We start from the raw sequence: 56,869 nt of genomic DNA on the forward strand, positions 1-56,869 counted from the left end.
ACAACAGTCCGTACCATATAGTGTATATTTTTCTTAGATTTTAAGCATAATTAAGATTCTACAGTACGAACAATGACATTTCAAGGCATTGCCTCAATATCTAGATTATTTGTATTCATGATTGTAATGTTGACCCAATAACTGCATGTATACAGGGTTAACTCAACTAAAGGGTTTTGACTGGAACATGATTCACCGGGATGCTTATATGCCCTTAAGAGAAGCAAGTTCCAGCTGTCGTTATGATCACAGATAGCTTATGCTGCATTCTAATAAGCTACCCCGTCATACATTGGAACAATCTTTCAACAACAATTGAAGACTGAGTGCAAGCTGAATAGATGATAGCATTTTATTCAACAGGATCAGATCTAATGGGATGTAAGTGTTTTATCTGTGACCATACTCCACAGATTGTGAAGGCAGTTGTTGACAGTTTATCTTGATTGTAGCTTTTTCCGGCTGCAACCTGCTGCAAATTCTGTGTGTGTGTGTGTGTGTGTGTGTGTGTGTGTGTGTGTGTGTGTGTGTGTGTGTGTGTGTGTGTGTGTGTGTGTCTAATCTAATCATCTTATCAGTATAAGTAGTGTTGCAATAATTAGGGCACACACATCTTGACACACTCTATTAGGATATCAGACTCACACTCTCTTGACAAGTGTTTCTCAAGAAGATGGCTGCATGGGTCTCCAACATCAAAGTCACATGCACATAGGACTAGAGAACTCATTTCATGTCCAATAAATCAGTGTCTGCGGGCACTGCACAAGATGTTTACCATCTCAAAGTAAAAAGGAAACATAAAGGCTATTAAGAATGTCAGTGTTGTGTAAGAGTCAAATTAAACAGATGTCCTGAAACATTAGTCATCTCTGTGCTTTTCCTGGCACTATCATTTGCTGAAATAATCCAGTGCTCATACACTATATGGTACACACTAAAAAATATTATGGTTGTTGAATGTCAACCACTCCTACGCTAATGTACTGTAGCTCCAATATGAAGTTTACTTTTCCTACAATATTTAATCTCCTCTGGCATTTGTCTCTGCATTCTACATTTCTCAAAGTGCACTCTCAAACAGCACCATTGCTTACACTTTCACACTATATTCCATTTTAACAGCCCTAACAGCTTATCTCCTCACACAACCTGTCTGAGGTGGTGCATACGCCACAAACTGGACTGTAGTTTGGAACGGTCCTGGAGCATGTTCACAGTATGTACACACATTTGATGACATGGTAATGACAGCATTAGTTTCATAGGCACCAAATGGACCCTTATGGACGCAGACTTAGAGAATAATTTGGCCTTGGAATCATTTCAACCAACCACATGCACTGATGTGCACTGGACCCTATCCCATGATCTTCTCCACTTAATGGAACCTGCTCAGTTGTCATTAGAAGACGTCAGTACATTACTAAAGTTATGTTAATGTAGCTCAATAGAATTGTATTTAAGGAAAAATGGAAAATTATTCAACAGTGACCTACCTCTCCAGAAACAATGTCCCAGTTAGTTAAACCTGGCATAATTGTGTATTTTGTAAACTAAATATTTAATATTCAGTTCATCAGTGTAAATATAGCTCAACAGAACCACTTCCTGGGAGACATTTAGCTGGCTGAGAGTCTAGTGAATAAATATTGTATAGAAGTGTTCAATGTATGAATATGTTTGTGAATATAATTGAGGTCCTCCTTGTCAAAGTTTTCAAGGTTTGCACTGAAGCCAACATTGGATTTGTTGTGTTAAGTTTTTTAAAGGATGTGCTCTGCAAATACTCTGACAAACAGCCTCATCACAGTAAAGGATGCATTCTTTTTGGATGCATTCTTTTTTCCTTTCTTTGTATTGAAACAGTAATGGAAGAAGGGCCGAAATCAGTGCCATTGTTCATGTAACCAGACTTTTCTCTTCTTTAAGGTTGTACATCCTGGGCTAATATTTATTTCGGCCCAGATTATAGTAAAACTGTTTGGGGAAAGTGTAAATCCCTGGGATTTCTACATTTGTTCATCAACAAACCATTCAGGCCTTTACAGACACACACAGCTCTTGTGATTAAACAGAAAGGGTGGGGGCAGGGAGTCTGCTGGGAGCTGTCTCTTTCAGCTTTTGCTCCGAGGATGATGGTCAGCAGTGGTTATGTAATCCAAGTGGATAGCTGAGCTGTTCCCCTCTGTGATGCATGATGCTTTTGTCTGTGTCCCACTAACCGGGTTGCTCCTAGCACACTAGCAACACACGTGCACATAATGTTGTACAGTAAGGCCAATGTTTGACAGTTTAGAGGCCGACTTCCTTTGATTCACCATACTTGCTGCAGTTGTTGCATTGAGGGATATCTCAGCATTTATTTTAAGGAATACATTGTTATGATAATGGTTATGAGTAGAATCTATGAAAAAGAACAAGTTACATTTACAGAATTGCCATTAACAAAAGTTTAGTATACTGGACACAGCACTAAGCAGATTCTCCATCAATATCAGATTTTATTTTGCATTTGATCAATTCCTGCATATCCATGCACAAAGTATAGTATAATGCCCTCGCAGGGTTGCAGAGAGAGAGAAAGAAAGAGAGAGAAAGACCAAAATATATGTTCCACGTAATGTATTACAGGGTATAATAAGACAGCAGCAACCCACATTGCTTGAACTCAATTAGTGTTACGTTGTCAAAATTAGGTTATTAAAATTGGTTAACTTTATTTATAAACTTCGTGTTATATTATCAAGTTTTCTCGAATGTCTTTATTTGCCTGAAAAAAAAACAGGTTTATATGCATTTTACTGTTACCAGATATGTCTTACAATATATCTAGACGGCATTTCATACAAAATAAATACTTATATAATGCATGATACGTTTATATCATCACTGTAAACATGAAAAACAAAACGTACGTCATATATTTACTGTACTACACGTACTGCAGAGTCAACCATTAGTGGTCCAATAGCACCATACATACAAGCTGTTCCATATTTATATTTGGTTTGATTCTCACGCTGTCTTTTTTGTGTTTTATTTTTTTTACTCTCAATCACAGCATATATTTTTAAGTCCGCTCAGTTTTCTTCTGCTGGATCAGACAGAGTCCACCTTGACTTGGTTATTGTTGCTCATGAGTGGTGACGGTTTGCTCTTGAACCTCTCCACCGCCTCGTTGGAGCTCTCCTGGAATAAGATGCGCGCCGTGCACACTGACACAACGATGCGCTTGTACTCACGGCGGAAGTTCTGGTTCAGCACACCGTACACAATAGCATTAAGGCAGCTGTTGAAGTAGGCCATGAAGTAGCTGGCCACAAATAGCCACTCCGGGATGAGGGGAACCACCACCTCTGGTTTGATCGCTACAGCCAGACCAATGAAGTTGAGCGGCGCCCAGCAAACAGCGAAAAGCACAAACACGACAAACATGGTGACAAAGTTTCTAACGTCGTGTGGCGTTAGCTTGGGACCGTTGTCTGGCTTGACCCGTCTCCTTACCTGTATGACAAGTATCCAAATGCGTAGGTAGCAGTATGTGACAATCATGATGGGTAGAATAAAGTGAAAGAACACCACTGCGATAGTGTACGCTGAGCTAGCCGACTGCTCAAATGTGCAGGAATAAACCCGTGGGTCGTACTGAAGTGACCCCACAAACAGGTTGGGCACGATGGCCACCACAGTCAGGGCCCAGATTATCAGTACATAGCAGACAGAGTTTTTGTCACTGTACAATTTATCATACTTGAGGCTGTGGCAGATATAACAGTAGCGATTAATGGCAATGCCCGTGATGTTGAAGATTGAGCCGATGACACTGATGCCCATAAGGAAGCCGCTGATCTGGCAGTGGACGTAACCAAGGTTCCAGCCATTATTGAAGATGGAGGTGAGGACCAGAGGGTACGGGTAGATGGCCACCACGAGGTCTGCCACTGCAAGGCTCACCACAAAGATGTTCCCTACAGACAACACACACACACCCACAGGAGAGATAAGGGAGGAGAATGAGTCATTGACAACCCAAGCAGAGCAGATTTGTCATCCAAATGAACAAGACCAAGAGAGTGTGAATTATTGTGTAGAACAAAGTATTAATTCAGAAACACTTTTTTGGAAAACTATGAGAATGAAGAGAGGTGATTGAAGATGAGAAATTATTGTATATGTATGTATAAATGTAAATGTCAGTAGGAATAACTTGCACAATGACTTAAAGGACAATCATTGATCAAGTAAGGGGTGGGAATTAATAAGCATTTGCTTCATCCTACTCCCTTTCGGACACATATGATTTATTTTTTATTTTTAATTATTATTATTATTATTATTATTAATATGAAGATTTTTTTTGTTGTTGAATATATAAATATTATCGTGAATGTGGATAAATACTGTATTTTAACAATACGGTATTCTGTTTTTTTCACATTTGTTATTTTTTATTTGTTATTTTTTAATCTGTTCGAAATAAAGATTGAAATAATAAATAAATAAATAAAGAGATCTGCCTAAAAAAAAATCTTTACCACTTGTTTGCTTAATTTAGCATTTTTACCCTACTGGCAGCCATTGTTTCAGTATGGAGAAAGCTTTAGTACAAACAATATAGAACAAATACACGTGCAGAAGACATAGAATAAAAACATGAACATCACAGAAAAATTATCGGTTACATTACCAAGGTTCTTTCTGACCAGACTATTTGAAGCCTGGCTTAAGGTTTATTGCTCACTTGGTACTTGAGCCTAAAATTCTAATTTGGTCAATGAAGTAGAGTGCATTATTTTAGAGCAATAACTCTAACCGAAGTTAAAGTATCACTCTGAAAATGTTCCATGTGACAATCTAAACTGCGGTTCAAGACTCTCCATTTTATAAAAGCACTAACATTTAAAGCAAAGCAACAGCTGCCTGACCGAAGGGACAGTTGGACCGGAAACTAAAAAGCTGTCGTATGCTTTTTAAACGGCCGGCAGTACTTTAAGTCTACATGATTTGGAAATATGCTAACACATGCAAAAATACCAGCATAATTCATTCATCCATTTTTGTTGCTACTTCATCACATAAGCAACAGGAAAAGGGCCTCAAGGCGAGATGTAGAGCGGAAATTCATCTGCACATTTTGTACTGTTCATGGGTTTGTTCACTTGTGCATAACAACATTTGGTACTTTCCCCCAAAGATTTAGCGTGTGAGAACTTCCATCCAATAATCAACGGCATACAAGTGTATTCTTAGTTCCCAAACTAACGATGAATTTAGATTAGATAGAAGAGAAATAAATGATATGCACTTGAAAGGGGCAAGAGACTATCTTATTACTATTGGTTATTATTATTATTATATTACATGATACTATTATCTCATTTACACTCAGAAAACAGCGTCTCGTGTGCAATTTCATTTCTGCTCTGACGTTTGGACTCCGAGTATCCGACACCTTCCATGACCTGTCAGTCTCACCTGAGCAGGAGAATCATTACTGATCGGCCCGATGGACTGTTCTCTCCCGTACAGCATACCAACCACTCTACTCACATGTGGCTGTTAATTCAGTTTTGTCCTTTTATTTTCAGCCTTCTGTCATTCAGCTGCCCTCTATATGGAATTAGGTACACCTGCTGATGACACACGTTCCCATGGTTTCTAGAAAGCTTTCCCATATGTATGTGTGTGGGTTCATATCTAACTGTCATTGAGAGAACCTTGAAAGCGAGGACACTTTTGGAAAGGGAAAACATTTTTCCAAACTCCTATTTGTGAATAAATAGCTGAACACCAGAAGATAAAACCAGTCTAAGGCTTGGTCATTGGTAAAGCTCAGGGACAGAAACAATGTGTGTGTGTGCAGAGATGGCTGCATAGTTAGAGTGCCATGCACAGGGCCAAATGAGAATATGTTTTCCTTGTTCAAAAAATAGTTGACCAACAGTCATCTTTAGTGTTCTCCCTTTCCCTCCCTTGGCTATTCTTTACTTGAACAACCCTGTCACTGGAATTTAATGCCACTCTGGATTAACAGCCTTGACCTTGACAAGGTCATGTCATGAATGGCCTACAGGCAGCTGCCTCTCTGGCAGTTGTACTCTCCCTCACTGTCTTTGTCCATGCTAGTCCTGTGATTAAAGCAGCTCAGTGTTTTCATTTGGCTTGGGGAGAGATGTGGCCTGTCTCTTTCTCCATTTTCTGTTTCTGCAATCCCACACTTTTAACCAATTTGGGTGCAAGTGAAGCCCATCTGAGCAATGTTCCCTTTGTAGCTCGCAATGAGTTTTGACACACTAACTGGCAAGCTGAAAATATACACAGTGCTATGGCCATATCCAGCCAGCTTGTTTTTTTCAGCAAATGATGGTGTTGCAGGATAATCTCTAAAATGGAGGACATTATGTTTTTTTAGGCAGGGACTATTAACAAATATATATAATATAAGTTTATAAATCGCTTAAAAAATATTTTTAACTCTGATAATACCTCTGAGTCTGTATCTACGGAGCCCTGGAGGGTTCATAGAGAGAAAAATAAATAAAACGAGACCACATTTAATAATATGTGCGCACGATATACTTTCTCGTGGTAAAACACATCGAACTGCCCGATTATTACGCCATATTATTAGTTTTATGAAGAATATGTCCGGTCATCAGGGCGTGCGTGTGTGTGTGTGTGTGTGTGTGTGTGTGTGTGTGTGTGTGTGTGTGTGTGTGTGTGTGTGTGTATGTGTGTGTGTGTGTGTGTGTGTGTGTGTGTGTGTGTGTGTGTGTGTGTGTGTGTGCCGGTGCACTCCGGCAGGACTATAGCACTACATCAAGATTAAGATTAAACGAATTTCTTTCACGTGGGAATACACATATAACTATGGAGAACCAGATGTGTGTAAATTACTGTTCATGGTAATTTGAAAATAAAATGCCGGTGACGGACACACACAAACACACACATCATGTGCCCTGGTGACCGGACATCTCCTTCATAAAACGAGTAATAGGGGGAATAATCGGGCAGTTCGATGTGTGTAGAGGTGTGTGTGGTTAAACGTAGCAGCCTCAATCTCTATTCAGCTGTTCTAATGAAGGGAAACAGTGAAGTAAACAGTAAAAGGCACAGCTCTTTGCAGCTGGTGCTGCTCTTCTCAGATTCTGCTGAGTTACACGTTACTGCCTCCAGTGCCCTGTACGACGAAGCCGGTTCAACAGACCCTGGATATGTTTGAGTTACCCGGCTTAACTAACCCTAACAAACGCGATCTCGCTAAGCGGTCCTACGAAGCTGGTTATCAACTCAGTAAATCAACCAGGGTTTCTCTGTCCGGCTGAGAGCGCGTTCACATGAAAGGGACGGGGTTAGCAACATTTGACCAATCACAAACATGGAGAAGCGTGCTGACAGCGCAGCGTCATACTTCATGAATGAATAGTAAATAGCAAATCCGGCTTCGTAGTACAGGCCACTGGTGCCGCAGAGATTTCATAAAGTGAAGGAGGTTTTCCTTCTATAAAACAGCTGTGGGCAGCAGATACTGTGAGAGTCACAGACATGAATTCATAGATCAAAGCAGACTGGTTTAGAGACTCTTCTGTTTTGCGAATCCGGTGCTTAAACAAATAGCTCTAAACCCCTGGCCGAAATGTCCCTAAATGAAGTCCGAGTTTCAAATATATCTCAAATAATGTATGCACTGCCATTTCTCCACATAAACATAACAGTCTGCAATGAAACGGTTGTCTCCTCTGTGCTCCACTTCCTACTTGACGCACCGGTAACTTTCTCGTGCGAACGAGAAACTAACGAAATACTTTCTTGTTCGCACGAAATACTATATCGTGCGCACGAGATACTTTTTTTTTTCTCCATGAACCTTTAGGGGCTCTGTATGTATCAGCTTGAAGCATTTTACTCCATTTTTCAGAGCAGTAACTCCAGTTCAGTCAATCTGAAAGTGACGCATCCAAACTGAGGTCTTTCCACAGATTTTCCAAAGGATTGAAGAGCTGTCTCGTACAAGATCATACCAGGATGGTCACTTTCTTGTCCTGAAGCCACTGCAGTGATACTGAATCCTGTGATTTGATATGAAGCTTGTGCTCTCACAGGAGACCATTTTATTCTTAAAAATAAATATCTGCTTCAATGTGTTCATTGACTGCTTTAATTTAATAATTAAATTATCCAAGTTCACATCTTTCAATTAAATACGCTTTATACTTTCCACTCATTGCAAGTCTTTCACTTATCAGTGCACTTTTTATGTTCTCCTATCAGCTGCTCCTGCATTTCCGTCTCACAACACATAGGGCTTCTTCCTCCAACCTCACATGTCAGTGCAGTGACGTCTTTCAGTACTTTGACATGTCACCCTGAAAAGTGCTGCTCTGAATGTTGTCATTCAAAATGTGGTATCTCAGCAAACTCTTTAGTCTTGTGATGAATCTTTTTGAGATGTTTCAAATTTGAATGTTCTATTTTCCTGAAATGTAAACACATTATTTGTTTTCAATCCAAACCTGATTTTCCCTCAGCTCAGTTCCTATATATACAGTTAATGCTGCACACTTTTAGAAAAGCTGTCCAATTATGTTTAAGGTCACAACATTAAAACAACATTTTAAAAGCCATGGAAACTGGACTGCCAGGTCCTCCATACTAAAAGAATAAACAAAAATGCATGACAAATATAGAGAGTTCAATTCTAACTAAAGATAAATGACTCATGCAGTGTCAGGCAGCAGAGTGTGTCAGGGAGAGCTCCTTCTCCTCCAGCCTTCCTTTTATAGGCCCAATTCCAAACCGCCCCCTACACACTACCCCTCCGTTTTGCGCACCCGCCACATTAAATGCTATTCCAAACCAACGAGTGTGGAGGGGGAGTGGGTTATCAAGCCCTCCAACAGCGAGTCTGCATCGGTCCTGACTTCACCTGCTGCACTACCTGACCGACTCAACGCTGTGTGTGTCCGTCAAGAAACACGCTGTTTACAAATAGTTCCTGCAAACACCCACTGATGAACTGCGATGTTAACAACCTCATGATAACCTCATATTTGTTTTACTTAGGATCATACCTGTGTTTAGTCTAGAAAAAGGTAAATGTGTGCATTTTACTATAAAGTTGTGTGTATTTACAGACTGTTGCACAAACTAAGTAGCGTATAAACATCAGGTTTAAAACTAAAAGAGCTTCACAAAAAAGTAACACAATTAAAGATGTTTGGAGTTTTATTTTTGTTATTCATTTGAATTTTTTGTCCAAGAGATGCTGATTTGAAACCGTTGTTACCTATAGTTATGGCATTTCCTGTTTCGGCCGGAGAGAGGGGAATTTGTTCCAAAGCTTGCCGCTGTATTTACACTCTCCATCTGACACTCTCCTCATTTAGCTGTGAGTGTCACTCCGCCACGGAGTGGGTAGGGTGTGGTTTGGAATTGGGCCCTACTCTTGATTGTGGAGATCAGGAACACCTGAGTGGAGGCGGAGCCAGGAGCAGATCAGGTGCAGCTTTGCAGTGAGGAGAAGGAGAACAAAAGGGGGGAGCGCCTGTGGGTGTTTCTCAATCTCGAGAAAAGCTGCTCCAGAGCCACTATTTCAAGCATACTACGTCATCGAGTGCCGCCGAAGGAATGTTCCAATGTCCAGCATACTTGGAATTCTACAGAGCCCGGAGTACTTCGTTTGGAGAAATTTCGAGGCTGCACATGTGTAGACTCCGCGGTCTTAAAATCCCCACAATGCTTTGCACACGGACCAATTTCCCCAAATCTGTGGCGGAAGATGTAAGGTGGGGCCTCTCATGTGACGCACACTTGCTCGCCTGTTCCACTCTTCGTTTTCCGAATGCTAGGAAGTATTCTTGACTCGCTTCTGAAGCAAGACGCTTGGAAGACATGTGCTACCAAGCAAGCGTACTCGACATTGAGAAACACCCAGAAAGATGGAAGTTCAGTCAGATAACTGTTTTAAATATTTACTAACAGCAGCATATATTGCTAGCATTACCAAGGGAGGGGGAGAGATGGAGAATTGTGCAGCTTAAATAGTGTGCCGGGTAAGGCATGTCATGTGTAAATGTATCATTGGTGCTCCATTTATGCCTGAATACTTTGGAACATAATATGTTTTTTTCTGAAACTAAGGTTCACTCAATCAAAAGCAATAACAATGCAAATAAGTTTCAGATACAATTGTTCAGGATGTTTTTAACAGGAGCTGACATTTTTGCCGAAGTCTACTTTCCTACTCTCCAAAACAAACAAACCCTGTACTTAAAATCAGTAAAAACAATAACTAAAGCAGATTCACAGTACAAAATGTCTCCGATGTTGTTCTGAAGACATAGGGAGGGGCTGGTGTTTGCTCAGCTTGTTTCTCTGATAACAGAGCATCATATAAGCCGTTACAAACTACCAAATGAAACAGACCCTAACCTTGTTAAAATCATGTATTTCATGTATTCCTCGTTGAAAATTAGTTGGAAAATGTAAATTCAGAATTAAACATAATAGATAACATAGGTCTAGTTGTCTTACACATTCCACTTTCCTACATAAAATAATCAATTCAGGCAATTTAAAAGCCCAGATAAAATATAATACCTTGCTTTATATCTTGTTATTGTTAATTTGTCAATTCAACATGTATATTTTCTACTTTCTGGTTTATTTCTTGTCTTTACATTTTTATTGTACAATGCCATGGCTTTTTATGCTGCTGCAACACAAACATTTCCCAAATTGGGATCAATAAAGTACTATCTTATCTTATCCCTCTTAATAAAAGCTAGAGGCTAATAAACCCTCTTTGTATATAGTTTTATACTTTCTTCCCATGTTTAACAAAAAACATGTATTTCCCAAAAAAAGTAAAACCTGAGATCACTGGCTTATTTCTGGCAAAATTCCTTTTAAAGACATCATCATACTGGCAGTCTGTGCAGCCAACTGTCTACCAACTGTTTTAGGCTGTTACACCAATTAATAGTATGAATAATTTAGTATGATTTATAACGGTTGGTATACAGTGTTCATCCACATGCAACACGATTATGAGGCTCCTTGTGGGGCATAATGCAAATGCATCAGGTGGAGCAAATCTGGATATGTCGGCCTCGAGTGAATGTGCCCTCATGTCCTGAGGCACTAATTCATTACCCACATTCAAATGTCAAAGCTAACTCTATTCCCTTCAAGTGAAGTCCCTGAGGAGAGTTTGAACAAGCACAAACCACCTAAAGACTTATAGTCTGCCTTCTGAGCCGAATATAATCCAGAATGCTTATTTTAATGTATGCTAAAATGTAAAAAAAAACAACAACAGAGGAATATGAATACAGTAAATGTGAGGAATACTTCAATTTTAGTTTTTAAGACACTCTAGATATAAAGTCAAATGCATCTCTAAATGGAAAACAATTACATGAGGGTATTTTCCTGACCTTGAAACATTCTCGGCTGCTTTGGAAAAATCCACACCCAGTGCCGTGTGCAAGATGAAAGAATTGGCAAAAAGAGATGACAGTTCCAAGCACATGAGGCAGCACAAGGCAAACTATTTATATTTAACTTAAAGGGGACCTATCATGCAAAATGCACTTTTGTACGTCTTTTATACATGAATATGTGTCCCCGGTGTTCCAGGGAACTCACCAAGTGTCAGAAAACACAACCCTCTCTATTTTCCTCCATACCCAAATCTCTAAAAAAGGGGCTGCAACGGATCTGATACAGACTGATCCAGATTTAAACACTTCTATGACGTCACAGAAGTGGCGCTACGGCTATTGGGCCAACTCTCCACCTATCAGGGGAATGTGGGGTTGGGCCACGGCCGGCCATTGCCGCTCGAAAGAGCTGGAGACGCTGTAGTACATATGCCAGGCCTGTAAGTGGCGCTGTAGTCTGCCACAAAAGCAGCGAAGAAGACTTCCTGCCCATAGTTACCATGGTTACCCTTCTGTTTATTCTCCGCTGTGGCTTTTTTTCTCCCTCCCCGAGGCAAGCGTTTGCTCCCGCTGCTTTAATTCAATGCAATCCCTCCCCGTCGAGGCAAGCACTGTAATTCTCTCCGGTTAGTCCACCAGCAGATGACAAACACCCACCTCTCTGCCTCTTCCAAGGAATGAGGGGACCGTGCGGCAGAGTTTCAGTTTCAGTTTCTTTCGCCGGTCAAGATGTCCGTTAAAGTTTGAATCTTCCGGACAAAATTAGAAAAGTGCCGTCAAAGGTCTTCTTTGTTATTTATTGAGCTTTAAGACAAATGAATAACGACTCTATATAATAAAACATGGAGGACGGAGATCTCTTTTTCTCCCCCTCTTCTGACAGCCCAGCAGCTGATCAGAGCATGGCTACCCTCTCCTGCAGGGGGGCGTGGTCAGTAGGGCTGTGCATCTTCACTGGTCTCACGATTCGATTCGATTACGATTATCCTGTCAACGATTCGATTCAATTCGATATCCTGATGCATCACGATGCATCACGATTCATACCAATGCGTTGTATCCTCAATTTTCTATATTACTGCACATGGCTTATTTTTCATCAATGCATACATGCAGTAAATACATATGAACTCTCTTTTTATTATTTAGAAAGTGCTTCAGAAATCAATAACATAAATGTCTTGACATTAATTTATAAACCAAAATTAATTAATTGTATAGGTCTAGCCTCCCTATATCTGTGTGTGAATTTGTTCCATCCTCAAAAACAAAAAACTAATGCTTCTGCAGTCTAGCTGCAGCTTCTAGCAACGGTCTTCTGTTAAAAAAAGGACACTGTATGTCCTGAATGTGGCATCACACACAGGACTTGAGTCTGAACACAGTAGACAACAGGAGTATTTACAATAGCATATACAAACAAAAATACTGCATGTGGGTGCACACTTACATTCTCTGTCTTACTGTTACATAAATCCCATGAATGTATGAGATTAAGTTAGCTTCATTATATCTCAATCAGTGATTAAGTGAATAATAAAGTTTCTATCGGGTCACTATCAGCCTGTCACTCATTATTTTCAGGGAGGGGGCGGGGTTTGGAGGAACGGAGAGGAGACGGTGATCGCGGAAGCTTTTTTCCTCCTGCCTTCACAAACTTTACACACGTATATATCGTCTGAAAATTGCTAGAGGACATTCATACTATGCAATCCAAGACTTAATTAAATCCACCAAAAACCTGACATGATTGTAACGCGATTATTTTTGAAAAACATAAATCCTTGTGTCTCTGAGCCGCAGCGGCACGGAGTGATTCAGAGCGGGTCCTTCTGCTGTTGGTTCTGGACTGGTGTTCTTGTGTTGGTGGATAAAGCAGACTGCTCCGTGTTTGGTGTTGCTGTGCCGCTGTCACGTCTGTTCCCTGATCTCTGCGTCACCGACCGATTTGATATTAAAGTGACAGAAAAAAAACGTTATAGTAAAGCCGCGGCCGGAAAATCAGGAAGCAACGTTACTACGCTATAATCGATTATCTTCCGTCACTGCATCGATACCTAATCGTCCACGTCCGCATCGCAATGCATCGTAGAAACGATTATTTTCAACACCCCTAGTGGTCAGCAGAATCAGACCCGTAGACAGCAAACAGCACATAGAGCGAAATGAGGCATGGCTAAAATGCATGATCTGTTTGGTATTTTGAAAACAGAAACGTATAAATATACCTTATATAGGTATGGCCCTACAATATATAATTTAAATATAGCATGATAGGTCCACTGGTCCACTACTGAAAGACTTCCCCTTAAATTGTTGAAAAAATCTCTACAGCCATTTGAAAAGTGCAATGGCAAAGTGCAGGGTTAATGCTCATGGTAACGTGTTGTTGCTCTAACAAGCACATCTTGAGAAAAATAAAAAAGAACTCTTCTTATGTTGTTCCTTTCTCTCTCCCTTTCTCTGTTATCTAACAGATTATTGCTGTGTCCTACAAGATCAGAGATCACTGTGTTAGAAAATCTAAATTAACTATACAAATAATTCACGTTGACACAACAGTTTGAAAAGTATGACCCAAGGAATGTGATTGACAGAGAGGGAAATAATAAACCACCACACCCATCCTAATTATAGAATACATTGTTGATTTTTGGAACAGGAGTGTGTCTTCGGATTAGAGACACCAACCTGTCAATCAATGTTACCCAGTTCTTAAATATGCATAACTTTAATGTACACAGGTAAGTTTAGACAAAATCTACCCCCAGTACAGGTGTCATGTTTGTAGAAATTAACTATACTGTAGATACAAACACTTTTTACCAGGATGTAAAAAATGAATTTCTGCTGTGAATGTTTGTATGGGTACAGGAACTGAGGTTTTTGTCACTTTTGCTTTATGGCTTCATTTTTCAGCCATGAAGGTTGCAGCTTGTTGGATACACATGTATTGACTTTGACACCAGGTGCTAGCACTTTGCCTTTGAGATGTGAAACACATATCTCACATTGATTTACCTTTCTATATGGGCTCAGAACAGTCTCATAATACACACATGCACACAGAAGGATTCACACTTGTATTTCATGATCCGCAAAAGGATTCACACTTGTATTTCCGGATCCACACTTGTGTTTTTCAATGCACACACAAATGTGTTCCGTTTCATATACATGTAAATAAAATCCAAATACAGAAAAAAGTTTTACATATGTATTTTTGATCCTCACATATTTGTTTTCCGTTTAAAACCGCTGCACCTGCAAACACAAACCGCTTTCTGTGCATGGATCGCTGTGCATTCGTGTGTGGGTTTTTTGAGACTCCCCTGACGGTGACCCGATTCGTACTTGTAATTTTTTCTATCTATAGCCAATCAGATGTCTCCTCAATTCTAAGCCAATCACATGAGCGCGCCCCCACGAGGGTAGATTTCTTGCGTTCATGACGTGCTGTCCGGAGCTGACAGGTCCATGGAGCCTGCCTGCAGGCGCTAATCTCAGGACACCTCCACTCTCAGTACATTGCCACTTTCCGAGCAGGAAATGCACGCAAATACAAGTCTTTATATTATTAAGGTACAGTGCCACTTTCCGAACCATTAATGAATGCTTGTGTACACAAAAACGGCAGGCAAAACCGTTTTAAATGTGTGTTTCCTGTATGGCGAATACAGCTGCTTTATTTATGTCTGTATGAAGTTGTGAGTGTGGAGGGAGCAGCTACAGGTTAGCTTAGCCTAATCGATCAGTGCACTAGTCTACGAAGCCAGTGCTAGACAGTGAACTGTCAACGGGGGGAGCCCCGCCGGTCATTATCGGCCGATATTCACTCTTAATAGTTTGATCGGTGCTCTCTATAAAGGCCGATCAGGAGAGCTGGATCTGATCGATAAACGCGAGTGAAGTTTTAGCGGGCTGCATGAGAAACTGACGGGGAGCGAGGGAGGGAGAGAGGAAAATATAGGATCCGTTACTCCCGTGTTATTAGCCATATCCGGTCATAGTCCGGTAATTACCTGCTAACGGAAACTCTGCTACACAATTCTTCTTCTTATTATTATTGAAACATGACCGGTAAGTTTCAAATTTGTCCGGTAAAATAAATTCTGTCCGCGGAAACCCTGCTCCGGACAGCGCAAAATGCGTATATGAAGTGTCATGAACGCAATAAATCATACCCTCGTGGGGACGCGCTCATGTGATTGGCTTGGAATGAAGGAGACATCTGATTGGCTATAGATAGAAAAAATTACAAGTACGAATCGGGTCACCGTCAGGGGAGTCTCAAAAAACCCACACACGAATGCACAGCGATCCATGCACAGAAAGCGGTTTGTGTTTGCAGGTTCAGGGGATTTAAACGGAAAACAAATATGTGAGGATCAAAAATACATATGTAAAACTTTTTTCTGTATTTGGATTTTATTTACATGTATATGAAACGGAACACATTTGTGTGTGCATTGAAAAACACAAGTGTGGATCCGGAAATACAAGTGTGAATCCTTTTGTGGATCTGTGGATGAAATATGTGCAGCAACGCGTATCTCAGACCATTTACCGGTTCTGTTTACAACCTCCATCCCTTCCGCAGGAGTCGAATCACGTGCCCCGGCGCGTCGTCTGCGTTCGATTAACCCCTTGACTGCCTCACAGTTCTCTGATGTTTTTAATGCTTCTCCGATCTGTAAATTAGATGTGAACTGTGCTTTTAATGCTGATGAGCTTATCTCCATGTTTGATTCGACATGCACACTAATACTGGATTCTGTTGCTCCTTTTACGCTTAGACGCACCAAAGTTCTATCAGAGCCGTGGCTCAATGACTGTACTCGTGCTCTCAGACGCGCTTGCAGAGAGAAAATGGAAAAAGGATAAACTCCATGTCTCCCTAGAAATCCTTCGTGCTTGCCTTTCTGACTACCAGACGGCAGTCAAAGCAGCCAAAACAGAGCACATTTCTCTGTTCATCTCCAAAAACAGCCATAAACCTCAGGTTCTTTTTAATGTCCTCAACTCTATCATTAATCCCTGTGATGTTTCTTCTATTGTGCCATCGACTACTCTCTGTGATAAGTTTCTTAAATGTTTTATTGAAAAGGTATCTGCTCTTAGGCTAGCCCACACTAGTGCTACCCCAGATCCTGCTCCTTTTCTGTGCCCTGCTGTCCTCGACCACTTTGAGCCTGTATCCCTCTCTTCTCTCTCGGATGTAGTCAAGCACCTGCGGCCGACAAACTGCACCTCAGACAGCATTCCCTCTCGCCTTCTCAGAGATGTTTTAGAATCAGTTGGAGCAAGTATTTTATTACTTTTAAACACCTCTCTTACCTCAGGATGTGTCCCAGCTGCCTTCAAACATGCCGTGGTTAAGCCACTCCTTAAAAAGAAAAATCTCGACCCCTCCATTCTCGCAAATTTTAGGCCCATCTCCCAGCTACCTTTTTTATCAAAAGCCCTGGAGCGAGTAGTCTACGCCCAGCTGCAGTCTTTTTTAACCACGCATGGAATCCATGAAAAGTTTCAGTCTGGCTTCAAACCCATGCACAGCACTGAAACAGCCCTTTTAAGAGTTTTTAATGATCTGCTCCTAGCCGCCGACTCAGGTAGCCCAGCTGTCTTGGTGCTGTTAGACCTGACAGCTGCCTTTGACACTGTGGACCATAGCATCCTGCTGTCACGGCTTGAACAGTCCGCTGGCATCACAGGCTCTGCCCTTGCATGGTTCAGGTCCTACCTGACAGACTGTAGCTTCTCGGTACAGCTAGGTGCCTTCTCCTCTGCCAAAGCCCCTCTTACCTGTGGGGTTTCCCAAGGCTCGATTCTGGGCCCCATCCTTTTTCTACTGTACATACTGCCCCTAGGTTCAATACTCACAAAACATAACATTCCCTTCCACTGCTACGCCGACGATGTACAGATCTATCTGCCTCTCAAAGCAAATGTCACACACTCACTACAGCAGCTGATGGACTGCTTAGCAGAGATAAAATCCTGGCTGAGCAAAAACTTCCTTAACCTCAACGAGAGCAAGACTGAGGTCATCTTTTTTGGACCCCAACCTCCAGCCTCTCCGGTTGATATTCTGGGCTCTATCAAAAAAAACATCCTCCCCTCGGTCATGAACCTTGGAGTGACCTTCACCAGCACTTTTAAATTCGACAAGCAGGTCAGCACCGTAGTAAAATCCTGCTTTTTTAAAATAAGACTATTGGCCAAAACCAAGTCGTATTTATCTTTTAATGACTTAGAAAGGGTTATTAACGCCTTTGTAACCTCGAGACTGGACTATTGTAACGCTCTGTATGTGGGTATGGACCAGGCCTCAATCAAACGCCTGCAGCTAGTCCAAAACGCTGCTGCACGTTTGCTGACTGGCCACAAAAAGCGCGACCACATCACCCCTATTCTGGCCTCACTACACTGGCTTCCAGTTCGGTTCAGAATAGATTTTAAAATCCTTTTATTTGTTTTTAAAGCACTAAATGGGCTGGCTCCGGCCTATATAGCTGAACTCCTCCAGCGCTACACCCCAGCCAGAGCTTTAAGGTCTGCTGACCAGCTGCTGCTGGTAGTGCCCAAGACCAGGCTCAAAACCAGAGGGCACCGAGCCTTCGCAGCAGCTGGCCCTAGGCTCTGGAACACTCTGCCCCTCCATGTGAGGTCGGCCCAGACCCTAGGGGTTTTTAAATCAAAACTAAAAACACACTTCTTCTCTCTGGCTTTCTAGTTAGAGCGGAGCACGACTCCTGACTTTTCCGTGTGTTTTATTCTTATTTTTGTTTTTTAAGATATATCTGTTGTAATTTATTGTCGTTTATTGTGATTTGTAGTAATGTGTTTTTATTACATGTACAGCACTTTGGCTCGACCAAAAATCGCTTTTAAATGTGCTATATAAATAAAACCTGATTTGATTTGATTTGATTTGATTTTGCGGATCATGAAATACAAGTGTGAATCCTTCTGTGTGCATGTGTGTATTATGAGACTGTTCTGAGCCCATATTTCTACACCTTTTATTTCCTTGAGAGAAATCATTCTTGTGATTTCTTTTCATCACTGTGCCACAAGATTTAATTGATCAAGTCTTGAATAAAGATGAGTGTGTGTGCCTGCTTGTGTGCGTACGTGCGTCCGTGTGTGTGTGTGTGTGTGTGTGTGTGTGTGTGTGTGTGTGTGTGTGTGTGTGTGTGTGTGTGTGTGTGTGTGTGTGTGTGTGTGTGTGTGTGTGTGTGTGTGTGTGTGCGACTGAGTGTTGGAGGCATTAAGCGTAATTTACTCAAAATATCTCTCAGCTACAACTATGACAAGGAAAAGAATTGGATTATGAAGCAGCTCCGGGGTGTGCACAGAAGTGCACCCTCAACAACAACTATGATGTTTGGACTTTATTTGAACTGAATTTATAATAATCCAAAGATGAAGAGCTAGAGAAAGGAAGGGTAGAATAGAAACAGGGAAAAGAGAGGGAGAGAGAGTTGAAAGCAGCTCTGTGAAGAAGCTGAGTGATTATGTCCCGAGGTCACTATTGGATTTGCGGATATTGCGTTTATAAATGAAGCCAGTGACAGCCGCGGATGATAAGACTCTTGGCAGGTTTAATCTCCTCACTTCTCTTAGAAGCTTTTTCAAGAGTCACGGATGAATACAAAAACACACAGACAATTAATGATAAAACATGTATGCTGAAGGACAAAATGTGTCAAAAGTGTCCTTTGTTTCGGTACAGACTATTTAGTTCTAGCTGCTGAGAGAATAGCAGAAAAAGGAAGCATTTAGGCATGGATTTAGGTGGATGTGGTTTATTCCTGTGACAAAAGAAAGAGGGGATTTACAAACTGACCTCAAATGCTCTCTCCAACTCTAAATACCAACTACAAACATCAGCTGAGTGGAAAACAGCACGATGACAGTGGGATTTAGTTCACATCAAGCATCACAGCTGTTTTCATAAAGCAGTCAGATTCTAGCACAATTTGGAAAACAATAACTAAATGCTTTCATAGTAACTGATATTGCATTGTGATATGATTCAAGCTATTAGAGATTATGAAATATTATTCATAATATTATTTACAAAATATATTAGAAAGATTAAAAAGGATTAAAGAGTGATTAGTCTGAGGAGTGTTAGCATTTTGTTATTAAGTCTGTAGAATACCGTTTGTAGGCTGGGACCTCTCTGCAGCCGCACAACACTTCATTCAGAATGATATGTTCACATATTTTGCTGATGAAATTAAGATTGTGCAGCCCTATTACTAACTACGAATTTTCAAGAATGTACTCCTGTTAAATTCTCTTAATTTACAAATAAATGTGTCCTCCAATACAGGTTAGCAAACAATGTCCTTTGTTCAACACACATTCTGAATCAGTGGTGTACTTTCTGACACCAATAAGAGAGGAATTTTCAACAGCTTCATATTTCAAGTATTTAGTCTGTGCTTTATTAAATGAATCATTAAGGAGCTCTCCTCTTCTTGGCAGTGATATGGTGTCCTGTGGGTGTTGGAATTGGAAAGCAACTTGAGATTCAGGCTTCCACAACATTTCCGATCCAGTGAAGCGACCCTACCTTAAAAGCGAGTCTAATATTCAAATTGCTGGGCCTCTTTCTTTCAGCCACCGCGTTTGAGGAACATGAGATGTGAAAATACCTGTCTGCCACACTTACTTTCTCTTTTAGGGAACAGAGATGACTAAACACCACGGGTGGATGTCAGCCAGGCCACCACAGCTGGTGGCCTGACACAGCCTGACAGGTCCAGTCACGTCTTCCAGATAAAGCCCCCTAGACATGTTGTCAAATTTCATGTTGTCAATTTGATTACATAATCCTCACGTGTCATAAACTACCAGGAAAATAACAGCCGGATCAGGCATGAACATGAACTTTTTTTGCATAATTTTAAAACATCAGTATTGTCATAATGTGTACAAACATGTATATTCCCATCAAATCAATCTTGATGAAGATCTGGTGAATGCGTGGGGGATACTGTACATTGGGTCTCCTTGAGGGGGCGCTTGAATAGGATGAATCATGTGTCTGCAGCTTCTCTATAGCTGCTGGTGCTGCTCAGATGTATAATATCCAAGCTGCTCCCTAGTGAGTGTCTCACTTGGGAGCTACAGTGGTACAGCCACAGCATCTGCTATAAAGTAAAGAAATAATAAAAAACATTTGTGTTGTTTTCTTTCAACCAGCCAAGATTAAGACATAAAGCAGGACAGTGCCGACAGAAACTTTCATTTCAAGCAAAGTATAAAGTTATTTCTGCCGAGTCATTAATGTAGCAGGTAACCTTCAGACCGCAAAAGTGAATGACTTTTCTTCATCTGCTTCTGAACATCTGTTTGAAGTTGTACTCCAAACTTAACAAATAAAAGGCATTTTGTTCCTCAACGGTCACTGAGGTTTCATTTACATGATCCTAATGAACATCCACACAGGAAATACAGTTTAGAAATGTAAAAACAGACTCTTACTGAAGAGAGACTTTAGATGTTCGAGTCCTCCTGTGTAAGGTAATTAGTTTCTGATGTTGGTGTGCAGTGCGACTTTAGGGCCCTTGAATATAGCACATTGAGTAGGTTTGGGTATTCTTTACAGTTTGTTGATTCTGCCTCTTATTCAGAGGTATCTTTTCGCTCACTGTTATTATTTTGGCTGAAACGACAATAACGATTGCATACAGTACTATGAAACGATAATTCATCAGTGATTTTTGGAATTCTTGAAAAAGATAAGCAAAATCTTGAAGCTTGGATTCGCTTTAAAACCGCTTTTTTGTCCCGAATCTTAAAATAATATAATTTCTTTGAATCTCTCAACAAAAAAGCATTCACAAATTGTAAAGGCATCATTGTTGCAAATCAGACAAACACACAAACATGCGCAACATGTTACATACACCAACATAATGGCTAGAAGTGTTTTATGAATGTTTTGGTTTTCTTTGTGAAAAACGAAAGAGGGGGCAGACATTTCCTGCTGAAAACAGGTTAAAACCCCACCTATCCAACTTAAATGAAAGATAATCCCCCCCTACCTCCACCCTCTCCCTGTATTCCACAGGTGAGTCCAGCCTGAAGTCGCCGTCTGAAAGGCAGACCGGAGCTGAGCGTGGCAGGGGGCCGATGGGCTGACCCAGATAGGAAGTGACAGACCTAAATATCAACCAGAGTGGCCATTAAATCTACAGCAAGAAACCACACATTTGCAGCATTGATTTTCTTTTTGTCTGCTTGCCACAGCATTTGCTTTGACTCAAAGGCAAGAGAAGAAACATGATAATCTTGTTTGTGTCTTTCTATCCAGATAAAGCTTCAATTCAAATGACAAAGTGGACATCGGTGGGATAGATAACAAACCTCATGTCAGTTATGCAAGAGGAAACATATCCAGCTCTGAAGACAGAGGGCTACTGTAAGCATGAACAGAGGTTCAGTCTGCAGATGGAGAGTTTCGAAACACCCATAATGCTCGGAGTTGTTTAGAAAATGACAACAGTGAGCTTCAAGGCTTTAGAATATTACACAAAGCCATGTTTGATGGCCGATATGATAAGCGGAAGCCTGACTCTAGCGGGTAATCTACAGCATTGGTTCCCAACCTATTTTCATTTAAGCCTTCCCTACTTGTGTTTATGAAAAGAGCCACACTTAACAGGCTCCTTTGACTACTCATATTTCACAAACAAACACACACAAATATACACACAGCGACCAATTACCGGCTGGCTTCAATTTCCATTTGCAGTTACCAAGCAGCTTGATCCTTTCATAAGGTCGGATTGACCGATTTATGTCATTCAGGTCCCTGGACTATTTTTTTGTCAGTCTTCACCATAACACGTTTTACATTTAAAAAGCACAGAAAACGTATTGAAAGGAACATTTCTTTATAATGTGAATGAATGACTATTGAGATCAGGGAATCAATTTGAATTGCGGAAAAAACAGGTCATGATTAAATGTAAATATTACTACTACCAGTAAGAGATGGGAAGGGAACCTACAATGATACCAAGACCAAATGTCTGTAGAGCCTCTGAACTCCCATCTACCTCCCTGACCTCTCCGCCATTAATGTTCACTCTGCTGGCCTGACCTCACATTTCTTCCTGAACTGACAATGAACTTCAACCTCATAAAAAACACTATTCAAGGGTAGAACCAATGATTCATCTCTTTACTGTTGTGCTGGTTGTCTGAATATTGTGTGATAAGAAAAGGTTTGATAATTTACAGTGGAAAATATGTAATTTAAGGAGTGAAGCAGCTGACCTAAAGCCAATAATCCTTTGTATTTTTTAATGATATATTGTTGCTGTTCCCATGGAAAATGGAGGTCATACCAGAGCTTTAGCATCTGTTGAGGGTTATTATATCTGACTGGTTTGTGCAGCAGTTATGTCCACTATTCTATCTGACCCCAATTGACCTGAAAGAGCTTAATATAATCTTCTTATACCATAGTTGGAATTCTGTCTGCGTTTTTTGAATCTCATCTTTTGCTGAGTTTTTCTACATTAACTTAAAGGTGGGGTAGGTAATTTTGGAGAAACCAGCTCAAGTGCGCTAGAATTTGAAAATACACAGCCGGAAAAAATCTGCCACTTCCTTACAGAGCCCCTCCTCCAACACACACGAACGCGCACATGACCAATGAGGGCACGAGATAAGTCTGTGCACAGATGGAAGGCTGACAGGCAGGTAGGCCATCCAGGCTTCCACAGATGACATTTTTTTATGGATTTTTTGTCAAAGCACTTAAGATATTCATTGCTATCGGGATGTTAAGAGCATTCCATGGAATATAACAAAAGGTGTATCTCGAGCCGGTTTCTCAAACTTACCTACCCGACCTTTAAATGTGTCTGCTTTGAACAGATTAACCATATTTTGTTGCAGGTGTAAACAGCCTATTTGCTGTTTTTTGACAGTGACACTTTGAGCATACTGTAAGCCTTAGACACAGGCTCTAATACCCTATTTACTGCATGTGACAGCTCTGCCTCAAAGTCACATAGATAGCAGCCAGAATGTCATATTATCACTAATCCGTATATTAGAAACCCCGCTATCCTTTTTTTGCATCACTATTTTTCACATTCATATGCCTCGCATCACATTCCTGTCATTATTGTGAGGACAAGATCAAAAGTTCACAACAATCATGTAAACATCACACATATGCCTACAAAACGGTATTTGTGTGGTAAAATCAGCTAGAAAGGCTGACAGTATATCATGTGTAAACACACAGAGCAGCTTGGGGACAGACATCAATCCCCCTCCCACGCATGTCATATAAACCCTCCGTTTTCTAGTCTTTGCCCACTCACAAATATACATAATATTCTATAACGATGAGACATCTTTCCTCATGCAATATAATATGTTTCTCAGAGTCCTTCAGGCAGAGCACAGGAAGCACCCTGACGCATCTGAGTATTTCCTCTCTGTTTGTTGTTGGGGAACTAAAGTTAAAAGAGTTAGAGAATAAAGAAGCAAACCAAATCAGCAACATGCATGCATAATGAGGGCTTATTTATGTTTTCATGATAAAATAATTGCTCAATATTGTGTTAAAAAAAAAAGCAAGTGAACGTTAGGAAATAGAGAAAAGACTCCTTAGAAGTTTTGAGAGCAAAAAAGCACGTCTTTAAATAACTTTTTTTATCACACCATTAGTCAAAAGCTTTGAAATTAGTTATATTGTTAAAAATAGAGTAAACAAATCCTTACTTTTGACAAGCTGAAATCACAAAATGTTCTTATTTTAGCTTGTATATATATATATGTGTAAACACACAGATTCAAATTGGATCTACTGACGTGAAGGGGTCGCTCACAGGGCATGTGAACGGAGCTGCTCACTCCGCTTCCCCGCTCAATGCAGCTCTTTTTTTTACATTTAAAGCTTCGATTGAGGTTTTTAAATGAAGCTTCAAATATCCAAAAATCGTCAAAATCCTTAATCGTTATAACGTTTATTTATTACATCAATAATTGATCTTTTATCTAGAAATCAAATGTATTTTGTGTACGGCTAGCAGCAGAGCAAACCCTTTTTGACTGCAGAGAAAAAGTAGTTTTTGAAAGTCTGAATGCAAATAAAACAGCGTTATGTTCTGCAACTTTAGCGTTTTGGTTTAATGTAATCCGTTTCATCAACCTCATTTCAAGCCACAGCTTAAAAATCTGTAAAACCCACTGCATCCTTCCTGCCTAGTGCCAAACAAAAACAAAGTCAGTGACTAATTGATGAACATAGTTGTGCATTAAGCAGAGAGATATTTTCCTCAGGAGTGGGTGAAGACTGATACAGACCTCTGATCACCGTGAATATTGAACCTACTTTGCCAGATGACTGGAAACATGACTCCAAATAAATGGTGCTGTTGCTCTCTGTCTGTTGGAGGTGTCAAAATGAAAGCTGTTTGCCACCTCGACTCAATAAGTTGTTCCCCAAGTGGCCATACAAATCACTTAATACAAATAAAATGTGTATTACTACTACACAATCTAATTCACTTATTCAGCGCCACAGATATAAACACACACACAGGTCCCTGACAGCATTCACTCTTTGGCCGGTAATCTTACCCGTAACCCTAAGCCCCTCAAGGTGTAACCTCCACCCTTCACCCAAAGTTACCCTGATCCCTTTCTTAATCATATTATATTAGTTAAACCTCAAATGAAGAGAAGAAGCTCGGTCCAAATGACAATTGAAAAACAGTCTGAAAATCAAATTGGCAGGCTGTGTGTGTGTGCGTGCGTGCGTGCGTACAGTACGTGCGTGCATGCGTGAGTGCGTGCGTGCGTGCGTGTGTGTGTGTGTACACCTGGCCCACAGTTACAGCGCAAGGCAGTCATTTGGAATTTTGACAGGATGATTTAGCTCGAATGAGTGATCAATTACTCATTTTGGATTTAATCCCCTGCTCAGAATAATTGACAGCATCTGCTGCAGCCCGTTCGGAAATCTAATTGAATTACAAAACAAGGGGAGGACAGATTGTCATACTCTCATTTCACCACAATCTGACGCACAGCTCTCTACAAACATTTTTCACCCTCAGCTGGAAAGAATGTGCATGATCTGGCATCATCATCACTATCTCCCTGAGGCACACCACACCAGTTCATGTTACTTTTCCATCCTACTGTGGGCCAAAATCTATTCTGATGTAACCCTTTGATGTACCCATAAGTATTGTCATCAAGTCTAGTCCAGGGGATTGTAAAAATACCAGCCTTGTCTCCAACGCTGGAGATCCTGAAAACAACAACACTGCAGCTTGCCACGTACTTATTTTACTAGTTGCCGGATCAGACTTGCTTCATGAAGCTGTTAAACAGGTTCAAAGGTTTTTATGGGGCCGCTGGATAGCTCAGTGGGTAGAGCTGGCGATATATGTGCAGTATCTGGCCCAAAAATATCATAAATCAATCAATAAAAGGTATTCACTGGTTCACATCTACACATTTTGAAATGTTCTCAAAGTTTTTCAGTTGATCAGATAATTATTCAAGTCATTTTCCAAGCAAAATTAGTTTAGTTTAGTTTTTTTTTTTTTTTCGAGCGTGTAAAACCAAAGAAAATACAAATGAAACAAAAGGTGATACAGACATGATACAGTACTATACAAATGAATGCAATAACAAAACGAAACATTTAATTAATAATTGAATAATCTGTAGTATCATTGTCTGATATCAATAAACAAAAATGCCAGACATTCACTTGTTAAACCATTTAGAATAAGGATTTGGTAGTGTGGTATTGTTGTAATTTGAATATCTTTGTTTTTGGGACCAAACTAAACATTTTAATATGTCAAGTTGCACTCTGACCCATAATACAATTAAATAAAAATGTTCATCGATTCAGGCGTAATCAAAGGTTGAAGCCCTACATCTGAGTAGCTCACCTATACAAAATAAGAAAGAGCTGTAACAAATAATAACATTGTGATAAATACTGCTATTCCAACTACAGGTACTGTATGGATATTAAACTAACTTCATCAATTCAGCCGCCTACCTTTATTTCTTTCAAACTATATCAAATTCAAGTCTAATGGTAATTGTAAATGCTAATATTATATAATATTTTTCTTGCAATATGTACAAATCTGCTCCGTCTCCCTGTGGTCCTTCTCACGGCACTTTGCAATATTACCATTATGTATTGCAATTGCATTTCCTTGGGATTACTACAAATGTATCTTATGTTATGATTCCTTTGAATCCTGTGAATCAGTTTACTAAAAAAAATGCATAACCACAAAATGTCAAGGCATAACCGGATCTTCAGGGAACAAGGCATTTTTAAGTTAAAGTTTAAGTGTACCCATAGGCTTGAATATTTGTTTTTCTGCCATGGCTTGAGTCTGAACAAATTACAACGCTGTAATGTGAAATGATTGCTAAAACTGCACAACAGACTGTAAATCAACACAGTTCACAACGTTTAGCCAAAGCAAAGTTATTGATTGGCCGGTGAATAATGTCAGAAATCTAGCAAGATACAGACAGGCCGAGTTGGTGGGCTAAACAGAAGAAAATATTTAGATTTGATCCACCAGAGGGCAAGAAACATGTCTCCAAAGAGATCAAATGATTAGGCTGAATGTTGCAGTTCAATATTTAAATGATTATCTCAGACGCTGTGTTCTGTTATAGCTATTCTTTTTTTTAGATATAAAGATAAAAAGTCCCTTAATAATATTTGGCCATACCCAGGTTTTGATAGAGGAGCTGATAGTGTCTGTGATAATAAATCTCAGGAACTAAACTATTTGGGACCAGCTCTAAATGGAAATTGTTTCTGTGTTCCCATCCTAAAGGACCTGATCCTTATCATGTTCTTGTTGCGCTCCACGATGAACAAATCCTCTCATTAGAGCTCGGAGCAGATACAGAACAGAGGACAACTGTGTTGCATCTCTATAAATACAAATAAAACATTCAGTCCACTAAATATCATCCCTTATTCTGACGTACGTACAAGCAGATACAAGAACATTGTCTGTTTAAAAACTTTTGTGGTTTCATCTGTGGTTTCATCTGTGATTTGCTGTCACTGATTATGTTGATGTGACCAATTCATTTCCCTTTCTATGTCTACTACTATGTGAGTCAGCGCACAGCAAAAACAACAAACCAAAATGTCTACTCTGGCGTTGAATCACACAAAAAGCACTTCTTGAAGAAAATTGTATTTAATAAGATATTGGATTGACTGTGGCAGCAGAGTCCGCAAACAGCGTTTTAATAAACATCCCGAGGCAGAGAATGATACAATCCGAATCTACTCACATCTAAAGTTTTATCACTGTGCAAGATTTTTCATGAAATATATCAGATTGTTTCTTTATAATACTACATGCCACACAGGTTAATTCTTGAAATAGGTCACTGACCACAGAACAGCATCTTACTTCCTACTGCATCATTTCATATTGCCTTTGGACGGCACCCAAGCATCGCTGGAATGAACCCAAGCAATGCGTGAGCTTGTTTAAAAATGTGCAACAAAAGACACTAATGTAGTCTATAATCTGAGAGCATTTTATGGGTCAGTAAAGGAAAGCATACTGTGATTAAAATATCTCACACAGGAAGAACTTGCTCATTAGGAGGAGGCGTGCGACTAACCTAATTAATTACAAAAAAAATGTGACAGGCCACAAAATGTCTCATAATCCTAGAGAATTGGTGTACACCCCCGCACTCAAGTGAACAAGCTGTTGAAAATCTATTTAAGAATCCCTGTTTTGGGTCAGTACAGTAAAGCAAACTGTGATAAGGAATCTCACACACTAAACACTTGCTCATTAGAAGGACTAATTATGATAATCATAATCTGCGTGTTAAGAATGATTGTACAGGAGTCACTGAAACTCATGTAAGCACAATTAGAGCCCTTAACAGCACAAGTCTTTACAATGGAGTACGTAACGTAAAATAAATATGTGATCGTAAATTATGCAAAACAAAGACTGAATTGCACTCTAGTTGCCTAGATCTGATAATGGAAATATGAATTGGTGATAAGATTGAATTACATGGATGAATGGCTGTGTTTTCAAACCAGCAGTTAATGAAAGGATTTACCGTTAGCAAACCAAATTGCCTCTAGATAATACAGAGTCACATAAGCTTTCATCCACCGAATAAATGTTATCCAATATTTGCTTTTTGTTGCTAAATGCTCCACTGTGTTCACCAGGTAGCTGCTATCTTTGTCCGTCTGCTGTTTGGTGATCAGGTACAGTGGATTTATCAGAGCCTTTTCAGTGGAACAGCTGCATGTTGCTGCAAACACGTTGAAATCAATGAGAGGGAATCACCAGAATTAAAGTAGCAGGACACTAAACCGCTTGTACTGTAAGGTTAAAGGACAGGTTAAAAGTCGCCGATAAGGCACGTTCATAGCTATATAAAGGATATTCCGGGTGACACATTTTACATTGTGAACAATCATTTGATCCATTTGTGGAATGAAAATTGAATTTGATCAAAAGAATGACTAAAATATTTGGAAACTGTCTGTTTTTATGACAGGGCTTGAATACCAATTATGATGCCTGCACTCCAAATGTAGTAAATATATTAAACAAAGTACTTTTCATTTTCTTTTTTGGGACTGGCTTTGTTGGAACTATAAATGTTAAATTACGCCCTTACTTCTTTGCTTTGAAGTCGCTCAAAGGGTCTGGTGCAGTCTGGAGTGTGTATGCAGAGCATTGCTGTGTGTGAGTGATAAACCCCGTTGCTAGACCCATACTCACAGGACTCATAAGGCTGAATGGAACAGTGTTTACGGGGATTTATCAAATGGCATTCATGTGTCTGGCTAATAATCATCAATGCGTGCCGTTTAACTGAATCAGACTGTTGCCGGTTGGGAGGCTTTATGATTGAGCTGTTTTTCTTTTTTTCACTGGGTGAATCATGCTCTGTTTTAGACACTTTCACACAAATGATGAACTCAGAAAAATGATTATGGTGAAGGAGAAGTGTTTAAAAAAAGGAGGTCATTTTCTGTGTCTTTCTCGCAATTCTATCAAAGGAGGAATGACTGGCCCTGCATATTTTTCCTTTTTTCCGTTTGTGTCATCATTGCCTCGTTTGAACAGGCATGCAATCTGACGCATTCACAGCTGGAAGCTGCTGAGTACAACAAAATTCTTCCACTTTGGACCACTGAGTAGCAATGGTGGGCTAAGTGCTTTATTCAAGGGCACCTTGGGCACAGAGGAAAGCTTTCCTGTTTCCTGTTTGGATTCTCACTGGGATTCAATCTGGCACCCTTTGTCACCAGCCAGCCTCTCTAACCTCTGAGCTCTCGCCTCGCATTTATGTGTGTAATCAAACGGCACCCGCTCTACAGTATGCATGTGTTGTGCACAGTTCCCCTTGGATGAGCATTAGGTTTTACTTGGTCTCACAGCTCTAAGCTTCCTATGTGCGTCATACCAAGTGTCTTTCAAGCAGAAGAGTTTTCACTCCAACATATTGTAAGTGATTAAGAATAGCACAGGGACGCATGGAAAAAAGGATGGGGGTTAGCAGGAATGGATGCAACAATATGGAGTCTTGAATGTATAAGTATTTATAGACTCATTATGTCTTCCCTTTGAACTGATAACAGGCTCTCTGTGCAAGACAGAGAGAGAGCAAGACAAAGGAAACATCAACAACAACAACGAGGGAGGAGAGCAGATGCCAGACGCCTGCTCTTGTTCAATTGGACCATGTCAGGCAGGTAGGTGTTAGACACTTATCATGATAACAAGCTTAATTGATTTTGTACACCTGATCATTATATAATCTGCAATCCACAGGGTCTGTGTGATAACCTTCTGGTTGCCTGACTGGATTGATGCAAAGCCCTATTGGCAGAATTCCTCTGCAGGTATGTGTTCTGACAACACAACGTCCTAAGAGAACAGTGGGGGTGTTGGATCACAATGATGCAAACAGACAGGGTGTCATGGAATATGAAGCCTGGGAGGTCAACTTTAAGTGAGAAGAAAAGAAAAATGGAGTGTGCGTGTTAGGGTGAGTAAGCTTGGGGGGAGGAGGAGGAGTACAAAGAGGGTGAAGACTGTGACCAGGCGTAAAACTCAAGAGAGGCTAAAAAGGGAAAAGAAAGGAACAGAAAGTTGTTTTTTCCCAGAAGAGAAAAATACAGCATTTATTTGTATCTTCGGGTATGCACAAATCATAAAACAGAATAGATAACTGCCGACGGGCTTTATGTGTAAAGATAATCATGCAAATTGTATACAATTTGAAATTCGTCTAGAAGCTGAGGAAACTTGAGCACTTGCTGGGTCAATTTTTTCTTTGTCAGGACAAGGTGGCACTTGTTAAGACTGAAATAGTGGCGTCAGAGTTTAGCAGAGCAATTTTCCCATGATTGTTGTTCTGAAAGATACAAGAAAAACAGAAGCCCAGTCGCCCATGGCAGAAAAAACAAACCAACATGATTGAAATGCTGATTCTGTTTCTTTATCGGAATACAAATACAAGCCTCTGTCTCTTTCACTGTTCATCTGCGGAGTATGACAGGCTTGCACCAATCTGCTGTCTTTATCTCCACTAGTCAAACTGGATACAATCATCCACTCAATCCCAGCAGCCCTACATACTGTATCATATCTGCTGCGTAATTAGATCTGTTTGCGATCAAATACTTAAATTGTAATCCTTTATGCTGGCCAAAAGCCCTCTGACAGGCAATCTGTACAAAGTAGATTTTCAAAACAGGCCTAATCAAATTGTATTAAGTAGTAAAGAAACAGATAAAGCTGACTGTTTGATATCAAATGCGGAGCAGCCTCAAAGTATACCAGGCATTTGTTGTCTTAAGTGTCTCATGGGTGAAGGAAGGAGATCTTTATCCACTTCCTCTCCATGTTCATTAATTCAGCTTGGGCATACTATACATTAATGGGAAAGTCATGACCTGCTAGCTGTTTTTGACCCCAATTAGTTGTTGTTTTTTCCCCACTGAGCCCTTTTCTTTCAGTTCTGATAGCGTTAAGCTGCTCCGCCATACTGTGCTGCTCTCAGGCTATTCACAGCCATCACCACAGAAACTGACAAACCCAGGGAGAAGCTAGGACTCCCACTCTTTCCACATATCTGTTAGAAAACAGTAGAGATGATAGAAGACATCAGCCACAAACGGGCTTTAATAAGATGAAAGTTATGTCACAAATTTATGATGGTATGAAATTGAATCCAAAATCCTAACCTTTATGAAAAGCACATCGTTTGAGACCGCTCAGAGATCTTTATAAGGAGAATAATCTGATCATGTCTTGGCAAATACATTTACAGTAGATACTAGAGTAAAGTACCTTTTTATGTCAGTATCCGTGTGTCCTATTTAACCTATGGCCTTTTCTGTTATTGAGGCCTCTAGTTATTATCTTGAGCTTTGGGTGTATTTGAACTCCTGCAACATTATGTTATACTTACAAAAACAACACCTTTATAAAATCCAGATTGAATTTATGAGCATGCCAATACAATTTATGTAAAAGTGTAACTGCTGCCTATGATATGAATCCTACTACACCTCACAAAACTGAGAAATAAAGTAATAATTGCCTTTTTCATAAAATCTAGTTTTTGATTCGAGGGAGGCGTGTGGCACAGTGGACTAGTGCGTTGGTGTTCGGATCAGGGGAGCACAGGTTCAAACCCCACTGCAGTCAGCATGTCGTTGTGTCCCTGGGCAAGACACTTCACCCCAAATTGCCCACAGTATTGAGGATGTAAGTCGCTTTGGATAAAAGCATCTAACAAGTGACATGTAATGTAATGATTCCATTTATGGTTGGTAATTGTTATCTAAGGTTCACACTGTGTCTGGGCTGTTTTAAGTGACTGCAAATACAAAAAGAACATCCTGCTGCAGCTGCTTCATAGAAAAGCTCTCAACTGGCATCCAATCAACCAGAACTGAAATCTCCAGGATCAAAACTTGGACAACAATTTCTCTGAAGATGAAGGAAAAGAAACGTCCACGTCAAGCTCTGCACATATTTCTCTTTTACACTAAACACATTCATCTTACTGAAAGCTACGAGGGCTTTGATCATGATGTGGCAAACAAAGTGAACTTCACAACTAATTGAGCTCTTAAAATAAGAGCAGTCAAACTTCCTCGCCACAGTTGGTACTAAACTGCAGGGTAACTGTGGAGATGTGAGCCAGTGGGGGAGCACAGCAGGGATCACAACGAGGCATCCCTGTCATCAGAGGTGGGATACAGCCACATGGGACTGATGCTGCTGGCAGAGGGTACGTTACGCTGTGAAGCTCCACCAAGCCTGCAACCTTTACATTTAAATATGAGTTTTCTCAGTGTTCCTAAATTGTTATTTTGGAAAAAATTATGAACATTTTTGAAATAGTGTTTACCCTACAGGGAACACACAGTTTCAGAGAGTACAGGACGGGGAAAGAATAACAAAGACATGGCCATATATTTCAGATCTGAGTCATGTCAGTAAAGCAAAACAAAAAACGTTTCCACCAACCTGACAAAGTGACCTTAAATCAACTTTTTTAATTTAATACAAAAATATGTATCCAAAAGGGAAATGAGTCTTTCCTGGCATAACAAATGGAACGCAACATTGTTTCCCTGATAAAAGCCGAGTGTAGGGATTACAGTTTCTCGCAAAACAAGACTTACTTCGTGAAAATAAAACAGGATGCTGAGGAATCAACATCATATGTGTGACGAAGGGATTTTCATTATTAGACAATTCCCTTTTGGAATCTACCGACAAAGCAAATGGATATGTTTAAAATCCTAATTTAAATAGGACACACATGCAAAATAACACTTAATCTTTCATAAGTACCTCCAAATATAATAATAACTCTGAGAGCATCAATACCGTAACTAATAACAGAGCTGAAATGAGAAATACCACTGTCAGCCAAGTCAAACGAGGCTTAATAAACTCAACACACTTCGAAACAGACGGAGCTCTGAATACAAGGGATCAGCACACTGAGGCCTGTCTTTGTCTGGCAGAAGGTCTGTTTAAACCTTCCACTCTACATATGTGTCAGATTTGCCCCAGTTTGCGACTCTTAGGCCCCGGCTCCACGAGGACAAATACGGCAAAACGCATCGGAGTAACGCAAACGCAACCGCAAAAAACCTTCCGACCACACGCAATATACACCGGATTGTGTCAAGCTCCACGAGACGGCTCCGTTTACATTCAACCGCTGGAAAAGCTGCAGTACATATGCCGAACCTGTACGTGGCGCTGTAACTTCCTCCACAAAAGCAGCAACTTCCTCCACAAAAGCAGCGAAGAAGAATGGTTGTCATGGCTGCACTTCTGTTTATTCTCCGCGGTGGGGGCGGAGGGAACCGCGCAGAGTTTTTCGCCGGTCAATGTGTGTTAAAGTTTAAATCTTCATGCTTCCTCATGCAGCAGCTGATCCAGTAAGTAAACCCGACAGTAAAAATAAACATATTTATAACTAGTTTAGGTAGTTTGAGAGGTAATTAAAATAGCTAAGGGTGGTGATCTGACTTGAAGTGTGTGGCTGCTTCACAGCCGGAGGCAGGGCTCGAGCTTAAGGACGTCCCGTCGTCCCGGGGCCGAAAAAAATAGGGTCGGGGAGGATAAAAAATAATCTTGGGACGAATTTGGGACGAGAGTTAAAATAAAAATACCCTGATAACTCTACTACAGTACGAACGGCGATGAAAATGAAACTGACTGCACGTTTTGTGTAGCACACAGTTATTAAACCTCCTTGTCAACATAAACACACACGCACAAAACATTTAGCAAACCGCGAAATACACACACACACACACACACACACACACACACACACACACACACACACACACACACACACACACAGCTGTGCCCGCAAACTCCTGGCCCGCAAATTATTGGGTCTAGCTATGTACTGAGTGTGTGTATTTCGCGTTGAGTGATGTACAATGACAATGGCATCCCGTGGAGGAATTCTGCAATTGTCTCCGTCCTGTCAGATTAGACTTCACTCGCGTTTATGTTCATATCGAGATAAAGATAAATAATCTGAATTCAGTGTGCAGTGTACCTTTGCGGGGGTGAGCAGCAGAGGTGGGGAGAGGCGGGGCTATGAAACGCATGACCGTATAGGCGACCCCACGGCCCCGTTGGACCCCCCAGAGCGCTCCGTTCCCAGATCTATCCACCTTTGGACCCGTTGTCGTTTGCGGGGTCTGTTTCTACGTTTCTGTTACGGCGTCGTCGAGCTTAAAGGGCTATACGCATGAGAAATATGCGGATTCAACCCGTTTTCGTCCTCGTGGAGCCTACGCCTTACATCCTCAGATCCAGTGCCTGGATACGGTTCCAGGTACCTACTGTGCGGACTGAGGCTGGAAAAAGGAGTCTTTCTTATTATGGTCCTTGGTCTTGGAATGACCTTCAATCAAGTCTAAAACTGATGGCACTTGTCTCTATAGCATGTTTTAAATTGAAGTTGTCTGAAGTCCTCACCACCAGCTGCTCTTGCAGTAACAAGTAGCGTACTTTTCTTACTGTCCTAATGTGCACAATGTAGTGACTGCTTTTTCGTCTTTTGTTTTCTTAGTTATGTTCTCTGTATTTTATATGTTTGTGTTGTTATGTGTAACGTTGCTGCCTTCTTGGCCAGGTCAGCATTGAAAATGAGATTTTATCTCAATGTTTTTATCTGGTTAAATAAAGGTTAAATAAAAAATAAAAATAAATAAAAACCTCCTGCTGTTTACATGGGAGGTTTTCTACCTTGAGAACAATTAGTAAAAAGGAAACCGATGATGTGATGCACACAAAATGTGTTTTCTCATCTTGTACGTCTCGTTTGTTCTCATTCACAAACCCTGTGGATTGAAAAGAGCCGGTTGCCATAGCACTGTCAAGACTGCTGACATCCAACCTTTAAAAGGGGACGCTATAGGGACTGCTCAGATTTGTCACTTCGCCACTCTGCTTAAAAATGTATATATTTACCCCTTTTCTTAGTGTGCCGGATCAGCACATTGTCTTCTTCGGCATATATAATATAGCTGTGGTATACAATGGTACCAAAAAAATGAAAATGACACAATCTAAAGGATGAAAAACAATGCAGTGCGTTAAGTTGGTATGCACAGAAGGCTACCAGACCATCTTCTGTCAGGAAGTGTTTCCTTACCACTTTCATGGTGGGAATTGTTTCTCTATAAATAGTATGGAGTACAGTCTAAACCTGCTATAATGTAAACATGCCCTGAGATAACTTTTGAGCTTTATAAATAAGAGAGTCCATTCCTTGTTGGAATCTTTCATTTTTCCTTGGCATGAATTTAAAATAAATGCTATCTACAAAAAAACAGCTACATTTAATTAGTTTTTGTTGGCATTGAGTTGAGCTACAGTGCTGATTTTTGTACCCAGCCATGCAGCACAAACACCTCACCATGTGTTGTTGGCTTCATGCTCACTTGCTTGCTGGCCATTTTTTTTACACATTTTTGAAAGCTTTGGCCATGCATAGAAAGCGGTGCTGCTGCCGTCGGCAATATGTCATCACAACGTTTGCCAGGTTCTCCACTGAGTTTATTTCCTTACTCGCTTTTTTTAATTATCCCCTTGTTGTTTGACTGCTGTGCAATTTCTAAAACGTTTAGTTCATGCCAAGAACATATCTGCCCACTAGTATTTTCATGGAGGAGATTATTCAAATATGGGTAATTGAATCCATTGTGGACAGAAAATATTGCAATAAACTGGCTCCTGAAAGTAAATATTGGTGATCAGTCCAATGTATGGCTGTGTGTCAAACAATCAGGTGTGGCATCAAATTCCCACATACAAGGGCAACTAAAGCAAACAGTACCTGCCCGATCACCATCAAAACATTCCAATAGTGATGAACGGAAAGTTTTGATATCAATCAATATGTCTGCCAACTTGCATACAATTTGCCAATGTCTTGTTGAACAGAAAATTCTAAGAGCCTTAAGTTAGGCATGACTTCAGAAACAGAAAGTAGCAAATGAGTTCAAAGGCATGAACTTGAGGCACGACGTCATCAGGCTGCATAGCATTTGTTAGAATTCTAGGATCGTTTTTGGAAATACGATTAAAGTGAGTAAAGTATTTTCATCACCTCCTTTTGATCCTCAAATGTGGAACTTTTCTGAATCCGCCATGGAAAAAATTACATTTAATAGGCTTATTAAATAAATAGTGATTAGTAAAACTTTACAAGATTCATTAAACACCTGCTTCTGCTGTGTTATAACTTCCTTACGTCTAAGATGTAGATTACGTTTTCTATATCTCTCCTTGTGTCCCATATGTTGTTTAATTTGTTTTATTTATCATGCATTACCATGTCAATCACACAGGCATGTTTAATTCCAGAGACTCACTATTTAAACATGCTTGGCTAGTATTTTGTGAGCAGCTCCATTAAAAATACCTATACATCCAGGGCGACTATTGCAGAGTTGCATGTGTGTTTTATCAATAATGAAAATTGTAAAGCAATGGGAGCTTTTTTAAATATCAGTAAGAGGCAATCATATGCTTGTAATATTCCCCACTGGCTCCGCATGATGGAAATCTCTTCTGACCTTAACAATGCAGAGCCAAATGTTAATGTCAGGAGTGTATTTAGCAAATCACCCTACTACAGCCTCCAAATGATGACAGACATGTTATGTGAATCAGTCAGTCAGCTGTAAATACCTGACCATGACAGGAGCCTCTTGGGTTTTCCCAGCAGCTCACTGCCCTCTGACTGTTTCATTATGAGCGTGTTACCACTTTCACTGAGCGAACTGGGGGGCATACAATTTAATCCAAAACCCATATCTTAATTACATCCACAGTGAAGTGTTGTGCGTTAACACACACACAAGGCACTCGTTTAATCATTGACCTAGTAATACATTGAACAATTCCGTTTCATTATCATTATTAAATTAAATCTCCTGGCTGGCTGGAGTAACATCGATAGTGGGTAAGCCCCGGGAAGCATTCATAGAAGCAGAGCAGGGATGAGCGTGGGGCTTTCCCCGTGGTTTCAGATTGTGTCAATAATCGCTATAATGTTTCTCTTCGCTTCCCCCATATGAGCCTGCTTAGCTTCCCGCAAACTGGGTGTAGGTCAGTGACATTATGTCTGCCTCAAATGTAGGCTAAAACTAGGACAATGTCACTTTTAACTGTCCGTAACAATCAGCCATACTGCACCGTGATTAGTATATTTCAGAGCACATTAATAAATATATGTAGTACTATTAAAGTGATAGAACAGATGGAAATAAAATAAAAAAGACAATAACCTCCCTCTGTGAGTGATGTTGTTGACAAGGTTGCATTATATCGCTAGCACACGCATCTTCACGGTGGCTCGGATTTGTGATGAATGAAAACAAAAATGGACATCCGTTTACAATTCCTCATCTCCAATAACACAGCGCCTAACAAACAACTTGTCTGAAACGCTTTTTGGTTATTAAAACTATAAAGTTTAGCATATTTCTCCACCTAAACGGGACTCTCGTCACTTCACAAATTGTGACAGACTTTTTGTTTTGTTTTTAACGCAGCTCAGTGTACTCACGCGTGGCCACTCGGTATCCGCACGCGCACACTTCCCCCCTGACCTTGACTCACCTGCGTTCCTCAGCTTCTTGTTGCGATACACGGAGAAGATGACCAAGAGGTTGCCCAGGATGTCAACAACGATGGTGAAGATGAGAAAGCACCCCAAAGTAGTTGTAACCCACGGTGGCCGGTCCAGGACGGAGTCAGGGTCTCGCGAGGAGCTGTTCAGTTGAGACTCATTCATAAACATTGTACACCGTGGCAGAAGTTTCTCAACCGGTCCAAATTCAACTCTCCTAAAGATTGGATATCGGAGACGCCAGTGTTGGGAGACTTTTGCCTCCCGTGGTTTTCATCTTCATCCTTTCCACGCGCGCTTCTCCTCCTCTTTCTCCCCCTGTGTGGACTTCTCCCAGCCGCCGTGGATCAGCTCCGGTCGTCTCCCCGTCACTCTGCTCGCCTCGGTGTCACTTCTGTGCCCTTGTGCCATCAACCCTGTTGGTCCGCATGTGTGACAAGAAGCAGCAACTTCAAACCTTCCCAGCATGTGATTGAACAGATCGGAGAGCAGCGGTTTTACTTAGAGGGAGAAATACTGACGCCTGGTGGAACAAAAGTTGAATTGCCCGGGAAGCGTCCTATTCAATTGATTCATCTCAGCACACCTTTGTTATCATTTGAAAGATCATGTTGAAATAATAATAAAGTAATTTATATGTAAAGAAATAAATTACTTTAAAACGTCTGCAGCCTATTCATAATTGTCTCATAAAAGTGACATTGCAAAATGTTAAAAAAAGTAATTGAAGGTTTTATTTAAACCTGTAAATGTGAAGGTACTGCAGAAATATCATCATTTAGAGAGACTGAGTTATCTACCCATCTGTATCTGTGGAGTCCATCTGACAGAGCCCAACCCAACACCCCCGTCATCATTCCTTCAAATGTGTCCCCTGTCATTATTATGATAACAGCTTTTCATCCCTTCTGGTTTTCTCTTCTTGCAAACCATCATCTGCAAAGAAATGCTATGGGCTACGGTTGAAAGTCAGCCAAAGAGAGATTATTTGAGTACGTTTTAGAGGTCTAAAGAGGAAGTGTTATTGAGAAGGTCATGCTGTAGCTCAGTCTGCAAGGACTTGGCTTGGGAACGGGGAGGTGGTCGAGATGCCCTTGAGAAATCTCTGAACCCCTAACTACTTGGAGTATGTGGCACGACCCATCACACAAAATCTCGATATAACTGATGCTATGTTTATTTTCTATGTGTGTGCGTGCATGTGTGCGTAGTATGTGTGTTTGTTTGGGTGCATGCGCGCGTGTGTGTAATGGAAATAACAACAAAGCGATACATTAAATGACCCCAAGTGGGATTAATAAAGTATTTCTTAATAAAGTATACTTCCTGTATCTCACAAGATAAAAAAAGGTCGAGCCAAAGTGCTGTACATATAATAAAAATACCCTACAGTAAAGACACTTTACAGCAAATACAACAGCACAGTTTGTTCTGAATATCAGTATGAGAAAAACGACACCCTCTGTCCTTAGACCCTCACATCGTACAAGGAAAAACTTCCAGAGAAAAACCCACATTTCAAAGGGAAAAATGGGAGAAACCTCGGGGAGAGCAACAGAGGAGGGATCCCTCTCCCAGGATGGACAGAAGTGCAATAGATGCCGTGTGTAAATCGAAGAGATAATACATTTTACAGCGTAGGTAGACCGAATGTTAGGAAATGCATGTGACTATAATAAGAAGATGAATCCACGAAGATGTCAACAACAATCCTGTGGGAGCCATCAGGGAAGCAGCATGACGAGACCCAGGCAGGACCGCAGAGACAGGCTCAGCCACGACCCGAAGTCCACGACTTAATCCAGAACTCAGGATAGAGGATCCAGGGCACAGGACCACAGCAAGAGGATCAGCCTCGACTCCGGATCCCGGCGTAGATATAGACACAAAACAAGAACAATTTGGCTGGGTTAATCGGAACATGAGAATACACAGACACAGACAGACAGACGGAAGAACAAGCACTCCCTTAGGATAGGTTAAAGTGGACCTATCATGCTATATTATAATAATATAGTGTAGGACCATACCTATATAAGGCATATTTATACTTTTTTTTTTTCAAAATACCAAACAGATCATGCATTTTAGCCATGCCTCATTTCGCTCAATTTGCACTTGTTTAGCTCTGTTTTAGCAAGGGCTGATTCTGTGAGAACAGCACCACCTACAGGCCTGGCATATGTACTACAGCGTCTCCAGCGCTTTCGAACGGCAATGGCCGTGGCTGTCTCTTCCTGATTGGTGGAGTTGGCCCAATAGCCGTAGCGCCACTGTCCTGACGTCAGGACAGTGTTCAAATCTGGATCAGTTTTTATCAGATCTGTTGCAGCCCCTTTTTTAGAGATTTGGGTATGGAGGAAAATAGAGAGGGTTGTGTTTTCTGACACTTGGTGAGTTCCCTGGAACACCGGGGACACATATTCCAACACAGTCTCACGGCATTTCGTGTTATAGTCACGAAATTAATCTATTGATTCGTGTTCACCAACACGATTTCGCCATTTTTTTCGTGTCACACAGAACGATTTTAAAAGCAATGTAAATAATAACAAATTAGAAGGAAAAAGACATTTAAAAAAATACAGATTTAAGTATTCTGACACAGAACGATTTTAGAAGCAATGTATTTATATTGGTAGTATGTTTCGTGCCTGCACCAAATAATAACAAATTAGAAGGAAAAAAAGATGACATAAAATACAGATGTCAGTATTCTGAGGCTCTGAGCCATTTCTTTTCCTCACTGACGGCAAAAAAACTCAGACATTATACAATTTAAAATAAAAGGGATAGGGTTAGGCTTAGGGTAAGATATTGAGTAAGAACATGTTTTTATGAACCACACAGCTTCTGGTCTTCCAAGACCCGACCGGACAAAAAGACGTGTTGCAGGCACGAAACATACTACCAATAGAAATACATTGCATTTAAAATCGTTCTGTGTGACACGAAAAAAATGTGAAAATCGTGTTGGTGAACACGAATCAATAGATTAAATTAATTTCGTGACTAATAACACGAAATGCCGTGAGACTGGGTTGAAACTGGTAGAAATCTAATCAAATAGCATTTTAATGGCCAAACTATCCTACAATTTAGGATTTTACAGAGAGGGTTATTTGTGAATAAAGGTAGGATTTCACCAACGTTTTGCAGATAATAATTATGCATTTTTATTGTCGTTGAATTAAAAGCACATCAGCTAAGGCATATATCAATGTTCTCTTGTTATTATACTCTGAGGTGAGTGACACCATGTTTCTGTCAAGAAAATTACATTTTCTGCTCTTCACCTCAACATTTGGAGTAGTAATGTCCCCTTTGACCAGCTTGTATGAAATGAACAGATTATAAATATATATAATGGAATTGAACGTGTACAGTGAGACAAATATAAAAACACAATTTTCCATTTCATACCATGGGTTGTTTTATTTATGAAAGTGTTGATTAAATAAACATACAATACATAGAAGTACTTTAGAAACCAAAATGTGATACAGTTAAGAATGTATACTGTATATGTTTACACAGTGAGGCACACACTTAAACAAATTAGATTTGATTTTGTATTTTATTTTTAAATCAAGTCATTTTAATCCTAATTGTATTATGGAGTTTGGGGTGGAGTGAGGGGGGAGGAAGGAGGTGAGGTAAATAACAATAATAATACATTATATGGGAGTGAGGTGAGGGAGGGAGAGGGGGGATGAAGGAGGTGAGGTAAATAACAATAATAATACATTATAGGGGGAGTGAGGTGAGGGAGGGAGAGGGGGGAGGAAGGAGGTGAGGTAAATAACAATAATAATACATTATAGGGGTTAAATAGAGGAGGGACTTAGTGTTGATGTTTTATTTAATCCTTATTCAACTATGAATATGGATTGCAGGAAAACCTGATACCAGGAGAAAACCTTATCTGAGCAAAAAGTGAAGGGAGGTAGGAGGAGGGGGGTGAGGTAGGAGGAAGGAGGTGAGGGGAAATGGAGGAGGGAAGTAGGGGCTGGAGGGAGGGAGTTACTGTTGTCCAGCAGGAGCTGAATCACCAGCAGCCTTCTCCGTCTCCTCTGAGGAGGAGTTTCTCGCCTCAGGTTCCCCCCTCTTTGATTTCTTCCTCATCTCCTTCTCTTGCATCTTGCTTAGCATTTTCTGCAAGACGACATCTCTATCCTCAGTCTCAATCCTGCGAGAGAAGAAACCTCTCCTCTTGTGCTTCATGTGAAGACAGAGGTCTTCCACAAGTTTCTTTTCCTCCTCCATCTTTTTCTCAGTCGTTGCCCAAGTCAGACATTTCTGAGCCAGCTTGTCCCTCTGCTCCTCTACCTGTTTCAGTTGTGTCTCCGTCAAATTAACCTTGGTCTCCCAGCTGTGGTGTTTCTGGGCCAGGTCTTTGGAGAACATCTCCTTCTGCTCATTAATTTCCTCCTCCAACTGTTTGACTTTTGTCTCCAACAGTTTGACTTCCGTCTCCATGCTCTGGTGTTTCTTGGCCAGGTCGTCCTTCTCCTGAGTCACCTCCTTTAATTTGGTCTCCACCAAATTAACCTTGGTTTCCCAGCTCTCTTGGTTCTGGGCCAGGTCTTTGGAGAACATCTTCTTCTGCTCATCCAAATCGTTCTTCAACTGCTTGACTTGCCTCTCCTTCAGTTTGACATATAACTCCCAGCTCTGGTTCTTCTTGGCCGAGTCCTTTTTCTCATCCTCAACCATTTTTAACTTTGCCTGAACCTCTTTCAAATCGCTCTCCCTGCTCTGGTGTTTCTGAGCCAGGTCATCCTTCTCCTGAGTCACCTCCTTTAATTTGGTCTCCACCAAATTAACCTTGGTTTCCCAGCTCTCTTGGTTCTGGGCCAGGTCTTTGGAGAACATCTTCTTCTGCTCATCCAAATCGTTCTTCAACTGCTTGACTTGCCTCTCCTTCAGTTTGACATCTAACTCCCAGCTCTGGTTCTTCTTGGCCGAGTCCTTTTTCTCATCCTCAACCATTTTTAACTTTGCCTGAACCTCTTTCAAATCGCTCTCCCTGCTCTGGTGTTTCTGAGCCAGGTCGTCCTTCTCCTGAGTCACCTCCTTTAATTTGGTCTCCACCAAATTAACCTTGGTTTCCCAGCTCTCTTGGTTCTGGGCCAGGTCTTTGGAGAACATCTTCTTCTGCTCATCCAAATCGTTCTTCAACTGCTTGACTTGCCTCTCCTTCAGTTTGACATCTAACTCCCAGCTCTGGTTCTTCTTGGCCGAGTCCTTTTTCTCATCCTCAACCATTTTTAACTTTGCCTGAACCTCTTTCAAATCGCTCTCCCTGCTCTGGTGTTTCTGAGCCAGGTCGTCCTTCTCCTGAGTCACCTCCTTTAATTTGGTCTCCACCAAATTAACCTTGGTTTCCCAGCTCTCTTGGTTCTGGGCCAGGTCTTTGGAGAACATCTTCTTCTGCTCATCCAAATCGTTCTTCAACTGCTTGACTTGCCTCTCCTTCAGTTTGACATCTAACTCCCAGCTCTGGTTCTTCTTGGCCGAGTCCTTTTTCTCATCCTCAACCATTTTTAACTTTGCCTGAACCTCTTTCAAATCGCTCTCCCTGCTCTGGTGTTTCTGAGCCAGGTCGTCCTTCTCCTGAGTCACCTCCTTTAATTTGGTCTCCACCAAATTAACCTTGGTTTCCCAGCTCTCTTGGTTCTGGGCCAGGTCTTTGGAGAACATCTTCTTCTGCTCATCCAAATCGTTCTTCAACTGCTTGACTTGCCTCTCCTTCAGTTTGACATCTAACTCCCAGCTCTGGTTCTTCTTGGCCGAGTCCTTTTTCTCATCCTCAACCATTTTTAACTTTGCCTGAACCTCTTTCAAATCGCTCTCCCTGCTCTGGTGTTTCTGAGCCAGGTCGTCCTTCTCCTGAGTCACCTCCTTTAATTTGGTCTCCACCAAATTAACCTTGGTTTCCCAGCTCTCTTGGTTCTGGGCCAGGTCTTTGGAGAACATCTTCTTCTGCTCATCCAAATCGTTCTTCAACTGCTTGACTTGCCTCTCCTTCAGTTTGACATCTAACTCCCAGCTCTGGTTCTTCTTGGCCGAGTCCTTTTTCTCATCCTCAACCATTTTTAACTTTGCCTGAACCTCTTTCAAATCACTCTCCCTGCTTTGGTGTTTCTGAGCCAGGTCGTCCTTCTCCTGAGTCACCTCCTTTAATTTGGTCTCCACCAAATTAACCTTGGTTTCCCAGCTCTCTTGGTTCTGGGCCAGGTCTTTGGAGAACATCTCCTCATGCTCTCTCATCTCGTCTTTCAGCTGTTTGACATCCGTCTCCCAGCTCAGGTTTTTCTCGGCCTGGTGATCTTTCTCCTTCTCCATGCGCTTTAATTTAGCCTCCACCTGTTTGAACTCAGTCTCCCGGCTCTGGTTTTCCTTGGCCAGGTCGTTCTTTTCCTGAGTCACCTCTTTTATTGTTGTCTCCATCTGTTGCTTCTCACTCTCCCAGGTGTGATTTTTTTCGTCCAGGTTCTTGGTGAACCTTTCCTCGCACTGAAGGAGTTCTTCCTCTCTTCTCTGCAGCAGGTTTAAGGTCACCAGGTTGGTCTCGTCGTTCTGGTCTGAGAGCTTCTGTTGCTGTGCCTCATACCATGCCACCTTCTCGTCCAGCTGCTGCTTGTGTTGACGCTCTGCAGCTTCCATCTTCTCCTCCAGAGCGCTGTTTTTATCCTCCAAGACTGTCACACAGTCGAAGAGTTCATCCCCTTTTCTCATCAGCAGTTGTGTGGTCTTTGCGTCCAACTGCAGAGGACCATCATTGTTCTGGCTGTCAGTTGTCACCTGGTTGCTCTGGTCGGAGAGCTCAATTTTCTCTGCCTCATACCTTGCAACAATTTGGTCCAGCTGCTGCTTGTGTTGGCTTTCTGCAGCTTTCATATTCTCATACAGACGAGAGATTTCTGCCTCACGCGCTTTGATGGTGTCAAATTGCCTTTTATGCTCTTGGTGAAACCCTGAGTCCCTGGAACGCACGAGCTCCTCAAGATGTTTGACCCTGTCTTTTTCTATGCGCATGCTGTGGAAGAATCTCACCCTCTCCTCCTCAAAGGCACCGCGACCCTCATTAAGGTTGTGTATCTGGCCATTTCTGCAGTGGATCTGCCTGTAAGCTCGATCAGCTTCAGCTGCATGGTTAAATGGTCTGGGGTTTCCCCTGTTGTTCTGGGTGCTTCTTCTATCCATGGCACAGTCTGTAGACTTGTGTTGTGCGTAGGTAAAATAATCTATTTTTCTTTGGAAGAAGTGTTCTGTCTAGAAGACTGTAAAGGTTGTCTGAATGCGTCTTACCACTTACCGCTGGAGTGAAGAATGAATTCAGATGAGAGTCCTTGCTATCTGCCTTCCCTATCCAGTGACATCATCATGACATCATCAATGGCCTTGATGAGAGTTCCGTCATAGGAGATCAAGGCGAACTATGATGTCATCACTCTAGTATGTGAGGATGTCATTCCAGAGATGTCATACGTGATGTCACTGAAATAGTTTGGTTGTATGGTGTTGCCATGGAAACACAAACTCGCCATAAAATACAATGTTGTCACAAGTCAAAAGTACGGCACCAAACGTCACATGATAGTTAATAGTTCACACCGGACGGGATGCGATGTTTGGGGGCGGCGCGATTACATGTAAAGTCAATGCAGAGACGCGGGCAGACGCGAATTTGCTCCGACGGCGAGCATTAAGCGGTGGACGCGGCGCGAATCACGCGATTGAGGCGATTAAACGGTGCCGCGTCAAACGCTCGAGTTCAATTTTTTCAACTCGAGCGTCAAATTCACATGACGCGTTCTCGCGGAAGCCAATCAGCGGTGAGGATCTCAGCCTGCCGTCACTGACGTTCAACCAGAAAACATCAGCCGTTAGCTGTTAGCAGTTAGCACACAGCTCCTCATATCTGTTCAGAAACTGGACAAAAGTTAAACAAGTACAAACCACAGACTGTCTGTGTCATGGCGAATACAGTCGCTGGTTTATTTATGTCTGTAGGCCGTTGTTATGAGTGTGGAATGAGCATATACAACGTTAGCTTAGCCTGGTCGACCCGATCTTCATTCAGAAAACAAGCATTTTAAAAGGTGTTTTGCCTGCCGTCTTGTCTGCAGACTTGTCAAGCATTAATTCATGGTTTTTACTAACCGGTATCAGTATGTTGTTACTTCGGCATCATTTAGAAACGTGTATTACAATTTAATCACGGTAAAATATGTTCATGTTGTTGTAGTTGTAGCTCCCGAGCCAGCGCGTCTTGTTTGAATGATGCGAGTAAACACAGCTGGCAGCCGCGGTGAAACTCGAGCGTTTAGAGCAGGGGTCGGCAACCCCTGGCACGCGTGCCAGCATTGGCACGCGGCACCGTAGCCAGTGGCACACTAGGAATAAGTCGAATAAGTGCAAAATATTTAAATTGTATTTTCGGATCCTGAACGAGACCGCCGCCAGAGCGCGTCTCCCCGTTACCTGCAGAAGGAAGCCATGCACGCAACGCAGCCCCGCTCTCTTTAACTCCAGGTGACTTTCTGCCGCTTTCCTCCGTGGTGCAGTGCTGATCGTTTCACCACGGAAGAAAGCACTTCACAAATTGCAGTACCCATAAGGAGCTTTACAAATGTCGCAGTTTTTGCGTGGCTGTGTGTGTCTTTAGTTGAAAGCCCAGTGGCGATCTGCTCATCTCTCATTGAAATAATATGCTACAAAGGGGCGGACTGGCCATCTGTGTGTTGAACTTTCCTGTCGGCTCCCAGACCCTAGTCGAGGAGGGCAGAAGCAACGAGCTTCAGGTTCAATAACCCACTTTAGCTTAAATGACTGGAGAGAGGCGAGCTCTTCTTGAGAGGCCGTTGCATTTATTTAGCTGTTCTTCTGTTTCACAAAATACATCACAGACCTCTGTTTTTCTGCTGCCTCGTTTCACTTCCAGAAACGTACTCACACGCACACGCCACACCCCTCTCTCTCTCTCTTAAAGGGACAGCGATCTCATCTCACTCTGCATGACCCTAATATCATAACATGTGTGTTCTGGAGAATCACAGAACGGACGATCGTCCTTATTATTATGCCGTTTAAACCAATTATTTAAATGTGTTTGTTAAATTCGGTATCATGTAAGTTGCGCTGACAGGTCCACACACTGCTTCCCCGCAGCGAGGCCCCCCCGCCCTCCTGTTGATAGATCACGAGCGTCAAGCTCCTCAACATCCTCAACACCCCCCCCCCCCCCCCCCCCCCCCCCCCGTTGATAATTCTCGATCGTTGGCACGCTGATAATTTTTTTTTTTTTAAATGGCACTTCATATCAAAAAGGTTGCCGACCCCTGGTTTAGAGCGATGCGATAGGAGCGATTAGAGCGAAGCGAATATTCGCATCGCGTCCGGTGTGAACACAGCATAACGCTCCGGCCCTGAACAGCTCTACGTCAAATCTGATCATCTCATAGTAGGGCTGTTGCCATGGAAACACAAACTCGCCATAAAACACAATGTCGACGTAACTCAATGTTAAATGGTCCAAACACAGGGTTGCCAACGCTCACGCATCTGGCGTGTGACACACGCTTTCACTCTCAATCTCACGCTCTCACGCTGCCCAAACTATTCTCACGCCAAAAACAAGAATACCGAAGACTAGAAACGGTTTTGAAAACTTTTGTCACGTAGTGATCGTCTTCTCAATAGAACATCTTTGATAATGTCTTCTGGCCAATCAGAATCACGATAACGGCGTTGCAGGAAGTCCCGACGGAGAATACTTTTGCGGTAGTACATCTCTATACATCGATACAACATTACATGTTCATAGAAATCAACACGTAATGAAATAAGACCCCACGGTTTGATGATTGATAGGTGTGTGGGCTGTCTTTCATTTTGACACACAGAACAATGGGGGCTATCCACCCTATCCACACAGCCTCTTCCCTCTTCTCTCTGTGAGGAGCAGCAGGTTCAGCTTTCAGAACAAAGTAACAAAAAACTAATATGGCATTCATTTTTTTAAATATGTCGTGTAGTAATAGATTTATTTATTTTTCTTCTCAAGAGAGTACCAGAATGTGTATTTTATGTTAGTATTTGTCATGTTGGTGAGTGGACCCTCATCAGATACCGATTACTCTATCCTTAAAGGTCATTTACAACACTCATTACATACCTGCCCAATAAGCTATAGGATTGTCAATATGTTTTCATTTATTAATGCCTATTAAATTATTCAATCACACTGTAGTCATGACATTAGAGTTAACACGTTTCAAGTCTTATTATTAAAGACGATGATGTTTATGTGTTGTCTGTATCCTCGACTGTCCCTGTAAAAGCCTTACATACTTTATTCACATCACACCTTCAGCTGCTTAGGCTTAGTTAAACGTGTTAGAAGCCACACATGTAAATTGTACAAAGCTCAGACCTATTTGCTTTATGCAACCAAATCTTTATATATATTAAGCCTTAAAGTGGACCTATCATGCTATATTTGAATAATATAGTGTAGGACCATACCTATATAAGGCATATTTATACTTTTTTTTTTTCAAAATACCAAACAGATCATGCATTTTAGCCATGCCTCATTTCGCTCAATTTGAAAAATGTTAGCTCTGTTCTTGCAAGGGTTGATTCTGTGAGCAACAGCACCATCTAGAGGCCTGGCATATGTACTACAGCGTCTCCAGCGCTTTCGAACGGCAATGCCGTGGTTGTCTCCTCCTGATTGGTGGAGTTGGCCCAATAGCCGTAGCGCCACCGTCCTGACGTCAGGACAGTGTTCAAATCTGGATCAGTTTTTATCAGATCCGTTGCAGCCCCTTTTTTAGAGATTTGGGTATGGAGGAAAATAGAGAGGGTTGTGTTTTCTGACACTTGGTGAGTTCCCTGGAACACCGGGGACACATATTCATGTATAAAAGACGTACAAAAGTGCATTTTGCATGATAGGTCCCCTTTAAACTGGATGATAGTAGTGTATGAATCTTGTTCATTTAAAAATTGACCTTTCATTTTTGTACTCTATGTAGTTGTCAGTATTTCAACTTTTGAACTTATATTTCGGAGGTCATTCAGCTCTTTCATATGTTCATGTTTTACTGATTTGCGCGTGCCTTATACAGAGATTAGCCCGTACTTTGAAAGCATTGCTTTTATTCTGAGGAGACTGTCATTTTTAATTGCTTTCTGTCCCTCAACTATAATAACCTCACTACTCAACATTTGTTATGTTTACCACACACCCTTAAGTGTGTCCGATTACAGAATGACATATGAGTAAAATAGAGGGAAGCAACATCAAGGACAATTTATGAATAATTATAGCAGCTGAATGAAATAAAAAGCTTTCCAATGTTCAATCATTTCCTTTTATCTTGATGGTGGAAACATTTAGCAGCATGAGCTGAACAAGTGCATTTTCAGTTACTTCATGAGCTGCAGACACTTTTAAATTCCCTGTAATCTACAGTTTTTGGTAAAAATGTTGTCCTTTTTACTGATTAAACAGCATTCATGTTATGACATACCATTTTAACGGCAATGATGAAGGCAATGATCATTATTCTAATTAAAACATATGGTAAGTTTCACACAGCTACTTTATCTTCTTTTTTTTTGTGTAAGGAAAAATGAACATATTTGTGGACGTATTTATAGAATCTGGTGGCATCTAATCTCCAGGCCTCTGTGTGGGATCTTCCCATGGCAGCAGTTTGCTGATATTAAGGGCCAGCATCGATGAGGGACACGCTGTCAATCTACTGCCTGCCCTGATGACCGGGACACGCCACGGCCCTGTGGCCTTCGCTCTGGTTCCCACTATCGGCACTATTTTGCATCCATGTTATAACAAGGCCCCTTAGCTGTTGTAGTTAACTGCATATGTAAATCAAACATTATTATTTATATTAATGCTTACAATGATGCATTATTTAGGGAATGTGGGTGCAGTTTGAGGTCTGCTCTGCTGCATGACCCACCCTTTATAACCCAGCATCACCTTTTTGTACAGAAACATTACAGGCCAAACACATACCTCACACTAACCAAAAACCCTAAAAACTAAACTACTCTTACCCTAACCTAACTACTAAATGGTCTAAAACATGCATTTCATCAGTCTAAATATTGGTTTGAAAAAAGTAAGATATAATAAACACAGACAAATGATATGTGAAAATATTGGTACATATAAATGCATTACAGAGTAAAGTAAACTTGTGTAGAAGTCCCAAGCCATTTAGCCATTTCTAAATGTGGCCCTCATTGAGTTATTCCCACATTAGTGGAAAGGATGGGGTCATGTTAGTGTTGGCTGTCTATTTTTCATTAAAAACTGTAGTGCTGGCCAATATTACATCAGATTACTGTACTGACCTTGTCAGTCAGTACAGAAGCTAATCCTAATATCACCTCTCCTCGTGACACTTATAGACGACAAAACATCAAAAGCCAAGAATATTTTTACCTTCCAAAAATGTGTTTAGTTTATGTTATTCTGTATTTTTCAACAGATAGTATCAAATACACATATTTAACTAAAACATTCACAGTGAAGATAGTTCTTCCTGTAAACCATTAATTAAGTTCCTGTACCTTCTGTTTGAGAGGCGCTCTCAGGCGGGAGAGGATCTTTAGGGACAGACTAAACCCTTTGGCTTTCTCTGAAGAGTATTTGTATAAAAGATACAGGTTCTCGTCAGAAGGGCTGACTTATCTGTGTCAGCTCCTGGAGCCATATATTGCTAATGCCACACGTTGGAGTTGTGCACTTACAGTGCCGCATACTGTATGTATTGCTTTGCGCCAGGGCCGGACTGGGACAATCAGTCAGGCCGGGAATTATACACCCAGCCTGGCCACTACCAGTTTTTTTTTGTGCCATTTTGCTGGATTTATTTTTGAATATTTACAGCGTTGCTGCCCATAGTGATAGCCCTATAGTTTAAATCTACTACCCAATAATATACATATGACATGGGTTACTATTTAAAAAAAATGTACAAATGTATCTGGGAACCTATCCATGTGAACATATTTTAAGTGGGGCTGGACCTCAAATCCTCTAGGGGGGTCCGGGGGCATTTTGGAGTTAAATGCATCAATCTGGTGCATTTTGAGGGGAAAATAAAGCCACTAGATCTATGGAAACACACATATGAAACGGAACTGTTCACATTTAAATAATCATAAGAACATGGCCATAACCAATAACATACCATATCCAATATAAAAAAAAATATTGAAAGTTGTTTATTTTTGGTTCATTTATAGTTTTATAGGTCAGTCCATGACTCGATTATTTGAATCAAAGCCCGCGAGTCTTCACTGTGTCACAAACTCGAGCAGGGTATGGCAACTGTACATTCTTATTGTTTTGTGCTTAAACTGCCTTTTGTGGTACTTATTATGGAAATGTTCCTTTATCTTCAGGGCTCTTCAGTGGAGTGCTGCTCGGGGACAGGGGTTATGCCTGCCAGCCATTCTTGATGACCCCGTATCCTGACCCTGATGAAGGGCCAGAAACCAGTTTTAATGTGGCCCATGCCAAAACCAGGGTCAGGATTGAAATGACTTTTGGAATACTGAAGGCCCGATTCACCTGCCTGCGGGGGCTCAGAGTGGCCCCTGAAAGAGCTTGCCGCATCATAACGGCATGTGTTGTGCTGCATAACATTGCCACAATGAGGAAGGAGAGGGCCCCTCCTGCAAACCCCCAACCTCCTGATGTGGTAGACCCCATCACCCTGGACTACCCTACTGGCAGGGCTGTCAGAGAAGCTATCGCTTTATTATTTGCTAAAAAAAAAGAACACAGAGATTTTTGTTGGAGTCTTTAGTCTTTTATTTATTCACCCATTCCTGAAGGAAAAAGAGAAAAAAACATAATTTTGGTTGACTTTTTCTGCAAAGTAAAAGGGATTTCTCTTTTAGGTATCCTAAAATATTTAAAGGTCACCCACTATGCACCTTTCATTTGACTTGAAAATAAATTACTGAATGTTACAAAATTACCAGTTTTTCTCTCCAATCTTTCCAACTCAAGCTTGATTTTTTTTATTTCTAGGCCCTTTAACTCTATGTCGAGTATAAGCGTCCTTTTATATAGGGCCCTCACTGTGTCTTCTTCAGCCTGAAACACATATATGTTGCTTTAACATTCAAGCATGGCTCACAGCAAGAAAGCTGACAATTTTAAACTTGACTATACTTTAAAAAATGTAGTTTAATTAATTACTCGTCGTGATGGCCTCGACGTTGAGGGCCCAGGCTGCGGGAGAGGAAGAGTTCCTTCTTCCTGCAAATTGAGCAAAGCAAATATCTTTTCAATAGAGAGTAGTTATTTGTCCCATGTGCAGACCACCACCATGTGCAAGTTATCAGAAATAATCAATTAAAGCAACGTGTCCACACACTCTATCTGTGTTCGGGCAAATTGAAAACTTCATATCATTGGTAACAAAATACTAAAGTGTACCGCCAGAGCTCTCTTTGAGCAGACAGACATCGTCTGATCATCTAGGGCTAGGCCCTCCTGAAAAAAAGAAGAAATGTAAATGGTCTATTTTATCCATATTCAGCGACCATTTGGTGACATACCAAAGGTTACGTTACCTCTGTATGACGTTGGTGATGTGGGGGGGGCAGCAACACCACGTTATCCCCATCATCTGCAGAACAATAAAATACATGTTACTGACTCCCACAAAAATAGATATATTATATAAATGTGTTTTATAGCATCCCAGCTGTTTAAAGCTCCCTGACTCCCTGTATAAAAATGTGGTGGGAGCTGCTGCCACCAGGGTCAGTAGAGACCCCCCCCTTCCACCCCTACCATCAAGGGCCGACCCTCATTGTTGCCGAGGGCCAGCTCCTCGGCAACATCTTTTTCCCTGTCGGCTGCAAGAATTGGGAAAGAATGTGACCGCTTTCCTATACAGTTATGAAACACAGACTAATTGAAGCAATACAAAACTTGTAGTTGTATTTTTAAGATCTCAAAAGAGGGAAACTCACCAGATTGAAGGATATTGTCATATTTGACTTTAATTTGACTTTCAGACCCGCCAGGGTTACATCTGAAAAAAGAAACAAAAAATGTCATGTACAGCTTGAATAAAAAGAAATGCTATACATTAAAAGGATTACAATCATATTAGGCTTAAAGTCCACTTGTGACCCTCGGGTGATGATATTATAAAGAAAAAAAGGCTGCCACTCAATGATCAATTTGGTATTTTAATGACTATTTATCAGATAAACTAGAAAATTAATCTGGAAGCGCCAGATACATCCAATACACTTTTTAAAGATATGCAGCTGTGCACGCTGTTACAGGAGGTATTTTACTTACGCATTCACTGAGTCTGCAATCTGTTGCCAACTGTGTTTGCGACTTTTGGCAGCCGCAAGCGTATTGCTTTTGGCCTTCATAATATGTTTTAGATCCTCGTATCTGCTCATAATTACGGTTTGTTCCTCCGGTGAAATATGTTACTCTAGGCTTCTCCATTATTCCGATTGGTCGAATGCCCCAAATACCGCCCCTTTTATGTGAATGCGCTCATAACTAGATAGGGCAAACCTGGCTTGAGTTACCGAGTTGATAACCAGTGTAGTAGGACCGCTTAGCGAGAGCACGTTTGTTTTGGGTAAGCCAGGTAACTCAAACATATCCAGGGTATGTTGAACTGGATTCGTAGTACAGGCCTCAGGACTGTATTAGCATCCAGAGGACCAGAGCAATGAGCAACCTGGTCTCACCAGAATGCGTGACTCCACCACGACTCCTTAACACCGCATTGCGTGGTGGAGTCACGAACTTTGCTACATTTACGTGTCTGCACCACGCAAACAACCCCAATGTAAAGTGAATGAGGCTCCTTTGTCGTGGTGCTCACACGCATTTCTACAACGTCCAGCAGTGAGCTTTTATTCTATAAAACGTTTTTTAAATCGACTTTATAGCTTGTAGTAACTCACGAGAGGCTTCTTTTATTTTATTTGTATTCATAATAATTTTTATTTTTCGTCAGTGCATTGTGTGTAATACAACTGTGATTTTTATTAAATGAGTTAGTTTTTAAGGAAGGCCAGAGCTTCAGCTGTGTCAAATAGATTGTTCCCTTTAGTTCACGTTATTTAAAAGATAATTATATTCCTATTTGATCAAGTCCCCTTTATTGTATTACGGACCCAAAGAGCTGAGCGTCCATTCCTATTGGATAACGGAGGATTTTACACCCGGAAGTAAGTATTCTCCTTACTGTCGATTGATTTTACAGTGATATCTGCACTACTCATCGACTCAAAAACACCAGATTATCCTTGTTAATTACACAACATTGATTGGTTTAAATTGTGTATAATGCTTTTGTAATTTTCCCCTTCGATTCGGAGAAACACATATTTGTTCAGAGTTTAGGATGGCCGAAGACACTACACTACCCAGAATCCTCAGCTATTGTTCCGCTTTGCCTCAAGCTCTGTGATTGGTTGACCTCCAACTGCATTCCATATAAAAAAAAACGTTTCGTAAAAGATCAAATCATACTTTATTCAGCAGTGCTTGCTTTACTCTTTGAAAGTCATCACATGAATGCATTGTAATGAATGGTTTGGCTGCATTAAACATTACACATCTGTCGTAGTTCTTTATTTATCTACAGAGATCGGGCCTCAGAATGGACCGGAAACTATTCTTTTACCGTTCTATTTTAATTTCACAATAAAGTTAGTAGTAATAATTTGTTTTGATATTATTGTTTTTTATTAACTACTAGACCGCTGGGTCATGTTAAGACCATCTTTTCTGTGTTGCTGTGGGTTTTTTACATCGCTTTTGTGTTACAAATATCAAAACAATAACAGAATATATCCGTCGTAAACTAAACCAGAAACAGCAGTATATTTTATTTTGTTAACACTGTAAACTTGACAGCTTTTTAACCCGCACCTCCTACTGGTTAAAGCACGTTATTACACGTTTAGAGTAATTGCAATGCAGGTAGATTGTGTTGCTTTTTAATGACTGTTTTAAAATGCCTTTTTCTTAATGTCTTTCATTTTTGTAAAGCACTTTTGAATGCGTTATATTTGATGAAAACCTTTCAATATTAAGAGTACATACTCTTAATATAGTGGGAAAGTGGAAGGTCAATGATATAAATAATATAGAATAGAAAATATCAAGAAGATACTGTAAGTGATCTCTACAATAAAACAGTTTAGTGCCTGATAGGAGGATGTGCAAAACAGACAAACTAATAAGGCTTTATTTAAACATTAAAGAATACTTTAGGTTAAGGTCTTCTTTTAAATAAGAAAAAAGCTTTGGGGGTATCTACAGATATTAAGCCTGACAAAGTACTTAACGTCTAATATATTGCATGGTTCGTTTTGGAACTTGACAATCAACTTTCCTGCAAAGTTAACTATGTTGAAGCACTTATTTTAACTGATATTATACATATTAATTATACTCTTATAAGATGTATGTAGATAGTATAAGAAATGTGCAGAATATGTTTAATGGTGGAGGTACACAGATATCGATAGATGTCTTGTAATGCACTGTTGATGAACCTCTGACCCAAGTTTTTCATTCATTGCATAACTACACCGTAGTTGTGTATATGATATGTCAATAAACCTTAGAAAATCTTGAAATCTTGAAAGGGATGTGCAAAATAGCCATTATATACAGTTTTTAATCAACTATTAGTAGAGAATAACGAGTAATGAATATGCTTTATAGGGATCTGCAGATAAATATTTAGTCTTCTCAAGCACCCACTACCAAATATCTCGCCTGATTGTTGGCTGAATTCACTGAATTTTACTCAGGTGTAACTAAAGTCTGATTTAAGGGTTGTTTATATTTCACATCATTAATCCAAATCTGTAAAGTAACTAAAATAAATGTAGTGGAGTAAAAATACCAGGTTAACCTTAAAGAAAGCCCTCAGGATTATAAAAGACCCCATCACCCCAGCCACAAACTGTTCTGTCTGCTGCCGTCTGGCAGGCGGTACCGCAGCATCCGGACTAAAACCACCAGACACAGGGACAGCTTCATCCCACAGGCCAGAAGACTATTAAACACCTGAATTTAGAAACAACATCCATAACATTCATCTGGCTGCTACTTAGAAATTATTTATCTAATATATCATATTCAATCACTTGTATATAGACTCTTATTGCACTATTTCACTTTTTACTATTTTTCTTTTTGTATTTACTTGCACTATTTATTCTGTGTATCTGTTTTATTGTGTTGCACTGTTGGAGGAGCCTGTGACCTAAAGGAGGGGGGGGGGGGGGGGGGGGGGTAGGACACGTTCTAAGCACATGGTGTAGTCCCATAGCTGAGGATTCTGGGTAGTGTAGTGTCTTCTGCCATCCACACACTCCGAAAAAATATTTGTTTCTCCGAATCGAAAGGGGAAAATACAAAAGCATTGCACACAATTTAAACCAATCAATGTTGTGTAATTAACAAGGATAATCTGGTGTTTATGAGTTGATGAGTAGTGCAGATATCACTGTAAATAAAATCAATCGACAGTAAGGAGAATACTTACTTCCGGGTGTAAAATACTCCATTATCCAATGGGAATGGACGCTCAGCTCTTTGGGTCCGTAATACAATA

General features: G+C 40.8%; 2 protein-coding genes across 2 annotated transcripts; both read right to left on the reverse strand.

Annotated features, from left to right (window-relative positions):
- Nucleotides 1-2,493: 2,493 nt before the first annotated feature.
- mtnr1aa (melatonin receptor 1A a) lies at nt 2,494-38,573 on the reverse strand. Its single transcript, XM_034129237.1, has 2 exons — nt 38,183-38,573; nt 2,494-3,971 (listed from the first exon to the last, which is right to left on the reverse strand). The coding sequence occupies exons 1-2, from the start codon at nt 38,361-38,363 to the stop codon at nt 3,103-3,105; spliced, it is 1,050 nt and encodes a 349-aa protein (XP_033985128.1). The 5' UTR covers nt 38,364-38,573; the 3' UTR covers nt 2,494-3,102.
- Nucleotides 38,574-42,215: 3,642 nt separating this feature from the next.
- On the reverse strand, nt 42,216-48,115 carry LOC117481948 (myosin-13-like; the record flags this gene model as incomplete). The annotated part of the gene is made up of 2 exons (XM_034129891.1): nt 42,216-45,470; nt 48,068-48,115. Coding segments are annotated over 2 exons (3,303 nt in total), but the record flags the coding sequence as incomplete, so codon positions are not given.
- Between the last annotated feature and the right edge of the window lie 8,754 nt (nt 48,116-56,869).

Source organism: Trematomus bernacchii, unplaced genomic scaffold, assembly GCF_902827165.1.
Source record: "Trematomus bernacchii unplaced genomic scaffold, fTreBer1.1, whole genome shotgun sequence".
In the NCBI taxonomy this organism is placed as follows: Eukaryota; Metazoa; Chordata; class Actinopteri; order Perciformes; family Nototheniidae; genus Trematomus; species Trematomus bernacchii.

Excerpts from the sequence above, each read along its gene's own strand:
- mtnr1aa (XM_034129237.1), bottom strand. The coding sequence starts at position 38,363 with ATGTTTATGAATGAGTCTCAACTGAACAGCTCCTCGCGAGACCCTGAC. Across the intron at positions 3,972-38,182 it reads CAAGAAGCTGAGGAACGCAG|GGAACATCTTTGTGGTGAGC; the intron begins GTGAGTCAAGGT and ends TGTTGTCTGTAG.